We start from the raw sequence: 69,696 nt of genomic DNA, 5'->3' as shown, positions 1-69,696 counted from the left end.
CTGCCAAGGAGTGTGGTGGAGTCTCCTTCTTTGGAGGTCTTTAAGCGGAGGCTTGACAGCCATCTGTCAGGAATGCTTTGATGGTGTTTTCTGCTTGGCAGGAGGTTGGACTGGATGGCCCTTGTGGTCTCTTCCAACTCTATGATTCTATGACTCTTTCCAACAAAAGCACCCTCCCCTGCAGACTGTGAACGTGTGTTGGTTAAACAATATAGGAAGGCGATTAGGGGGAACAATGTAAAGAGCAATTTAGCCAGTAGAGTTTGATCATATTCTAGAGAGCCAGTCAGACAGCAGATTTTATTGCAAATTCAACACAAAAGGGGCAAGGTGAGGCTAATCAAGCTGCTGGCATGGCAAACAATGCTGTTGTTAAGTAGCTTCGCCTCCCCCTGCACCACCAGCTAGAAAAACACCCACATTCCTTGCCTTTTGCCTCTCCAGCCCTCCCCCCCCTCCCCACTCCTTCAGAATAATAAAATACAGCAAAGTATTTTTTTCAGACCAGGAGGAAGCTGAGATTTGCGTTCCCTGGCTACTTCTGCTCTCTCTGTGTGTGTGTTGCACAGCCTATCTGCCACATGTACTTCCAAAAGCAAGAGAAGTTCCCATTCCCATTCAGCAGGCTCCTCTCAATTAACCCCCCCCCCAGACTCACAATTTCATCGAAAGGAAGACACCCTGCCCCGCAAGAAGTGGAGGGAGGCGGGAAGGGACATAGAGCTTCGCCATTTAGTTTCAAGTTTCTTTCCTGCCGTCCCTTCTTCCTCCTCCCCGCTTCTCTCCCCCCCTCCCCTGGCACCTCCCATATCACTGTCCTTGTCTGGAAACTGGAGATCCATGCTTTTGTCTGCAGCTTTCTTTTGTATTTTTCCGAGGCTGCCGCGCAGAGGCGAGGGGCGGGGCTGCGGCCCAGAGTGACACCCCCGATTGGCTGGCTGCTGATGATGTCACCGGGACCCCCAGGGGATGTGGCCAACGTCCACGCCCCCCCAAGGGAAGGGGGCAGTCCTCTGCTCTTTTCCCTGCCAAAAAGACGGAGAGAAGAACAAAAGCGTGTGCCGCACCGCACGCTTTTCTCTCTCCTTTTTTAGTTTCTAGGGGCGTACCCCCCCTGGGTACGCCTGTGTTCTAGGGGGGGGCAGCTGCCCCCTTCTGCCCCCCTGGCTACGCCTATGTTGGCCATCCCTTCCAACTCTACAAATCTATAAGGGAGCCGCCCTGGAGCCCAGAGTGGGCTGACTTAAAAGACCCCCACCCCACTGCCAGGCAGTCATGTAGTTGTTCCTGTTCCAGGGAAGCCAGGATACTGCCCCCCACCAAAAGACAGTGGACTATGTGTGGAGAAATGTCGTGGAGATGATTCATGTCTTGGGGACGAGAAATGCTGCAGCAACGGCTGTGGCCACACTTGCCAAAGTCCGCTAAAGGGTAAGAAGTCCTTTCCCCTCAGAAGCAGACTGGGGTCTTGGGGTGCAACAGTCTCGCCTTTAGTAGGATGTCCCCTATATCAGAGGGAGGTGGGGTGTATGGGAAAGAGCTGGGACCCCTAGCCTGTGAGCTCTTTACTGAGGAGCTCAGCAAGAACTGAGAGGTTAGAATCCAGCCATTCAGCAGCTGTTAAGATTCTTAGCTTGATAAATTCCCCAGGACTTCCATGTGCTTCTGGCACAAAGGCTTTCAAGCGCTCCTGAGAAATACTCAAAAGGGCAAGAGTAGCCCTCATCTCCAAGAAAACACCCCACTCAACAACAGTAAGAAGTCCTTTCCCTTCAGAAGCAGACTAAGAGTTAAGCAGGTACAGGAAGGAAGTCTCTGGTGCCCAGTCCATAGCTGGAAAGAAGGTGGCATCAAGGGACAGGGGTGGCCACAGTGGGGGAACTTAGCCAGCCCAAGCAATGACTGATCCAGCTTCAGTCCAGATGTCCATCCCTCTGCTGGGAGGGAGAAAGGGTAAATCCTGGAGCCTCTTCATCTGGGCTGGGCTCATCCTAGAAATCCACAATCTTTGGTTGTTGGGGTGCGAAAAAGCCACAACTAATTCTACACCACTGTTGCCCTCCTTTCAAAAGATGTCTCTGAGCCGTAATATTGTTCTGTGTTGCAGAAAGGCCTGGAAAGTGCCCTGCCTTTCCTGCAGTAGTGGATCCACCTTGCCAAAAGAAATGTCATAGCGATGGTGGTTGTCCCTCTCCCATGAAATGCTGCAAAAAAATGTGCTCCATGGTCTGCATTAATCCAGGTAAGAGGCTGAGCCCCTTGTGGAAGGACACAGCACAACAATGCAGCCCTGTTTAGGGAAGCTTTTAATGTTTGATGGATTTCTGTATTTCAATATTTTGTTGGAAGCCGCCCAGAATGGCTGGGGGAACCCGGCCAGATGGGCAGGGTATAAATAATAAATTATTATTATTATTATTATTATTATTATTATTATTATTATTAGGCAGATGCGGATGCTGATGATTTATTGTTATTTATTGAGTCCCCTATAACAGCAGCCAGAGAAGCAAAACATCATTCTGGCAGTAAGAGCCCTTTGACAGTGGAATAGATTCCACCAGCAGACTAGAACTGTCAGGCTGGAAGGGAGCCCAAGAGTCACCGAGGGCTTTGCTCTTTTGCAGAGAAGCCTGGACGATGCCCCAGACATACAGGTTCAGGAATCTGCGTGGCAGAATGTGACCATGACTGGAACTGCCCCGGTGTTAAGAAGTGCTGCGGGAGTTGCCCACGAGGCTGCATTGATCCTGTCTAAGGTGAGATGATTTTGAATTTGGTGGAGGGTGGGGTGCAGTGGGACAGACTTTTTCTTTAATGCAGGAGTCAGACTGACTGGGGTTTACAACGCCTTTCCTTTGTAAATCTCCCTATGCTTTGCTACCCACAACTTAAATGCATGACCTTTCCCATACCCTTTCAAACACATACATCTGGAGAGTATCCCTAGCCTGACTCAGAGCTCAGAATATTTGGTGGCCTTGCTTTTCCTTCTTTCCCGCATTTCTTCAGCTTAATGCAGGCATCCCCAAACTTGGCCCTTGGACTACAATTCCCATCATCCCCGACCACTGGTCCTGTTAGCTAGGGATCATGGGAGTTGTAGGCCAAAACATCTGGAGGGCCGCAGTTTGGGGGTGCCTGGCTTAATGCATATATTTGGAGGTGTTGTAGATGGCCCTCGATATCTATCTCATATATAAAATAGTGAAATGTTGCCACACTGCCGTTTGGCCACAGGAAGGTGGAGTTGCAAGCTTGATGCAGGCATGATGAGCGTTGGTGAGTGAGCAGCCCAGAAGGCCTTGCAACAGACTGCAGCAGCTGCCCTGCTCCTCTGGCTTCTCTGCCTGCCAGGCCTGGTGCGTCTGCCACAGGAATCCACACACCCCAAGTGGCTGACTCTGCGAGGGGATGATTCTCCCTGCCCACTCATCCTGTGCAGTGGAGAGCACTTGCAATGGCTCAAAGGACTTTAGTATGGAGCTTGTGTGTGGAAGCTGCAGCTGTCCATTGTGACCCTCTTGGTCTTCTTCCCTTCAGCTTCTCTTCGGGAGCCAGTGTGGTGTAGTGGTTAAGAGCGGTGGACTCATAATCTGGTGAACCGGGTTCGCTTCCCCACTCCTCCCCATGCAGCTGCTGGGTGACCTTGGGCTAGTCACACTTTTCTGGAGTCTCTCAGCCCCACTCACCTCACAGAGTGTTTGTTGTGGGGGAGGAAGGGAAAGGAGAATGTTAGCCGCTTTGAGACTCCTTTGGGTAGTGATGAAGCGGGATATCAAATCCAAACTCTTCTTCTTCTTCTTCTTCTTCTTCTTCTTCTTCTTCTTCTTCTTCTTCTTCTTCTTCTTCTTCTTCTTCTTCTTCTTCTTCAGCAGACCTTGGCTGGACCGGATGCCCGGAAAGAATGAGTGGAGCTTAGCCTGTATCATCTGAAGACCTGCTGACCCCTCCAAATATGGCAATCAAGGCACCATGATCAGGGACCTTGGCTTTCCACCAACTTGTCAGGTTTCTGGTGGTTGAGCAAAGTTTGCTCATTCCAGCAGCCTCTTTTCTCTTTCACACAATAAAGGCATTGAATCATTTGCATTCTAGACAGTGTGTGTGTGTGTGTGTGCGCGCGCGCGTGTGTTCCCTGCTTCCTTCTCCAGTGTTGTCCCCAACTTTGTTGTCCCAATGGGGCAGGGTTGGGGAACCTTCAATGCACCTTCCAATCTTGACCCACCAGCCTTCCACATTTGGCCCTCATGGTCATTTGGGGCAAGCCATACCCACTTGTCCAGCACCTGATGAGATACACATTTCGGAGGCCATGAGAAATAGGGTGGGGCTTGCACAAAGCCCACTTTGGATGGCTCCCAAATCACCCAGCAACCAGCACAGGGAGTTGCAGTGGGTGGGAGGCCATGCCTTCAGGCGAGAGGGTTGGCCCTTTCAAGGCAGAAGAGCTTAGAAGAAGTTGCCGGGGGCAGAGACTTCAAAAGGCTCAGTTTTGCTCAATGGAGAAATCTGCTGCCTTGGAGCTCTCAGTGTTTCTACAAGACCTGACCTGAGGCAGCCCCCAGCACTGCTTTGCAGAATCATTTGTGAATGGGGAGAGATCCAGGGGCCTGTCATATGTTGCCTCCCCCTGGGAGTCCTGGAATGCTGAGCAGGTTAGACGGGGTGGAGGAAGGATTTGGTGGGAGCAGACATCATGCCACTAGTCAGCAGGTCCCAGGCCTGCCTGTCTTGTTCTGCCTGGGGAGCCATTTCCCGAGATGGGTCTTGCCAGCTGGGGAGTGGAGGTGCGTGGTAGGTGGCTTTTCTCAGAAGAAATCTCTGCCCACCTATGCCCTTCATCCTCCTTTTGAGAACAAGACACATTCATTTCACAGAATCATATACTTGCAGAGTTGCTAAGTTGTGTGTACAGTATATGTGAAATAAATATATCATAAAGACACCATAGTCTCCACTGTCCTTGAATCCAAGGAAACCAATGCCTGGGGAAGTGACTGGTCCCCCTGGATTCTTGCACTGCTTGGAGGTTGGGGTGACATGCAACCCGATTAATTGCCATTTTCAGTGGCAATGGGTGCCATGATTTTCAGAAGCCACTTTGAGGGTTGTGGAAGGTTTGGTCAAACCTCTGGTGTTTAGGGAAGTATTTAATGTTTGATGTTTTATTGTGCTTTTAATATTTGGTTGGGAGCCGCTCAGAGTAGCTGGAGAAATTCAGCCAGATGGGCGGGGTATAGATAATAAATGATGGTGATGGTGATGTTTGATCAATCATATGTGTGCACGATTGCAGCCTTAACTGCAGGGTGCCCAAAGGACACCCTGACTTCCTTTAGTAATTTCCTCTTGGAAGTGGCCCCAGCTCTCAGCCCTTTCCCACTCCACTCGGAGCAGGAATATGGCAAAAGGCAGGAGCTGGTTTCAGAGGAGAAGGGGAATCCCCTCAAGAAGGAGACTAAGTGGGATAGGATGACTATTCTTAATTGGAATGAGAGAAGAGAAGAGCCTCTTTGATTTTTTTTTAATGACATAGTGTTGTGGAGATGTGCCTTGACCTCTAGAGCATTAGACACCAGGATGGGACAATGATTCTGGGTCTCCACTTGGGTTCTGCTGTAGACAAGACGAGAGAGATTTAAAGTTGAAGAAGAGGTTCTGTCCTTGTAGGAAAACTGAGTCATACCTGCAATTATTTAATCAATTCATTGAAGATCTCCCCCACCCCTTCAAAACCAATTTCCAGAGTCTTCCACAAGTGCAACTGGGGGATAGGTTAGTGCTGGGTCTAATTAGGCAAAGTTCTGAGGAGCGGTTGAAAATTTTCTGCCCCATTAAAACATAAGGAAGTGAACTGCTGGCACAGTTTTATTCTGGAGAAGGAATGCTGTCAGTTCTCAGAGGTATCCACTAGGTGGCTCTGTGCAATGCCTACATATTCCTTAGTTATGAAATGCGATGGCAAATTTCAGAGCTTAGAGTCAGACTGTAAGTACTGAAGAATTATTTTGTGGGTGACTGAAGCCAATAGGAGGCTGAACCAAGTGAAGAGGAAGTGGCTTCAGTTCAGCTCTTTGTTCATGTTCATCATTCTCCCCTAGAATCTTCACAACAACCCTGTGTGGAAGGTCACAGGGAGAGTTAGTAGCTGTAGAAATGGAACTCCACAGAGAGTAGGAATAAATGGACAGTTTCCCCAATGGAGGGGTGAAGAAAGTGGAGTCCCCCAAGGATGTGCTTTACTTTTTTTACCTGGTTCATAAGCCACCTGGAGTTCAACCCTAACTCTGGTGAAGTGGCCACCCCAAATTTACCAACCACCTGCCTGATTTCTCATCACTCCTGGTTGCGGTGAGATTCATCTGTTCTGATTAGGTTGTTTACTCAGAAGATTTCCACGCTTTGGGGGCTCTACCAAATTTTGCCACACATCCTTCCTTGTTGCAATTAAAGCAAATTACTTTTCTGGGTTGAGCCTTGCCCCACCCTCTTTCAATTGGGACACAGAGCTTGAGTTACAATGTCTTGAACTCCTTACTGGAGATAAGGGAGACATTCAGGGTGAGTCCCAGCACCTCTTTTTCTATAAAAATAGCACTGAATAGAACCATGGTATTGTGGAGCTGGAACAGACCCCAAGGGTCATTCAGTCCAGCCCCTGGTGAGGCAGGAATCTCAACTCAAGCAAGCATGACAGAGGTCATCCAATCTCTGCTTAAACACATCCAATAAAAAAAGAGTCAAAGGGAGTACATTGCAGTGTTGAACAGCTCTTACTGTCAAAGTTCTTCCTGATGTTTAATCAGAATCTCCACTCTTATAATTTGTTCGGGTCCTACCCTCCAGAGCAGGAGAAAACAAACTTGCTCCATCTTCCTTTAGATCAGGGGTCAGCAACCTTTTTCAGCCATGGGCCGGTCCACCACTCCACAGACCATGTGGTGGGCCGGACTATATTTTTTGGGGGGGGGGGGATGAACGAATTCCTATGCCCCACAAATAACCCAGGGATGCATTTTAAATAAAAGGACACATTCTACTCATGTAAAAACACGCTGATTCCCGGACCGTCCGCGGGCCAAATTGAGAATGCGACTGGGCCGCATCCGGCCCACCGGCCTTAGGTTGCCTATCCCTGCTTTAGATATTCGAAGGTGGCTATCCTATCTCCCCTCAGTCTCTTCTTTCCCAGGCTAAACATACCTGGCTCCTTCAACTGTTCCTCATAAGCAGGGGTCAGCAAACTTTTTCAGCAGGGGGCCGGTCCACTGTCCCTCAGGCCTTGTAGGGGGCCAGACTATATTTTGGAGAAAAAAAATGAACAAATTCCTATGCCCCACAAATAACCCAGAGATGCATTTTAAATAAAAGGACACATTCTACTCATGTAAAAACATGGTGATTCCTGGACCGTCCGCGGGCCGGATTTAGAAGGTGATTGGGCCACATCCGGCCCCCGGGCCTTAGTTTGGGGACCCCTGCTCATAAGGCTTTGTTTCCAGACCCTGGATCATTCTTGGTCACCCTCTGTTTTGAGCTTCTCAATATCCTTCTTAAAATTTGGCACCCAGAACAGGACACAGTATTCCAGGTCTAAGTTAGATGACCTCCTTGTTGCTCCTGTGATTCTTTCACTTTCTGGGCAATGACATTGTCAGCGAGGCAATGGAGAGATTTGTTCAACCTTATATTCTTGGCAGTGTGTGGAATTATTCCTATACTATCAAAAGTTAGATTCCTGGAATGGGAGAAGTGGAAGAGACCCTCCAGGGTCATCTAGTCTAACCCCCCCTGCAAGGTGGGATTCTCCACTCCAGCAGTCATAGGGCAGGTAGCCATCCAACCTCTGCTTCTTCATAGCAAACTTTTCCAGCTTTTCATTTCCAACAATGAGGGGGGGTGCTGCAAAGTTGTTCTGTGGCTTGGGAATTCGAAAGAGATTTTGGTTCAGTTTACAGAACAACACTTGGCTTAGGAAATAAAATGTGCACACAATTATCAGGAAACACTTAAAAGGGACGTCCAAGTGCTTGCAGTGATATTCTAGAGAAATCTTGTTTTTATATTATTATTATTATTGTTGTTATTACTACTACTATTGGAACGCCCTCCCACCAGATGTCAAAAAGAAAAATATGGTAATTACCAGATTTTTAGAGGGCATCTGAAGGCAGCCCTGTTTAGGGAAGCTTTTAATCTTTAAGAAATTAGTGTATTCTGTTGGAAGCCACCCAGAGTGGCTGGGGAAACCCAGCCAGATGGGCGGGGTATAAATAATAAATTGTTGTTGTTGTTGTTGTTGTTGTTGTTGTTGTTGTTTTGCTTTGCTTTACCTGTTAAGCAGAAGGTTAGTGGTTTGAGCCCACCAAGGAACAGCTATGGGCAGGGGGTTGGGCTAGATGACCCTTGGGGTCCCATTCTATTGTACCACTCCATGCTTTTAGATGTGAAGGATCCTCAGCGTGTCCCTTCCCACTCTCCTCTCCTCCCCTTCCACGATTCAGGACATTTCTCCTCCAAGCATGAAGTGGCGGGGGGGGGCGGGGGCAGAGAGAACCACATTTTCATCCTCAGGGCTCTGTCCTCAGACCGACCTCTTCTTCCTTCCTTCAAAAACAAGCAAACAGCCCAAGGGCGCCAGGTCATTCCGCCGAAAGAATCGTGGGTGGCAAGGCCTCCTCTGTGGAGCAGGTCGCGCCTGTCTCCAGATACGGAAACAGCCGCCTTGCGAGTCGCCAAACCGGTACATCGAGAATCTGTCCTCGTATTCTTTGGCAGCCGAAAACTCTCACTGCTCCACGGGCAAAAAGACTCCGGCGAACTCCGAGAGGCTCAACCGCACCCACCGGGTGCGCGGACCCCCGAACCGGCCCCCGAGGATTGCCAGGGGCCGCCTGGCGCAGCTCCCTGCCCTCGAGGAAGCCTGGCCTGGAGGCGAGCGGCGGAGTGGCGGGCCCCAGGCCTGGTTCGCCCGCGGAGATTTCGAGCCCGAGCCTCAGCGGTTCGGAGGGGTTCGCCGCACCGGAGGAAGGAGAGGGCGGCCCGCGGGGCAGCGGCGGCGGCACCCTTTGCCAGGAGGGAGCGCCGGGGGAAGATGACGCCGCTGTCGCCTCGACGACAACCCAGCAAGGACACCGGGTGGTGCCTGAAGACGCGGCGACGAGTGGCGACGAGGAGGACGGCCCGTCCAGAAAGCCCCCAGGGGTCCCCGGGGACGCGCTTGAGCCCGAGCGGCCGGCGTCGGGGTCTGAAGGGGAGTTGGACTGCATCCTCCCGGCGCCCGGTGGATCGGAGGATGCGAAGGGCGCGGCGGGGACGGGCGAGAACGAGCCCAGCGCGTTCCCCGACGGAGAGGAGGATGCGGAGTCCGAGTGCCCCATCTGCACAGAGGTTTACGACGGCGACGTCCACCGCCCGTCGCGCCTGAATTGTGGCCACGAGCTGTGCGCGCGCTGCCTGGGCGCTGTCCTGGAGGCGTCGGGCGCCGCCGAAATCGGCCGCGCGCGCTGCCCGCTGTGCCGCCAGAAGACGCCGGTGGTGGAGTGGGAGATCCGGAAGCTGCAGGAGGAGATGCTTTTGCTGGAGGCGCCGCAGGAATCGGCGGCCGGGCGCGCGGAATATGAGCCCTTGCCCGAACGGCGGCCCGGCGCCTGGGGCCGCCTGGAGCACCGCTTCCAGGTGCGCTTCCGCGCCAGCCGCCCCGAGCACGGCGCCCTGCCCTGCCTGCGCTACCCCCTCGGGATGGTGCAGGGGCTGGAGCGGCTGGAGCGGCGCAGCCGCTGGCTCTACCGGTTGGTCCTGCTGGTCCTGCTGGCCGCCGAGACGCTCAGCCTGCTGGTCTTCTTCCTGCCGCTGCTGGTGGTCTTCCTGCTCTTCGCCATCCTGGAGAGGTAGCAGGGAGTTCCGTAGGATAGGAGAGGAGTGGCTCTCGAACTCGGATCTTCGTGGGAGGGGGGCGCGGGGGCCTTTCAAAGGGTTGCAGGATTCGGAGGCAAGGAAGCGCCTTGCACATGACAAGCAGAATTCGAACAGGAGAGCGGGAGCGCTTTGCGCATTGCAAACAGGATTCGAACTCAAGCCTTTGGTTGAGCAGGAAGCCCTTTGCAGAGCCCGAAACGGATTCGAATTGGAGAGTGACTCCGCCCTCTCCCCTCCAGCTGTCGCCAAGGGGGTGCGAAAGTGCTGAGGGATTGGGCAGTGGAGATGAGAGAGTGGCCTCCTTCTGGGAGCCGAGAGTGGTGAGGAGGAGAAAAGGAGCCCGAGGGTCATTTAGCCCAACCTCCTGAGAGACAGACATCTCCATCTGAGCATCCAGAACAGATGGCCACCCAACCTCTGCTTGGAAACCTCCAATGGGATATTCAAGAAACAGAACTATAATGGCTGAGAGTCGTCCTCATCCCCCTTCTCCTCCATTAATTCATCAACCTCTCCTTTAAAGCCATCCAAGTCGGTGGCCCAAACTACCTCCTGCAGCCGGGAGTTCCAGGGTTTAGCTATGGGCCAAGTAAAGGAGGATTTTCTTTCACCTTTTTGCGGAATGGAGTCAGCTGGTGTAGCCCTTTGGGGTACCTCCTCCCCCACCCCACTGCTAGGGGGTCGGGGAGACCATCCTTTCACTGAAGATTCCTGCCTTGCAGCAGTTTGGGCTCGATGATGGAGTCCCCTCATATTGTAGCTACCATTCCATGTTTTCATATCTGTGATTCTTGCCTTGGTTGAAGACCCTGTGGGCCCCTCCCCGCTCTCTCCTTCTACAATTCTAAAATTGGATAGGATAAAGACAATTCTTTTTTTAAAAAAACAATTTATTAAATTTTCAAATAAACACATTAGACAATAACAAAACATTCAACAACAAACACAACAACACACAATAAACACAATTTTTTCTCCTTTTAACATCTATTCCATTATCTCAAATTCACTGTGCTCTGCCGAGCTTTGACTTCCCTCCCTCCCCTCATTCGGTTTTCTTATCCACTCCTATCTCGCAGTTCCTTTACTCCCTCTACATAGAGTCATTTTGTAGGATTTATTTCAATCCTGCAAGTGTCTTTAAACTTCTACAGTTCCTCTCCATATAGTCCACAAATTTACTCCAGTCTTTTTGGAACTTTGCCTCTCCCTGGTTTCTGATCCTGGCAGTCAGCCTTGCTAATTCCGCATAGTCCATCATTTTCATCTGCCACTCTTCAATCGTCGGTAACTCCTGAGTTTTCCATTTTTGGGCTAACAAAGTCCTAGCCGCGGTTGTCGCATACATAAATAATACTTGGTCTCCTTTTGCAATCGCCTGACCTATGTGTCCCAATAAAAAAGCCTCCGGTTTTTTGGGGAAAGTGTATTTAAAGATCTTTTTCAGCTCATTATATATCATTTGCCCAAATCTTTTAATTTTTTCGCATGTCCACCACATATGATAAAATTCACCATCCTTCTCTTTACATTTCCAGCATGTTTTGCTACTTATCCTATACATCTTAGCTAATTTTACTGGTGTTAAATACCATCTATACATCATCTTCAAGACATTCTCTTTCAGGGCAGTACATGCAGTAAATTTCAATGTTTGATTCCACAATTTCAACCATGCATCATATTCAATATTATACCCAAAATCTTTTGCTCATTTTATCATCACATCTTTTGTCATTTCATCTTTCATATACCATTCTAACAACAAATCATACATTTTTGACAACAATTTTGTTCTGCCTTCCAACAATTCTATTTGAAATTTGGACCTTTTATCTTCAAAACCTATTTTTTTATCATTTGTAAACACATCATTTACTTGGTGATACTGCAACCATCTAGTCAGAAATTCTTTTATTTCATCATAGGGTTTCAACTTCCATCCCTTTTCTGATTTCATCAATATCTCCTCGTAAGTGGCCCTCTTCCCCTCCATATTTATTTTTTTGACCGTCAACACCTCCACTGGTGAAATCCACCATGGGGTCTGAGTTTCTAACAGCGATTTGTTTCTTTCCCACACCTCATATAAGGACCTCCTTATCACATGATTTGTAAAACCTTCATGAATTCTTTTTTTGTCGTACCAAAGATATGCGTGCCAACCAAATCTGTTGTCGTATCCTTCCAAATCTAATAAATCTGTATTTCCCAATGTTATCCATTCTCTTAACCAACAGAGACAGGGTGCCTCATAATATGTCCGATAGGATAAAGACAATTCAACAGGGTGGGTTGCCTTCTCTTCTGAATTGAATTATTGCCTGGAACCGGCAGCTACAGAGCGAAGTCTGGCCTCTCTTTTTTTTGCCTGCCGCCCCGCCACCGGCAGCTGCAGAGCAGAGCGCTCCGCAGCGCCAAGCGCTCGGAATGCCCTGCAGCGGCCTGGCCTCTTTTTTTCTTTTTTGCCTGCCGCCCCGCCACCGGAACAGGCAGCTGCAGAGAGGAGCGCCCAGCAGCGCCGGGCGGAGCGCTGAGCCAGCGGCCTGCTGCCTTGGTGCCTGGAACCGGCTGCTGCTGCAGCACCGCCCAGAGCGCCCAGCAGCACCCCGAGCCAGCTGCCTGGCCCCTCCGAGGAGGCCTTAAGGTACAAGACATCCCCTGAAAATAAGACACCGTGTGTTTTTTTGAGGTAAAAAAAAGAATAAGACGGTGTCTTTAAAAAGGGGGAACACGGTAAATTCTGCACTAGCTGAAGTTTCCAAACTGTCTTCAGAGGCAGCCCTACGTAGAACGCATTGCAGTAATCTAACCTTGAGGTTACCAGAGCATGGACAATAGGGGTTAGACTGTCGGCTACGAGTGATCGCCAAAGAGAAGAAGAGACTGTCTCTGTCCAGATAGGGGCGTAGCTGGGCCACCAGCCAAAGCTGATGGAAGCCATTCTGGGCCACTGAGACCACCTGAGTCTCAAGCGACAGCAAAGATCCAGGAGGACCCCCAAACTGTGAAGCTGCTCCTTCAGGGGAAGTGTAACCCCATCAAGAGCAGGTGACCTGCCAGCCATCCATTCGAGGGAACCACCCACTAACAGGGCCTTCGTCTTATCTGGATTGAGCTTCAGTTTGTTGGCTCCATTATTGAGGCAAAACACTGGTCCAGCACATCCACTGCCTCACCTGCAGATGTAATTGAGAAATAGAGCTGTGTGTCATCAGCATATTGCTAGCAACTACTCCAAACCTCAGATAACCCCACTTAGAGGTTTCATGTAGATGTTAAACAATGTGGGGGATAGGATTGAGCCCTGTGGAACCCCACATGGAAGGTTCCACCGGGCTGAATAGCAGGGCCGGCTCTACATAGCCCCCCGGTGGTGCAGTGCACCATGGCGGGGGACTGGTAAGCTGGGCGCCGGCCTGGCAAGGAGGGCGCCGCACGGCAAAGCCGCGCGGAAACCAATTGCGCCCTGCGAGGGCGGGGCGGGCGGCGGAGCGATCGCCCCTCAGCACCAGGGCGCGCGATCTGCTCAAGATGGCCCTGCTGAATAGCATTCGCTAAGCAACACCCTTTGGACTGGATGACCCTCAGGGTCATAGAATCATAGAGTTGGAAGAGACCACAAGGGCCATCCAGTCCAACCCCCTGCCAAGCAGGAAACACCATCAAAGCATTCTTGACATATGCCTGTCAAGCCTCTGCTTAAAGACCTCCAAAGAAGAAGACTCTACCACACTCCTTGGTATCAAATTCCACTGCCGAACAGTTCTTACTGTCAGGATGTTCTTCCTAATGTTTAGGTGGAATCTTCTTTCTAAACATTAGGAAGAACATTAGGTCCCTTCCCTGTCAGGCATTCTAGGATTTAATAGCTATGATTCCGGCTTTGAGGGGGGTTGGGCTGGATGACCCTGGGGCACCTACCCTGTTTCTCCAAAAATAAGACGTAGCCATAAAATAAGCCATAGCAGGATTTTTAAGCATTCAAGGAATATACGCCATACCCCAAAAATAAGACATAGCGATAGGCAGTTTAACCTTGTAGGTTAAACTGTACCATACTTAATTAAAAAATAAGACATCCCCTGAAAATAAGCCATAGTAGGGTTTTTTTGAGGAAAAATAAATATAAGACGTGTCTTATTTTTGGAGAAACACGGTATAGGACTCAAACCCACCTCCTTGGCGTCACCCTTTCTCCTCCTGCCATTTACTCAGTTTGGTTTGCTCTGCGGGCACCTTGGGCTGTGCCCTTTCTCCAAAGGAGTTGCTTCCCAAAATGGACTTTGATTTTTTAATCTTTTTCTGCACACACACTGCTGATTAGAAATCAAGGCAGCCTTGACCTTGGTGAAACCTCCAGTGCCAGAGGCAGTCTATCTAGATTCCGTCATCATCACAATCAGCATCACTATTATTATTTATAAGACTTATGAGGAGGAGGAGGAGGAGCCTGGAAGGGTGCCTTCTGCTGTACCTGAGGAACTAAGTGCTTCCCACAGTCCCTGGTCCAAGAGTCCAGAGGGGGCAGCAGGTGGGAGTCCATGGAGGGTCCACCTTCAGGTGAGAGCGCTGGCCTGTTCAAGGGGGCAGACCATGGGCAAAGTTGCCTGGGGGCAGAGACTTCAGAAGGCTCAGTTTGGCCGCTGGAGCAAGTGGCTGCCTTGGAGCTGCCAGGGTTTCTACAAGTGAGTACCCAGGAAATCACCAAGCTAGACTCGTGGTGGCAGTCGCCCTTCTTCTGATAGGAAGTATTTTGCAAGGGGATGGTGGGTCAGTTGTGGTGGAGTGAGAAATGTCCCTCTTTTCATCTGAGGAGCATTGGCCTGATCCAGCAGACTCTTCTTACGTTCTTAGGGATGTGAGGCTTGTCAGCCCCAGCCGCAGTTCAGCTCTGTTCCCACCGCACCTGGAACCTCTTCTTCTCATGAAAGCAGCCCAGGTGGGTAATGACATCCGCTTTGGGGAGGGGAACACAACTGCCTCCTGCAGCCAAGGGGCCCTTTCCCCTTTGGCACAGACGGCTGAATGGCCCAAGCACAAGGCCACCCAGACTCAAGGCTGGCATCGGGTCTCCTGGGTTTGGGCTGCACTTCCCCTGGTACTTGGAAGTGCCTGGAGGCAACTCCTCATTTCTGTGATCCTTTCAAAATGCATTTTGATAACAGAAGAGGCACGCCTAGGAGGACTCAGCGGAGTCATCGCCTGCCTACGAATGGGGTGCTGGCTTGGAAACGTCCCTCTCCAGTCACTCAGATTCTCCAGCCTTTCCCAACCAATCCATTCCTTTCTGCTTTCTGTTCATTCTGGGTGGAGCCGAAAAATTCCCAAATGTGCTGTCAGTTTCTTCTGCATGGGATACAAAGCCTCCCGTGTGGAGGCTGGGACTCAGACCTGCTTCGCCATGAAGTCCATCAGCCTCTGCCTGGTTGTGCTCCTTGCCTTCTGGGGTGAGCTGGCACCTGTGTCTGGTGAGATACCTCCAGGTGAGTGTCTCCTTGGGCTCCCTTGTTCCAATCTCCATGGGAAACCCTCTCTAAGGCAGCCTGCCTCTGAAATGGCTGCAATTCCCCTTAGCCTCTGCATCTTACGGCTGTGCTGGCTTGGGGCTGATGGGAGGCGGATGGGCAGCTGAACGAGTCCTCATCGCCATGAAACCACCATCTCCTGTCCCGTAGTTTCCCCTTCACTATAGATCCTGCTGTCAGGGGCAAGAGGGCTCAGACTTGAGGTTGGTGAAATGATCTTATGGGCCAATGATCTTATGTTTTCAGAATTTGAAAAGGAACTTTGCAAGAGCAGGCCTTTTCTGCAGCGGCTCCCTATTTGTGGGATGCTCTCCCCAGAGAGGTTTGCCAGGCACCTTCATTATAAACCATTAGGCACCAGGCAAAAACATTTCTCACTAATCAGGCCTTTAGTTGATTGTCCTCTAATGCCCTTTTAAAATGCGTTGGGGGTGCTTTATTGGGTTGGGGTTGGGGGGGGTGTTTGATTATGTATTTTGTGTTTTGATATTGTGACTTTATCCTGTGAACTGCCCTGAGACTTGCAGTATAGGGTGGTATGCAAATGATGATGATGATGATGATGATGATACAGTGGTACCTTGGTTTACGGACGCAATTGGTTCCAGGGAGCTGGTCGCTCCCCGAGCAGTCCGTTAACGGAGTGTCTCTTCCACGCGTGCACAAAGCACCGATAGAGCGCTTCTGCACATGCGCACACCACGCAGATCGCTTCTGCGCATGCGCGTGGTACGCAGATCACTTCTGCGCATCCGCACACCGTGGAACCCGGATGTAAGCACTTTGTACACTGCTTGGGTTTTTCAAACTATATTAAAGTTGTGGTCCTCTTTAGCCATGGCTCCTGCGTCCCTTCCAACTCTACCCTCTGATAATTCTGTGATCAGAAGCTAATAGTTTCAGCCTGGTCTTTCCCTCTCTCCCCCTTTGGGGTGGGGGTGAAGCTCAGTGGGCAGAATACCTCTCCTGAAGTCTACTGCCAGCCAGTGCTGACAATATTGGGCAAGATGTAGCAATGATCTGACACTTCCTATATTTAAGAGCCCCACTGCCTTTAACATGTTAACAGAAACCTTCTTGTTGCATGTTACAGGTAAGTAGCCGTGTTGGTCTGATGCAGTCGAAACAAAAAAATAAAAAAATTCCTTCCAGTAGCACCTTAGAGACCAACTAAGTTTGTCATAGGTATGAGCTTTCGTGTGCATGCACACTTCTTCAGATACACTGAAACAGAAGTCGCCAGACCAATTGCAGTCGTTAACAGTCATCAACAAGTTTATCACTCCTATCAGCTAATCATCCATTCCCACCACCCTTCTGAGTAATACCCCCACCCCCACCCTCTGACTATTCATAAGGGTCTGGTGACTTCTGTTTCAGTGTATCTGAAGAAGTGTGCATGCACATGAAAGCTCATACCAATGACAAACCTAGTTGGTCTCTAAGGTGCTACTGGAAGGATTTTTTTTATTTCTTCTTGTTGCTTGACTTCTCCTGCTCTACTTTTTATTCTCCTGCTCTACTTTGACTTCTCCTGCTCTACATTTTATTGCTCTTTTTCAGCTGCCTCTCTCCTAACGGCGAAGCTGGCATGAGCCTTCATAGAATCATAGAAACACAGAATGGGAGAGTTGGGAGAGACCACAAGGGCCATTTATTCAACTCCCCTGCAATACAGGAATATTTTGCCCAATGTGGGGCTCAAACCCACGACCCTGAGGTTAAGAGTCTCACACTCTACTACCTGAGCTAGCGTTGTCTCTGCCAGGTCAGATAACATCTTCTGTTTCGCTCACTCCCTGCTCTTGCGTGAAGGAGTCCTGGCAGGCAGGCAGGCGTCAGATCTGGCCCTGGGACTTTCCTCCATGTCTGACACATCATGGTTGAAGTTTGGATCTGCTTGCTAGAGAGAGGCGTCCCCACCCACCCCAGGCTGACTCAGCACCCAGCCTCCCTCTGCTCCTGTGACACGCAGGGTGGGAAGCTGAGAGAAGGAGGGAAGACCCCACCTGGTGTGCTCATCCCCCTGGGGCCAAGCAGGGATCACTCTCTGCTTCCTGGGACAGGTGGACACCTACGTATATTGGCAGTTACCTGGCTTGGGTTGTCCCTTTTCATTGACGCTGCTGCATTTTGATCTGTTTCTTTGTACAGTATCTTCTTCTTTGTGCATTTTCATCTGTTTCTTTGTACAGTTGTACTATTTGTTTAATGAAACATATGCCAGTGGTTTACAGCAATATAAAGACATAAAACCAGGCAATAAAATAATTAAAAGTTAAAAGCAAAAAAAGAAATTAGAAACAAACACCAGCAGACCATTGTGGGGGAATATATTCTGAATTGCCTGGACAGGCCTGGAAGAATAGAAAAGTTTTCAGCAGGTGTTTAGATGTTGGCACAGAAGGGTCCTGCTGAATCTCCAGTGGCAGGGAGTTCCACAGGAGTGGGCCAATGACAAAGAAGCATCAGCAACCCAAGGAATGAGCAAAGATGCTCCTGCAGATGATCTCAGTGATCGAGCCGGAATATCAGGGTTCCTGATTTGGGATCCTGGCCCCAAATTGCTCAGCGCTTTGTAAATCAATGCAAGGACCTGAAGCCTGACTCAGTAGCAGATGACACCTTCATGGTGCAGTTTTTGAAGGAGGCTGAAGAAGCATCTCTTTCCCCTGGCTTTCGATGCTTCAGGTGTATGTTTTTCAGACCCATCTGATTTTTAAGATTATAAATGGTTCCAGACTCTTTTTAAGACTGTTTTAATTTTGCAACCCGCACTGGGACCTTAGGGTTAGGGGCAGGTAATTAATGCACAGCATACGATAAGATGGGCAGGGTATAAATAATATATTATTATTATTATTATTATTATTATTATTATTATTATTGATTACTTGCAGAAAACCTATGCAGAGGCAGGCTATTCATTGAGTATTGCGTATTCATTGCAATGTTAAAGAATCATATACCTGTTGAGATGGAAAGGATCCCAAGGGTCATCTAGTTCAATCCCTTGCAGAGGCAGGAATCCCAGCTGAAGCGTCGCTGTTTGCAAGGCAGTGAATTGAAATCCGTTTGTGGAGTGTTTGCACATCAGGGGGTTTGGGCTGGGTGTTCACAAGTATGTGGATGATACCCAGCTCTATCTTTCTTTTAAATCGGAACCAGTGAGGGCAGTGAAGGTCCTGTGTGAGTGTCTGGAGGCGGTTGGAGGATGGATGGCAGCTAACAGATTGAGGATGAATCCTGACAAGGCAGAAGTACTGTTTTGGGGGGACAGGGGGCAGGCAGGTGTGGAGGACTCCCTGGTCCTGAATGGGGTAACTGTGCCCCTGAAGGACCAGGTGTGCAGCCTGGGAGTCATTTTGAGCTCACAGCTCTCCATGGAGGCGCAGGTCAATTCTGTGCCCACGAACTCCATTTGCCTCCTTACTGTCTCGCCAGAGTGGTACACGCCTTGGTTATCTCCTCATTGGACTACTGCAATGCGCTCTACGTGGGGCTACCTTTGAAGGTGACTCATAAACTACTGTTAATCCGGAATATGGCAACTAGACTGGTGACCGAGAATAGCCCATCCCCTTTTAAAATATGTTGGGGGAGGGAGGTCATTGGGTTGGTTTGGTTTTCATTTTGATTATGTATTTTGTGGTTTTCTGATTTTATCCTGAGACCGGCAGGTATAGGGTGGTATATTATTATTATGTTGTTGTTGTTGTTGTTGTTGTTGTTGTTGTTGTTGTTGTTGTTGTTGTACCCTACCCTGGTAAAGAGCAGTTAAATAATGATAAGAGGACAAGGGGTTCCCCATCCACATTAAGATGAGGCATGGACAGACCCTGATACATTGCCTCTGAAATGCCAGCCCTTTTCTGACCCCCCCTCCCAGCTGTGGACAAGAGCAGGACACTTTGGGGGTGCAAATTTAGTGCCACCTGCTGGTCTTCTGTGGCAGGACAGGAGGAATACTTGCCTTTGAAGCCCAGTCCCACCTTCAGGCAAGCTGCATGAGAGACTTAAGGACACACCGTGTACCGAGAAGCTAGCCCCACCCGCCTCCCAAAGAAACGACAAAGATAGGAACAGGATGCTGGCATAGAGGGGACATTGGCCTGATCCAGCAGGCTGTTCCTATGTTCTCCTCTTTAAGCGGCAGAAGCTTTCAATTTTCAAAGTGGAGAGGAGTTGAAATGCTTTCTTTTCCAGCACCAATGAAAGGCTTAGTAATCCATCTCTCTCTCTCTCTCTCTCTCTCTCTCTCTCTCTCTCTCTCTCTCTCTCTCTCTCTCTCTCTCTCTCTCTCTCTATCTATCTATCTATCTATCTATCTCTCCCTCTCTCTTTCTCCATCACAGGTAAGCCTGGCACCTGCCCTACTCTGACCAAAAACAATGACACCCATTGTGGCCAGTTCTGCTCCAGGGACAACAGCTGCCCAGGGAGCGAGCGCTGCTGCCTGACCGGCTGTGGGAACCAGTGCATGCTCCCACTTGAGGGTAAGCAGAGGGGCAGCAGCCCCTCTTTTTTTGGAGAGAAATGAAGTCAGCAACTTCCCATCTGCCTCACCTTCTGACCCAAATGTGCTCTCGACCACCCATCCATCCACACAAGGGGGTTTGGTGGCTACCTGGGCTGGAAAACACAGGCAGGGATTCCCTTTGGGTGACCTGGTTGGCCACTGCGAGAACAGGATGCTGGACTAGGTGGCCCACTGGCCTGATCCAGCAGGCCCTTCTTAGTTCCTTACATTTTCCTTTCATCCCCAGACCAGCCCGGCTACTGCCCCAGGCTGAGCCCCCAGCCAGGCCAGCCTACGAACTGCTCAACGACTTGCAACAATCACCAGGACTGTGGCTCAGGACTCTCCTTGCCAATCCAGAAGTGCTGCAGCAATGAGTGTGGGCAGACTTGCCAGGTGGCTGAAGAAGGTATCTCTTGGGTGGGGGAGAGATATGGGGACCTGATTGTGGGGGTGGGGAGCAGTTGGGTGCACATATTTGTGGGTGGGAGAACCAATGTTAAACTCTGCCCGGGAAGAGGTGCTGGGGCTCGAGCCCACTTGTCTGCCACTCACACAGTCTCCACTCCCTAATGCCAAGCTGTATGGTGGTGGCTGCCAGTGCTAGGAGCATAACAGGGGGATATGAACTCTGCACATGCTCAGATGTTTTCCCCTTTCAATGATTTCCTCACATGTTCCAAGAGTGAGTCCTGGCATTCCAAACAATTCCAGGGCTTTTCTTGGTGGCATGAACCACCAAGCGCATTTCAGAAATATCCAGAGATACGCATATGAAGCTGTAAACACAGGAGTTCATTAGGAGAAAGGACGTCTTCACAAGGCAGTACATAGTTGAACTATGGAACTCCCTCCCACAGGAGGCGATGGCGGCCAGCAACCTAGGACTCAGCTATACAGCTGCAAATAAAACGTTTTCAGTGTGTTGTAAAGTGCATTATACAAATGTAACACTAGATGGTGATGGTGAGCTATGGCAAATTCCATATATTTTTCAAAACTTTTTTTTTAAAGCACTTTAACAACCTTTCTTATATGTGTCTAGATTAAGGTTACCAGACGTCCCCATTTCCCAGGGACAGTCCCCGGATTTACAAATCAGTCCCCATACAAAATCCATTGAAGCTGAAAAGCGTCCCCGGATTCATTGAAAAAAATCTGGTAACCTTAGTCTAGATTCCACCCCAGATGGCTTTAAAAGGCAAATTCATGGAGGAGGAGAGGGTTCTCAATGACTTCTAGCAGGATGGCTCTGTTTGCCTCCATGGTTGGAGGCAGCGATGCTTCTGAATGCCAGCTGCTGGAAACCCCAGGAGGGGAGAGGGGAGAGGGCTCTTGCGCTTGGGTCCTTCTGGTGGGCTTCCCATTGAAGCATCCAGTTGGCCACTGGACAAAATGGGCCATTGGCCTGATCCAGAAGGTTCTTCTTGTGCTCTTATGGAGTGGGTGGGTGAGCAGGGAAGGTCAGAGGGCCTGGACTTAAGGGGGGTGAAGCTGCACAGCCCACCATGGAGGGACTTAGCAGGGCCATCCATTGGCTTTCCTGCCCAGAGAAAAAGCTGGGCACATGCCTCTGCCACGTAGGAAGGGCTACAGAAGGTCATCTAGTCCCTCCCCCAATCTCCCCATCTCTCTTTTTTCCCAGAGCACCCTGGCGTGTGCCCAAAAATGGAATTGGTGCGCACATTTGCCCCCTGCAACGACACCTGCAGAGATGACCGAGAGTGCCCTCTCACCCAGAAGTGCTGCTTCACTGGGTGCAGCCGGAGCTGCCTGGATTCAGGTACTGGCAAACCCCCTGCCTCTTTTGCCCCCTCCCCACCTCTCTTCTCTGGGCAACCGGTGGAGGTAGCATCGGCCATGCCAACTTAAGTGCCCCGGAGACTGAGAATATTTCCTCCATCCATTCTGCCTCCAACAGTTCGCAGTGACAGATGCCAGTTGCCGCCTGAAAGTGGACCGTGCATAGCATACGTGACACATTACTACTACAACCCATTGAAGAAGAAGTGCAACCAGTTAAACTACGGTGGCTGCTGGGGCAACCGCAACAGGTTCGAGACAAAGGAGGCCTGCGAGGAAGCCTGCGGGGAAATCAGCCCAGGTACTGAGAGGGGGGACCCACCAGAAAAATGCATTTTATTGGCTTCATTGATTGTGTTTATCACCCACCTTCCTTTCCATGGAGCTCAAGGTTGCATGCCTCGTTCTCTCCCTTCCTCATTTAATCCCCACAACAACCCTGTGAGGTAGGCTAAGATGAGAGGAAGCGACTGGCCCAAGTCACCCAATGGGCTTCATCTTGTTTTGAAGATGAGGTTTTTCGGGATTGATGTGTTTCTGCAGACCTCTGAAGGAGAGCTTTGGCAAAGGGTTGAGAGGCAAAAGGGCTGCAGAGATCTGAACCAGCAGGTCCCCCAAATTCAGTCCCTGAGCTGGACTTGCCAAATAGCCCAAGGCACAATTCCTCTCTGCCTCGAAAGAGAAGGCTCAATGACTCCTTTGCCTTTTATGGAGGGGCTTTGCATTATTCCCATGAAGGAATGCATGCAGGGAACATGAAGTTGGAATTAAAAACTCTTGCCACCTTCCTGCCCTAAGAAAAACCTATCTGCTTCCTCTTTCTCTGCCTTATGTGGCCTCAGAGGTTTGCAAGCTGCCAAAGGACCCTGGCCCTTGTGAGGCTTATTCAGAATTTTACTACTGCAACCCAGCCACCAGGAAGTGCGAGATATCTGTATATGGGGGCTGCGGGGGGAATGGCAATCGGTTCCGTACCATACTGGAGTGCATGATGGTCTGCGGGAACTTAGCTAAGATTCATTCTGTGTGTGTGTGTGTGTGTGTGTGCGCGCACGCATGCATGTGTAGTGGGCAGGGGGCGGTCTGTGAAGTTGTACAGGCTTCTATCTCAGGATGGCACCATCCTGTCCTATGCATGGGTGAGCTTAAGGATGGTGGATCTCCCCCTTATCACCCATGGAGGGAGGACGTCTGAGGAGCTTCAAGAGGAGCCAGGCTTGAAGCACATGGGATGGGGGACATCTGGCTTGACAGCAGTACATGTGAAAAGGAAACAGGGGCCCTAGTAGACCCTTTGCTTAACATGAGTCAAAAGAGTGATGCAACGGCAAAGAAACCTCATGCAATCCTAGGATGCCTCAACAGAATTCTAGTGTCCAGATCAAGGGAAGTAAGTCATAGTATTGCTCTACACTCACCTGGAGTTATGTGTCGAGTTCTGGGCACCTCGGTTTCAGAAGGATATTGACAAGCTGGAAGGTGTGCAGAGGAGGGTGACCAAGATGATCGAGGGTCTGCAAACCAAACCTTGTGAGAAACAGTCGGGGGAGTTGGGAATGTTCAGCCTGGGAAAGAGGAGACTGAGAGGAAATATGATAGACATCTTCAAAAACCTAAAGGGCTGTCACATGGAGGGTGGTGCAAGCCTGTTTTCTCCTGCTCTTGAGGGTAGGACTCGAACCAATGGCTGCAAGTTACAGGAAAGGAAATTACAACTAAACACCAGGAACAACCTTCTGAAAGTAAGAGTCAGTCAACAGTGGAAGGTACTCCTGTGGCAGATGGTGAACTTTCCTTCCTTGGAGGTTTATAAGCAGAGGTTGGATGACCATCTGTCATGGATGCTTTAAATGAGATCCCTTCTTGCAGGGGGTTGGGCTAGATGACCCTTGGGCTCCCTTTCAAGCCTACAATTCTATGATTCTATCATTCCTTCTGCTTGCCCTAAGGGGCACATGCTCAATTACTTGGCTGCCTCCTCCTTGACTCTTTCTCTTTTCTTCCTACAGAAAATTCCACTAAGGAGGACTGAGTCCCTCAACGTGATCACCTTGTCTGAGAAGACCCCGACCCCAGAACAGACATCAATGTGTTGCCATGCCCCCCTCCTTCTATCTCTGGGGAGGCTGCTGGGATCATCTATGTTGTTCAGTCGTTTAGTCGTGTCCGACTCTTCGGGACCCCATGGACCAGAGCACGCAGTCTTCCACTGCCTCCCGCAGTTTGGTCAAACTCATGTTGGTAGCTTCGAGAACACTGTCCAACCATCTCGTCCTCTGTCGTCCCCTTCTCCTTGTGCCCTCCATCTTTCCCAACATCAGGGTCTTCTCTTCTCATGAGGTGGTGAAAGTATTGGAGCCTCAGCTTCACGATCTGTCCTTCCAGGGAGCACTCAGGGCTGATTTCCTTCAGAATGATCTTCTTGCAGTCCATGGGACTCTCAAGAGTCTCCTCCAGCACCATAATTCAAAAGCATCAACTCTTCTGCGATCAGCCTTCTTTATGGTCCACCTCTCACTTCCATACATCACTACTGGGAGAATCATAGCTTTAACTAGACGGACCTTTGTCGGCAAGGTGATGTCTCTGCTTTTTAAGATGCTGCCTAGGTTTGTCATTGCTTTTCTCCCAAGAAGCAATAACCTGGGATCATCTATCCCCAAATAAAACCTGAGCTTTCTTGCATGTACTGAGTCTGGTTCTTGCGTTGCATGACATGAGGCATCAAGAGGAGAACCACATCCGCTGCTGTCCCAGTGGGGGAAAAGCATCTCTCAAAGGGAAATAATAGCACTGTGAAATTCACATCGCAAAGCCAGAGCCAGGAGGGTCCTTCCACTGACCCTAGGAACCAAGTGCTCCCCACAGCCCTTCACTGGCCAAATGCCCAGAGGGGGCAGCAGGTGGGAGGGCATGGAGGGTCCACCTTCATGTGAGAGGGTTGGCCTGTTCAAGGGGGCAGAACTCGGAAGAAGCTGCTGGGGGGCAGAGACTCCAGAATGCTGAGTTTGGCTGCTGCTGGAGCAAGTGGCTGCCTTGGAGCTGCCAGGGTTTCTACAAGACCCAACCTGAGGCAGCCCCCAGCACTGCCCAGGAGCTGCACTTGGGATTGGTGAGAAGATCCAGTGGCCAGTCACCCCGGCCCCTGTGGTCCTCCCTTCTGCACTTGGGGATCCTGGAACGCTGAGCAGGCCAGGTGGGCTGGAGGAAGGATTTGGTGGGAGCAGACATCATGCCACCAGTCAGCAGAGATCCAGAGACAAGTGTAATTAGAGCTTTGGAAGTGATTCACGAGTTTGGACAGCAGAATTTAAATTAAATAAAATAAAGACTAAAGTCTTAAGTAAAAATCTGTCGGCGGAGGAAATTAATAAATTACAGAACAATACAGGGTTTACATTTGTTAAGAAGGTGAAATACCTGGGAGTGAATATGACTGCAAAGAACATTAATTTATTTAAAAATAACTATGATAAATTATGGAAAGAGATAAAATATGACTTAGAAGGTTGGTCAAATTTGAAATTGTCTATCATGGGCCGCATTTCTGTTATAAAAATGAATGTATTGCCAAAGATGTTGTTTTTGTTCCAAGCATTACCTATTGTAGATAATGTTGGTTGTTTTAAAGAATGGCAAAAGGTATTATCGAGGTTCATTTGGCAGGGGGAAAAGCCAAGAATGAAATATAAACTTTTAACAGATGCTAAAGAAAGAGGAGGCTTTTCCCTGCCGGATTTGAAGTTATATTTTGAAGCAGCAGCCTTTTTCTGGCTAAGGGAATGGTTAATTATTATTATTATTATTATTTATTATTATTATTTATACCCCGCCCATCTGGCCGGGTTCCCCCAGCCACTCTGGGTGGCTTCCAACAAAATATTAAAATACAGAAATCCATCAAACATTAAAAGCTTCCCTAAACAGGGCTGCCTTGAGATGCCTTCTAAAGGTCTGGTAGTTGTTGTTCTCTTTGACATGGTTTACATTAGACAATGATGATATATTAGATCTGGAAGGACATGATAAGGCATTTGGATGGTATGCATATTTATGGTATGATAAAGTTAAGGTACATAAAGGTTTTAAAAATCATATTATTAGAAAATCATTGTATAATGTATGGACTAGATACAAAGATTTGCTAGAGCCAAAAACACCCAGGTGGATTTCACCAGCAGAAGCTAAGACGCAGAAAAGATTGAATATGTCAACAAAATGGTTGAAATATAGGGATATTTTAGTGGAAGAAGGAGATCAGATTAAGTTAAAACCGTATGAGATGTTGAAGAGCAATGTAAATGACTGGTTACAATATTATCAAATTAATGAATTGTACAAAATGGATTAAAAAGTTGGTTTTCAAATGAAAAAGTCTAAATTGGAAACAGAATTGTTAGATTCAAAAAGTAAGAATCTATCAAAAATGTATAATTTACTGTTGGAATGGCATACAAAAGATGAACAAACAAAATGTGTGATGATAAAATGGGCAAATGATGTAGGACACAATATTATGGTGGAAGACTGGGAAAGGTTATGGAAACAGAATATGAAATTTACCGCATGTACAATGCTAAAAGAAAACTTAATGAAAATGATGTATAGATGGTACCTGACTCCGGTAAAGTTAGCAAAGATTTATCATAAACATGATAACAAATGTTGGAAATGTAAAAAGCAAGAAGGAACTTTCTTCCACATGTGGTGGACGTGCCCCCAAGTGAGAGACATCTGGGAAAAGATTTATAATAAATTGAAAAAAAAGTGTTGAAAAACACATTTTCTAAAAAACCAGAGGCCTTCTTACTGGGGATAACGGGAGATGATATATCTAGGAAGGATGTTACTTTTTTTTTATGCCACAATAGCTGCAAGAATTCTACTTGCAAAGAACTGGAAGAATGAAGAAATACCAACGGTGGATGAATGGCAGAAGAAGTTGATAGAATATATGGAACTGTCTGAACTGACCGGGAGACTCCGAGATCGAAGTGAAGCAGAAGTGGAAGAAGTTTGGAAGAAATTCAAAATTTACCTAAAGAATAAGCATATAATAGATTAGAAATTTGTGGAAGTGAAGGAGATAAAATAGAGGTTGTAGATAAGACAATGATGTAAAATAAATATCGTTAGAAAATGATGAGAAATTAATTAAGAAGAAAGATCTGGATATAATATAATAGGTTAAGATACAGAAATAAGGTAATATTAAAGTGATAATTAGAAAGTATATAAGATTTAGAGTTTACTACAGAGGATATATAAAGAATTGCAGAAGGAGGAGGAATGAGGAAGTCAATAAATTGGCAATAAGGGTTTTAAGTTAGAATCTTTTTTTGTTATGCATATTTTTCTTTTTTGTATTTTTTGTATTGTTGTATCTTTTGTGTTTTGGATTTTTCTTTTCTGTTTTGTATTTTTTAAATGTCTTTAAAATCCCAATAAATATATTATTAAAAAAAAATCATGCCACCAGTCAGCAGATCCCAGACCTGCCTGCCTAGTTCTGCAAAATGGGTCTTGTCAGCTGGGAAGTGGAGGTGCCTGGCAGGTGGCTTTCTCAGAAGAACTCTCTTCCCATCAATGGCCTTCCTCCTCCTTGGGAAAATAAGACTCATGTTAAGTTTGTGACCTATTAAGACCCCTAGAACTGTTTCATGTCGTCAATGGTAACAAAAGCCAAAGAGAGATCTAGAAGCAGGAGCACGGTAGCATTCCTGCATTACAAGGGCTTGAAATAGATGACCCTCAGGGTCCTTTCCAACCCTACTTTTTAATGATCCCCCCCTGTCCTGCTCTCTGCAGAGGTCATCCTTCATGCCTGAACCCAGGTTGGAATGGCTCTAAATATTCAGCATCATTCAAGAATGCTTACAGCTGCCACCAGTCTGAATATTTTTTATTGATTTTCCAGTATTGTTCCAATAGCAGCCTCATTATGCCTGCCAATTTTATCCAATTAATATGATTATTAAAACCAATTATTTATATATGGAATTATACAATTTAGTTAAAGTGGCCTCCTCGTGTGCTAGTTTTGATGGGTACCTCTTTGTTTTTTATTTTCTGCTTTCCAAAATCTTAAAGGTAAAGGTACCCCTGGCCGTTAGGTCCAGTCACGGACGTCTCTGGGGTTACATTGCTCATCTCGCTCTATAGGCTGAGGGAGCCAGTGTTTGTCTGCAGACAGCTTCCGGGTCATGTGGCCAGCATGACTAAGCCGCTTCTGGTGAACCAGAGCAGTGCACGGAAACGCCGTTTATCTTCCCACCGGAGCAGTACCTATTTATCTACTTGCAGTTTGATGTGCTTTCGAACTACTAGGTTGGCAGGAGCAGGGACCAAGCAACGGAAGCTCACCCCATCACAGGGATTCAAACTGCCGACCTTCTGATCGGCAAGCCCTAGGCTCAGTGGTTTAGAACACAGTGCCACCCGCGTCCCTTTTTTCCAAAATCTTAATAATTTCAATTACATTCCCTTCAAGATAGCATCCCTTATACAACAGCTAGAATCTTATGGTTTCAAATAGTGTTAATATGTTAAGCAACTTAAAGTTTCAAGTGAGGTAAAAAGGTAAAGGTAAAGGGACCCTTGACCATTAGGTCCAGTCGTGACCGACTCTATATTCCAACATGGTCCTATCAAAGGTGATACTTCCTCCTCTTTCTCTCTCTCTCCATTCCATTCCTCTCACATACGCAGTTCCAGTTTGATGTTAAATTTCATAATATTAATCCAGTTTCTCCCACCCTCACTTTTTATATTCCGAGGAGGGTTGCCAAATCAGAAATGTAGAAGAAAAACTTTGAAAAAACAACCGTAGGCTCCCCTCCCCCCACCGTCTCTGGCACCGAATGAAACCTTATCTCAATTCCGACCTTTAAATCCTTGTAGCCGAGATGTTCCAAAGTTTGTTTTCTCATCGCCTCTAGCACGTGCCTGTACTTTAGTCCAATTAGCAGGATTTTGTCTTCCTCCAGGAATGGATCGGGGGTCATGGCAGTCGGGGTGCTCATGCACCCAGTGTCTTTGCCGCCCTCGCATTCCGTAGGGAAGCAAGTGCCAGACCACAGGACAATCCGAAGGTGAGAGCCTGTTCCTCTCCCACCCAGAGAGGAATTCAAAGATTGAGTTTCCTCCATCATTCTTTGCTTATCTGTCTCTCCCTGTGGTTTTGAGGGATACCTCCATTCCTGGCTCAAGCAGAAACAGGAAGCCTCAGCTATATCTGAAGTAAGAGGAAGAACACGCAAGTGTCACGTCCTCTGCTTGCAGAAGATGGAGAAATGCTGTTGGGTTACATAGAGAAAGCAGAACTGATCAGCACCTACTTTGCCTCTTTTCACTGAAAAGGAAGAAGAGAAGAAGAAGAGTTTGGATTTGATATCCCGCTTTATCACTACCCGAAGGAGTCTCAAAGCGGCTAACAATCTCCTTTCCCCTCCTCCCCCACAACAGACACCCTGTGAGGTGGGTGGGGCTGAGTGACTTCAGAGAAGTGTGACTAGCCCAAGGTCACCCAGCAGCTGCATGTGGAGGAGCGGAGACGCGAACCCGGTTCCCCAGATTACGAGTCTGCCGCTCTTAACCACTACACTACACTGGCTCCAGGTAGAACCAGACGATAAGAGCTGCCACATCCTCTGTTTTGGCCAGACTTGCTGCCTCCATCCTTGAGGTGCCATGAGTCACCCTTGGGGACAATTCTTGTGGTCCTCAGAAAAGGCTGGAGGCTGAGCAAGGAGTGCAGGGAACAAAGCTGTCAACCTTCCCCTTTTTTTGCGGGAAATTCCCTTATTCCAGCCAGGGAAACGGCGCTGGAATAAGGGAATTTCCCACCAAAAAAAGGGAAGGTTGATAGCTCTGGCAGGGAATAGTCTGGGAACAGCAAGCACTGAAGTGCAGCAGGTGTGATCCTGTCTGGGGATCTGGATGGGAGGGGCTCTTGCAGGCTCACAAGTTTATCATAAGGAAACCTTGGGGAGCAGAAGAGGAACTGCTCTCCAGGAAGCTCTGTAGGTGGAGAGTAATAGAAAACAGAGTTCCCCAAGAATCGGTCTTGAGACTTGTGCTTTTTAACTTTTTCACAAACAATCCAAAGATGAGATGAGCAGTGAGGTGGCCAAGTTTGCTGAGGATACTAAATAGTTGAAGTTGCATTAGCTGCTTTGTGATCGTTTGTTGCAAAACCTTCTTAGAAAGAAAAGAATGTCCACTCTGTTCCACTTCCTCTCCTGACCTCTGTCCCTTCTTCCTTCACCTCCTTCTTTGGGAATTCCCCAGAGAACCTGTTTTCTGAGATATAAGTGAGCCATGGGCTGGGCAGCAGACTTAGCTTGTCCATCATGTGGTGTGGTAGCTTTCTCCTCCTTGTGGGGCTCCTTGCTGTCTGGGGTCAACTGACACCTGCCTCCAGCCACCCTCTAGGTAAGCACTTTCTCCTCCTTCTCCCAGTGCCACTTATTGTCTACCCATCCATGCATGCCTCCCCATTCGCAAAACTGCCTATTTATTTAGCTTCCTACAACTGATCCAGTTCAGGATTCACAAGAGGACCTCTCCTCTCACTCCTTGACTGCTCAACTTACTCAGGAATCTTTGGTGAAGTAGAATCATAGGATCATAGAGCTGGAAGGGATCCCAAGGGTCTACAGTTCTGTGATTCTATTATTGTAGATGAGGGCATTGACTTGGCATGTGTTACGAAGACCTGGGTAGATGAGCTGGGAAGGGGTTTGTTCTCACTCAGCTCTGCCCACCTGGGTACTCAGTAAAGCACCAAGCTAGCCGATTTGTTTGGTCCAGAGAAGTATGTGTGTTCTCTCTCTAATCTATGCTTGTACCTCCAAGAATCCATTAAATCTAGATTTTCAATCATTTTTACAAAAGTTGATGACAATTTCCCTTGATCATTATTCACTCCAAATCTGTCTAATTGTGGGTTAATTACCCCATTGTGCAAAGAACTGGAGAGAGCAAGAATGTAGGGTCCTCGGCTTGTCATTTCTAGCCATCCTCCTCACTCAGGCACCTCTGTGGAAAGGGTGCCCACAACCTTTCAACCGTTGGGACCGTTTGTTACAAAACCTGGTGGGGTAGGGAAGAGTTTCCTCTCTGTCCTGCTCACCACTTTCACCATCTTCCTGAGCTTGCTGTGATTCTGCAATCCTGGGCAATATAAGGGAGCAGTCGGGTTGGGCAGTGGACTCTCCACTTAGCCTGACCCACCATGAAGTCTGGTGCTCTTGTGATCCTTGTGGGGCTCCTCACCCTCTGGGCTGAGCTGACACTCACCTCTGGTCAGAGGCTTGCAGGTAAGGGATTCCTTCTCCTCTCTTCGTCCAGTCCCATGTGTCAAAACATTTCTCTGGGAATCATTTGTTTTTGAGAGAAGGGCAGCCATGCAAAGGCTTCGGGAAGCTGGGGAAGCTCAGGGGAACAGCACTTGAGTTGCTTCAGAAGATGTACAGGTCCATCCCCACTGGGAATGCTGAAATTCAGTGAGGGGGGGGGGCATTCAGCCACTCTGCTGTGCCACTGGACTCCCTCCCCCCACCAGCCTCCCTCTTGCCAAGGCATTTCAGAAACCCTTCTAGGATTTGCTCCCCCTCCCGGCAATGAAGCATTGTCAGGGCTTCTATGAATAAATGTGCTGAGGGGTGTGTGTATGTATGCAAACACACATTTGGTGTGTGTGTGTGTGTGTGTGTGTGTGTGTGTGTGTGCGTGCGCCAGACTGGGTCTGACCCGGGTGACAGAAAGCCTAGCTTTGGCCCTTTCTTGTGCAGTGTTCCCTCAGCCTCCTCTCCTCTCCCTTCTCCTTGGGAGTCCTCTGGGCAGCTGGTGCTACTGCCCCTAGGCTCTGAGCTGCCCCTCCTGCCCCAAAGAGGGGTACCTCCCTACACTGCCCCACAATGGCCTGGGAAGAGGATACACCCAGCCTTAGTGGCCCAACGGAGACTGGTTGAAGGTGAACACCTTAACTTAACAGGCAGTAGCAACAGCAGTGGGCACTCAGCTCCCAGGCAGGTCCTGGGCATAGCAAGCACAAGAAGGGCCAGTGCAGTGCCTGCCTGCCTGCCGGCCTGCCTACCCGGCCTGCCACTTGTCCATCCTTTAAAGCCCTAAATGGCCTTGGTCCAGTATACCTGAAGGAGCGTCTCCACCCCCATCATTCTGCCCGGACACTGAGGTCCAGCACCGAGGGTCTTCTGGCGGTTCCCTCGTTGCGAAAAGCCAAGTTGCAGGGAACTAGGCAGAGGGCCTTCTCGGTGGTGGCGCCTGCCCTGTGGAACGCCCTCCCATCAGATATAAAAAAGGAAAACAACTACCAGACTTTTAGAAGACATCTGAAGGCAGCCCTGTTCAGGGAGGCTTTTAATGTTAATAGATTATTGTGTTTTATTTTTCTGTTGGAAGCCGCCCAGAGTGGCTTGGGAAACCCAGCCAGATGGGCGGGGTATAAATAATAAATTATTATTATTATTATTATTATTATTATTATTATTATTCCCAACAGCAAGGGCTGGTGGACTGCCTGTCTGGGCTCCCTCACCGACTTGCTTTTTCTGATGCCGCCTCAGCTCCTGGCAACCAGCACCCCCTGGCCAGCCTCAGAGGCACCGTTCGCCTGTGGAGCTTATAGCCAGGGCTGCTGCAACAAACAAAAGCTCAAGCCTTTGGGAGACAGAGACACAAAAGGGAGGGAAGAAAAGAAAGAGGGATGGAGGTCCGTGTTGCCCACAACACCCTGACCATCATACAAGGCACCCCAGGGTGCCACGGCACACTGGTTGAAAACCAATGCCCGATGCAAACGATATAAGCTCTCCTGTTCAGATTTTCAAAGAACAAAGAATCTGAATCTCCTTATTTTTGTGGTTGTAAGTTGTTTCAAACTGCTTTTAATGTTTTGTTTTAAGGTTGTAATGTTTCCTGCAACCTTAGGGTGAAGAGCAGGTAACTAATGATATGGGGTTCCCCATCCACATTAAGATGAGGCATAGGACGGCCCGTAATACATTGCCTCTGAAATGCCAGCCCTTTTCTGACCCCCCCCCTCCCAGCTGTGGACAAGAGCAGGACACTTTGGGGCTGCAGATTTGGTGCCACCTGCTGGCCTTCTGTGGCAGGACAGGAGGAATACTTGCCTTTGAAGCCCAGTCCCACCTTCAGGCAAGCTGCACGAGAGACTTAAGGACACACCGTGTACCGAGAGGCAAGCCCCGCCCGCCTCCCAGGAAACGACGAAGATATGAACAGGATGCTGGCATAGAGGGGACATTGGCCTGATCCAGCAGGCTGTTCCTATGTTCTCCTCTTTAAGCGGCAGAAGCTTTCAATTTTCAAAGTGGAGAGGAGTTGAAATGCTTTCTTTTCCAGCACCAATGAAAGGCTTAGTAATCCATCTCTCTCTCTCTCTCTCTCTCTCTCTCTCTCTCTCTCTCTCTCTCTCTCTCTCTCTCTCTCTCTCTCTCCCTCTTTCCCAATCACAGGGAAGCCTGGCACCTGTCCTACTCTGACCAAAAACAATGACACCCAGTGTGGCCAGTTCTGCTCTGGGGACAACAGCTGCCCAGGGAGGGAGCGCTGCTGCCAGACCAGCTGTGGGAACCAGTGCATGCTCCCACTTGAGGGTAAGCAGAGGGGCAGCAGCTCCTCTTTTTTTGGAGAGAAATGAAGTCAGCAACCTCCCATCTGCCTCACCTTCTGACCCAAATGTGCTCTCGACCACCCACCCATGCAAACAGGGTTTTGGCGCGTATCCTGCCTGGATCTATGTAGGCTATAACCCTGTAGTTCAGAGGCAGGCAAGAGGCATTGCAGTTCCAGCATCCCACCCGCCATGGTGTGGCTTGCCAGCTCACATGGCAACTGACCTCCACCTGGCGCACTGCCAGCAGGGTCCAACCAACAGGTGGGAGGCAGGCTGTGCACAGCCTCAGTCCAGAGACCCACCTGCTCTCAGGTGTGCATGCAGCTGAGATCAGGGAGACCCCATTCATTCCTGGCAAAGAGGAACCGGCTCCTTTCCCTGAAATTATTCCTGTGGGGGTTTTCTAAAAAAATGAAAACAGATTCATTTATTCATTCATTCATTCATTAAATGTCTATACAGCCCTTCATCCGAAGATCACAGTGCGGTTCAGAAAGACTGACAAAGAACCAAAAACGTGTGTAAATTCAAAGCTGAACTATCTCAGTTGTGTAGGACTGAAGAAAGCACTCTATTCCATGATTTGCAAATTAAATTATTATTAGTACATCTTCTTACTGATTTTGTGCAGCCAGATAGCTGTTGGTCCTAGACAGGATTTCAGCTGAATAAAATACATTCAGAAAATGTTGGGAATGCACTCAGTGTTGGCCTGCGGCCCCATAAATGCTTCTGAATATTCTGAATACCAGTCATGGCAAACACAGGAAGGGAGAAAGTGTTCTTGTGCTCAGATCCCGCTTGCAGGTTGCCCCTAATGGGAACCTCGTTGGCCACTGTGAGAACAGGATGCTGGACCAGATGGGCCACTGGCCTGATCCAGCAGGCCCTTCTTAGGTTCTTAGGTTCTCCTTTCATCCCCAGTCTACCCTGGATACTGCCCCAGGCTGAGCCCCCAGCCAGGCCGGGCTGTGAACTGCTCAGGGATTTGCACCAATGACCAGGACTGTGCCTCAGTCAACTTGCCACGCAAGAAGTGCTGCAGCAAAGGGTGCGGGAAGACTTGCCAGGTGGCTGAAGAAGGTATCTCTTGGATGCGGGGGGGGGGGGGGGGGGTATTGGGACCTGATGGGGAGGGCAGTTGGATTCACACGTGCATGGCTGGCAGAGGATCTGCCAAGCAAGAGGTGCTGGGGCACACTCTTTTTTTTTTTTTTAATACATTTTATTCCAATTTTCCAAATTCAACAAATTAACAAAACCAATCTTTTATACAAGATCTTATATTCACATCTTTTACCTTGCTCCGCCGAGCTATGACTTCCCCCCCTCCCTTCATGCGGGTTTCTTGTTAATTCCTTTTTTTGCAGTTCCTTTTTTAACATACTGGTCAATTCGTAAGGTTTATTTTAATCCTGCGAGAGTTTTTAATGATCTACAGTTTTTCTCCATATAGTCCACATATTTACTCCAGTCCTTTTGAAACCTTGTCTCCCCCTGGTCACGAATCTTGCATGTCAATCTAGCAAGTTCAGCATAGTCCATCATTTTTATCTGCCACTCCACAATTGTAGGTAATTCCTGTAATTTCCATTTTTGGGCTAACAAAGTCCTAGCCGCGGTTGTTGCATACATAAACAGTGTTTGATCTTCTTTTCTAATCTCTCCTCCTATTATTCCTAACAAAAATGCTTCTGGTTTTTTTGGGAAGGTATATCTAAACATCTTTTTCAATTCATTATATAAACTTTCCCAAAATCTTTTAACTTTTTCGCATGTCCACCACATATGATAGAATTCACCATCTTTCTCTTTACATTTCCAGCAACTTTTATCACTCATTCTATACATTTTAGCTAACTTAACTGGAGTTAAATACCATCTGTACATCATCTTATATACATTTTCTTTCAAGGCAGTACATGCTGTAAATCTTAAAGTTTGATTCCATAGTTTCAACCACGCATCATATTCAATATTATGCCCCAAATCTTTTGCCCATTTAATCATCACTTCTTTTGTCAACTCATCTTTTGTATACCACTCCAACAACAGATCATACATCTTTGCCAAAAGCTTTGTTTTGCCTTCTAGCACTTCTATTTGAAATTTGGATCTTTTATCCTCAAAACCTATTTTTCTATCTTCTTTAAGCACATCATTTATTTGATGGTATTCTATCCATCCTGTTAACACTCCTTTAATGTCCTCAAAAGGTTTTAAACTCCATCCTTTTTCAGTTTTCGTCAAGATTTCCTCATACGTGGCCCGCCTCTTTTCCATATTTACTTTCTTAACTGTTAATACCTCTGCTGGTGAGACCCACCAGGGTGTTTTAGTCTCTAACAGCCTTTTATTTCTTTCCCACACCTCGTACAGAGATCTTCTTATCACATGATTCGTAAACCCGGTATGTGATTTCTTTTTGTCATAACATAAATATGCATGCCATCCAAATCTATTGTTAAAACCTTCCAAATCTAACAAGTCCGTATTCTCTAGAGTTATCCATTCTTTTATCCAACAGATACAGGACGCTTCATAATAAAGTCTCAAGTCTGGCAGGGCGAATCCACCTCTTTCTTTCTTATCTACCAAAATCTTATGTTTTATTCTAGGTTTTCTCCCCTGCCAGACAAATCTTGATAAAATCTTTTGCCACTCTTGGAATTGCCTCGTACCTTTAACCACAGGTATAGTTTGAAATAGGAATAACATCTTAGGTAATACATTCATCTTTATTGTTGCAATTCTTCCTAAGAATGACATTTTCATATTAGTCCATCTTTCCAGGTCTTTCTTTATTTCCTTCCATACTTGTTCGTAATTATCACTGTAAAGATTAATATTCTTTGCTGTCATCCATATTCCCAAATATTTTACCTTTTTAGCCACGTCGAGTCCATGTTTTAACTGGGACCTGATGGGGAGGGCAGTTGGATTCACACGTGCATGGCTGGCAGAGGATCTGCCAAGCAAGAGGTGCTGGGGCACACTCAAAGAGTCTCCTCTCCCTCATGCCAAGCTGTGTGGTGGTGGTGGTGGCTGCCAGTGGTATGAGCATAGGAAGGGGAATGAACTCTGCACATGCTCAGAAGTTTATTTCCTCTTGATGATATCCTCACACGTTCCAGAGTGAGTGCAGGCATTCGAAACACAATTACAGGGCTGATCTCACTACTGACTGCTGTCCCCTCCTCTCCATCTCCTTTTTCCAGAGCACCCTGGCGTGTGTCCCAAAAGGGAACTGGTGTACACCTTTGTCCCTTGCAATGACACCTGCAGAGACGACCGAGAGTGCCCTCTCACCCAGAAGTGCTGCTTCACCGGGTGCAGCCTGGGCTGCCTGGACTCAGGTACTGGCAAAGGCCCCGCCCCTTTTGCCTCCTCCCCACCTTTCTTCTCTGGGCACCTAAGTGCCCTGGAGACTGAGAACATCTCCTCATGGACCTCCATCCATTCTGCCTCCAACAGTTCGCAGTGACAGGTGCCAGTTGCCGCGCAAACCTGGACCATGCTATGCATCCTTCCGCCGTTTCTACTACGACCCATCGCGGAAGGCGTGCATTCCGTTCACCTACGGTGGCTGCCAGGGTAACAGCAACAACTTTGAGACAAAGGAGGCATGCAAGGCAGCCTGCGGGAAAATCAGCCCAGGTACCGAGTACGGACCCACCAGAAATTCATATTCATGGCTTCATTGATTGTGTTTATATATATATTTCCCCTTGTCCACCAAGGAGCTCAACTTCCCCCTGCTCATTTAACCCCAAGAACAACCCTGCGAGGTAGGCTAAGCTCAGAGGAAGCCACCGGCCCAAGGTCACCCGGGGAGCTTCATGGCTGAGTGGGGATTTGAATCCGCATCTCTCTCAGGTCTCTCAGGTTCAATACTCTGACCATAAGGCAATGCAGCAGAGCTCCTCTGGGAAGTCAGGCAATTCCATCCAATCGGGTAAGTGGAAGAAGCTGACCAGAATGGGTCCAGAGTTCTGGGATGATTGGGTACACTGCTCTCTTCTTAACTTTATGTTTCATACTAGCTGGCCCGGCCACGCGTTGCTGTGGCTCAGTCTGTTAAATGGACCCTCAGAGCCCCCCTTCAGACTCCCCTCACCTTCAGAGTCCCCCTTCATTTTGTTTGAGATATTTTGCCCCCTCCTCCCCTCATCCCCCGGTTCATCCCAGTGAGTGTCCCCATCCTGTCCCAACCCATGAGCTAGCGCAACCCCTCCTCTCCCCATTCCCCGGCACATCCATGTGAGCAGCCCCACCCCCTCCCTGCACTCCCCCTCCCCCCATCCCCCTCCGGGGTCCCCCCCCGGCTCATCCCTGTGAGTCCCCTGGTGCCGGTGTCGGCATAACCCGGCCTGTATGTCAGGTATTCAGAATTTGGGGGGAGGGAACAGCGGGGAGTGGTCCCCTTTTCGGCACGGTGTCGATGTGGCGTGGTCTGTCTGTGACGGTTGTACGTCGGGGGCTAGGGGCAGGATCCCGGTGTCGGCCTTTGTGGAGGAATGGCCTTTGTGGTGGTTATAGCATGTCGGTTGGTGACGTCACAATCTTGGCTTGGGCTTGGAGACGGAGCTTCTGGCTACTATTTCCCAGCATGCACTTTTGTCTGAGTTGTGAATTCTGGAACACGGGGTTTTGGGGGTTTTATGTGGCCCAAGTGTGACATCTGTCTACAGTGGTACCTCGGTTTACAAACACAATTGGTTCCGGAAGTCTGTACTTAACCTGAAGCGAACTTTCCCATTGAAAGTAATGGAAAGTGGATGAATCCATTCCAGACAGGTCCGCGGAGTACTTAAACTGAAAATACTCAAACCGAGGTGTACTTAAACCGAGGTATGACTGTACTTGAACTGTATATGGTAACTCGCATATTCACTTGGGATATTGTGTCAAAATTTGAATGTAATCGGTCAAACGGTTTCGGAGAAAAGTGGAGACACACCCACACGGCCAGTTTACATTTAGATAGATAGATACAGTATATTCCTGCGTATAAGACTACTTTTTAACCCAGGAAAATCTTCTCAAAAGTCAGGGGTCGTCTTATACGCCGGGTCGTATTTCTTATACAGTGAGTATATCCCAAACTCTATATTTTAACTGGAAAAGTTGGGGGTCGTCTTATACGCCCAGTCGTCTTATACTCCGGAATATATGGGTAGATAGATAGATAGATGATAGATAGATAGATAGATAGATAGATAGATAGATAGATAGATAGATAGATAGAGATAGATAGATAGATAGATAGATAGATATAGATAGATGGATAATTGAGGGGATGGAGCGGTTGGGATGCTGTGCTCTGTCTTCATGCTTAGAGGTTGGATATGGGTGTTGGAAGCCACAGGAAAGGAGAGGGCTGCTCTTGTGCTCGGATCCTGCTTGCTGATTCCCCAAAAACATCTGGCTGTGAGAAGAGGATGCTGGACCAGATGGGCCATTGGCCTGATTCAGCAGGATCACCTTATGTTCTTCTTAATGTTCATGCTGTGTGCCATATTCTTCGAATGGACATTTGTGATTGTAGCAATTTGAAATTTCAAGATAAGAGATTCTGTATTTGAAATAGGACACTAAACCTTTGGATTCAAAAGGGTGGGGAGCCTTGTATGAATGAATGTGGCCTTAGAAATTCTGACACCCCAATTTCTAATTCCGCCTGGGAAGAGGAAATGACAGAGTATTTGACATGTTGTCACCAGGATTCATTAAAAGAGGACGGCAGTCCGTGCAAATCCCCAGAATAGGGAGGATTCATATATTAGCTCCATGTTTGGTGATAAACAACCTTTGCCATAGGGTGACTCCTAGCCTGTGCCCCAAATTATATCCGTCCATAAATCCATTTGCTGATTTGCTTCATTTTGTTTTAAAGATGAGGTTTAGGGGGACTGGCATGTTTTTGCAGATTTTGGGAGGAGGGTTTGGGGTGGGAGCATTTGGCAAAGGGTTGAGAGGTGAGAGGGCTGCAAATTTTTGAACCAGCAGCCACAAGCAGGTTCCCAAATTCAGTCCTGAGCTGGACTGGCCCAAATAGCCCAGGCGCAATTCCTCTATGCATGGAAGGAGAAGGGTCTGTGATTCCTGGTAGATGAAGGGAACGCTGTGGATATAGCCTATCTCGATTTCAGCAAGGCCTTTGACAAGGTGCCCCATGATATTCTTGTAAAGAAGCTGGTAAAATGCGGGCTAGACAATGCTACCATTCAGTGGATTTGTAACTGGCTGACTGACCGAACCCAAAGGCTCCTCTTCATCCTGGAGAGAAGTGACTAGTGGGGTGCCACAGGGTTCTGTCTTGAGCCCAGTCTTATTCAACATCTTTATCAATGACTTGGATGATGGGCTTGAGGGCATCCTGAGCAAGTTTGCAGATGACACCAAATTGGGAGGGACAGGATCACACTTCAAAATGACCTTAACAGATTAGACAACTGGGCCAAAGCAAACAAGATGAATTTTAACAGGGAGAAATGTAAAATACTACAATTGGGCAAAAAGAAAAAAGAAAGGCACAAATACAGGATGGGAGACACCTGGCTTGAGAGCAGTACATGTGAAAAGGATCTAGGAGTCTTGGTAGACCACAAACTTGACATGAGTCAGCAGTGTGATGCAGCAGCTAAAAAAGCCAATGCAATTCTGGGCTGCATCAATAGGAGTATAGCATCTAGATCAAGGGAAGTAATAGTGCCACTGTGTTCTGCTCTGGTCAGACCTCCCCTGGAGTACTGTGTCCAGTTCTGGGCACCACAGTTCAAGAAGGATGCTGACAAGCTGGAACGTGTCCAGAGGAGGGCAACTAAATGGTCAAAGGCCTGGAAATGATGCCTTATGAGGAACGGCTTAGGGAGCTGGGTATGTTTAGCCTGGAGAAGAGAAGGTTAAGGGGTGATAATGATAGCCATGTTAAAATATATAATAGGATGTCTTATAGAGGAGGGAGAAAGGTTGTTTTCTGATGCTCCAGAGAAGCGGACACGGAGCAATTGGTTCAAACTACAAGAAAGAAGATTCCACCTAAACATTAGGAAGAACTTCCTTACAGTAAGAGCTGTTTGGCAGTGGAATTTGCTGCCAAGGAGTGCGGTGGAGTCTCCTTCTTTGGAGATCTTTAAGCGGAGGCTTGACAGGCATATGTCAAGAATGCTTTGATCAGGGCCGTCTTAAGCACCTCTGGCGCCCTGGCGCCGTGGTGCGACGGATCCCTCCAGAGCCCCCCCGCCGCCCCGTTTTCCAGCGCAGCGGGTGGCCGGGCGGCCAGGCTCAGCACGCAGCGCGGCTGCCAAGGGCGCTGCTGCACGATGGGCAGGCAGGCTTAGTGTGCAGCGCTGCTGCCAAGGGCCGGCACCGTGGCGCCCTGCGCCCCCCAGCCTGGCCGTAGGGCCAGCCCTGGCTTTGATGGTGTTTCCTGCTTGGCTGGGGGTTGGACTGGATGACCCTTGTGGTCTCTTCCAACTCTATGATTCTATGATTCCTTCCCCCTAGCAGGGCGGGGGGCAGGGCTTTGAATTATTCCTATGAAGGAATGCATGCAGGGAACACAAAGTTGCAATTAAAAACTCTTGAAGCATATCTCAATTTTCCACTTCCCTCCTGCCCTTCCTGCCCTAAGAAATACTTTCCCACTTTCTCTTTCACTCCCTTCTGTGGCCTCAGAGGTTTGCAAGCTGCCAAAGGACCCTGGCCCTTGTGAGGGTTATTCAGAATTTTACTACTACAACTCAGCCACCAGGAAGTGCGAGACATTCGTGTATGGGCTCTGCGGGGGGAATGGCAATCGGTTTCACACCAAACTGGAGTGCATGATGGTCTGTGGGAAAACTGGTAAGATTCTTGTCTTTGTGTCTGTGCCTCTCCACCTACCTATCTCTGTCTCTAAATATTTATAAGTGTGCATGTGGAGGGCAGGGGGGCACACTGTGGAGGTCCACAGGGTTCTCTCTCGGCTGCCCTGCTGGCATCATCCTGCCCTAGCCATGGGTGCGTTTACCAATGGCTTCAAGTTGCTGGGGGTTGGTCTAGATGACCCTTAGGGGTGCCTTTTAACTCTACAATGATTCCATGATTTTATCATTGCTGCTGCCTGCCCTAAGGTCCAGGTGCTCAATGACTTGGCTGCCTCCCCTTTGCCCCTGTGTGACTCTTTCTCTTTTCTACCCACAGGAAAGTCCGCTGAGGGGGACTGAATAGCTCAACATTATCACCTTGTCTGAGAAAAACCCAACCCCAGAACAGACACCAGGGTGTTGCCATGCCCCCCCTCCTTCTATCTCTGGGGAGGCTGCTGAGATCATCTATTCCCAAATAAAACCTGGGCTTTCTTGCATCTGCTGAGTTGGGTTCTCATGTTGCATGACGTCAGGTGTTAAGGGGAGCCCCACATCCGCTGCTGCCCCAATGTGGGGAAAGCATCTCTCCAGGTCCCTGAGCTGCCGGGCTGGTGAGATGGGGGCCAGGAAGGGAAGAGGATATTTGTCAAGATGAGCAGTTCCCCAACTTTTTCCTGGCCCCTCTCCGCTTGGTTCCATAAACACATTCCCAGTGTCCCCTACCCTGTGAAAGGGAGCGTTCAGAGTAGTGGTTTGAACTAACCCAATAGAGAAGATAGCACTGCGGAATTCAAAACAGTAGCCATTAATTGCAGCTTTGTTCAAAATCCACTTAAAACTATCTACTTAAATTAATTCAACCAAATGGTTGAACCTGATCCAATGAGGCCAGCTTTTCAATGTTTGATAGTCATTTGCACCTCCAATCCCCCCTGCCACTCCTTTGCCTCTTAGTGCCCCCCAGCTACTGCAATTCACCACATAATAGTCACTCACTTTTTTGCCAAATTTGTGATGCGGAAAAGTGGGTGTGACCATTATGCAGTGAAGTCCCCGCCTGCACCATGTTCCACACCAGAGCTTTGGGGTCTACATGAACAGCTCTGCCTCTCATCCCATCAAGGCCCCCTCCCTCCCTGAGCCACATGCCCTTCAGAAGCCCTCATGTCCTCCAGAGGCAACCAAAGGTTCTGCTGGGGGCGGAGGACGGGCGACAGAGGTGGTCACTCACCCACTGCTTCCCCTTCTTGGTTGGCATGTCCCGCGGTGTGATCGCGATCCCGTTGTGATCCTTGTTGCATCCTTCCCGCATGGCGGAGAAGTGCCATAGTGGGCCCTTTGCTGAAGAGCAGCTCCTGGCCATTTGCCACGAGTCAGTCAAGCCCAGGGAAGTGGCCAAGGTGGCCGTATTCCAAATGACGATTACGCAATGAAGTTCTTTGAACCAATTGTCGGACTTATTTTAAAAAACAAAAACAGGGCGCAGCGATGGTCAAAGGCCTGGAAACGATGCCTTATGAGGAACAGCTTAGGGAGCTGGGTATGTTTAGCCTGGAGAAGAGAAGGTTAAGGGGTGATATGATAGCCATGTTCAAATATATGAAAGGATGTCATATAGAGGAGGGAGAAAGGTTGTTTTCTGTTGCTCCAGAGAAGCAGACACGGAGCAATGGATTCAAACTTCAAGAAAGAAGATTCCACCTAAACATTAGGAAGAACTTCCTGACAGTAAGAGCTGTTCGGCAGTGGAATTTTCTGCCAAGGAGTGTGGTGGAGCCTTCTTCTTTGGAGGTCTTTAAGCAGAGGCTTGACAGGCATATGTCAAGAATGCTTTGATGGTGTTTCCTGCTCGGCAGGGGGTTGGACTGGATGGCCCTTGTGGTCTCTTCCAACTCTATGATTCTATAATTCTATGATTCTATGATCATGCGGTGAATTATGATAATTCCCCAACAAGGGGTGCTACCACCCACTTTGGGTGTAGGATAAGCCACTTTTCTTGCTCTAAAAGGAGTCTTGAAGCAAGACAAAACTTAAAATTCATCAATGGAAAATACAGAAACACTTGGAGCTTCCCTTTGTATCAGATTGGCCTTTGTAGGGACACCAGTGCCTGGAAGAGGTCCTGGGCTTCATAGTTCTTCTCGTGTTTTTTATTAATATCCAAGGAGGAGGAGGCTGTTCCCCCCCCCCCAGTGGCTCTGTTCTCCCTCCACTGTCAGAGGCACCAGGTCCCTGAATGCCAGTTGCTGGGGATCCCATGTGGGGAGACTCACTGCTGCTTCTGGTTTTCGCTTTAGAAAAATTCTTTATTACTACTACTATTATTTTAAAACTTATCCAAAATTGTGCAAAATGCAGTGTCGTTAAACAGGATCTAATGACATGATCCGCATATGATTAGAGATCAATGTTATATAAATACAGACATATCAAACCAAAATATGTAGATAAACCACAGGTGTGTGAGTGCATGGAAGGTAGCAACTAAAACTATATTTGCCATGCAAATAATGGTTAGGGAACACAAGGTTACAAAACAAGGAGCCTTTTATACTAAAGGAGATTATGCACTCAAAGTCATTGTAGCTCCCCACTAGGCAATCCCATTGCCCCCAGGGGGTAGCAACACAGGAATTTGTGGACATCCCATGAAGCTGAATGCTGCAAGATTCAGGACAGATGAAATGAAGTCCTTCTTCGTGAAGCACATTGGACTCATCCAGACTTAAGCTTGTCCTGCTGCCTTTCCCCAGGGAAAACTTGCTCTTTAGCTGTGAATCGGCACAAACATCAACCCGGTTGTCCTGGTGTTTCTCTGGAACAGAGAGAGAATGTGCTTGAGCCATCGAACTAGGACTTGTCGTTTGAGAATCAGAGAGATCTTTGTATGTGTGCTTTGTCTGTGTAATCTGCTCTTTCAAGAACTACTAGTCCCATAATTCTTTGTGCAGATGTAGGTGGGGGAAAAACACATAGAACTGATGGCAAGGCGGTATTGTTCTCAGCGATGGTTATAGGATTTACAACACTGAGTTAATGGAGCCAGCTAGTTTCCTGTTGCTGCCGAGGATACAGCCTGAAATAATGGATTCAAATGACAAGGAGGGAGATTCTGGTGAATACAGTTAAGAGCTGTTTGAGAGTGGGATGGACTCCCTTGGAGGGTGGTGGACTCTCCTTCATGGGAGGTTGGAAGCAGAGGTTGGGTGGCCCTATGTCAAGGAGCCCTTAGCTGTGATCCTGGCATTGCAGGGGGTTGTACTAGATGGCCCTTGGGTTCCCTTCCAGAGCCACAATTCTATGATCCTGAGAATAATCTCTACTTCACAGTATCCTCCAGAACTTACTGAAATATTTCCTTGTGAAATATTGCATCTCAAACAACAACTACCCCTGTCAGGGTTTCTTGTGACTACTCTTGAGTAACGACCGTCCACATGCTTGTCTTTCAGACGTTTTTATTGGTGCACATTATTTACAGTGTAATGGATTGCTCATCTCATGTCTACCCGCTCGAGTCAGATTCCTGCACTAAACTCTTCCGCGTTTTTGCCCAGCATAAAAGCCTCGGAACTGAGAAGCGCCTCCCCTTCCTTCTCTTTCTCAGTTCCAGCGTCAGAGGTACTGGTCTTCTGTCTGCCCTACTCCTGTCCACTCTTTCCACCTCTCTCTCTTCCTGCCTATGGAGCAGGGGCTCTCTGGTGCTGCCAGAGCCCTGGCACTCCTTCTCCGCTTTCTGACTCACCTCTTCAGACCCCTCGCTCTCATGACTGCTTGGAGACGGGCTGCTTCTGATGAAGGGGGGGGTTCTCTGTAATCCCTCCCCCTTACAACCCCAAAACAACTTTTGGAAAAGATTATGAACTTTCTCCTGATCCATTTCTCTCTCTCTCTCTCTCTCTCTCTCACACACACACACACACTGGCCCCTTGGAACAGAAGGATGCAGTTTATTGCATCAAGATTCCATTTTTCTTTCAACGCACACTAGGGCACCTCTGATTTGGTCTAAGATGACACCAAACATTGCATGATCATAGCCAATCAGGGATGAAGCATGATAATGCCAGGAAGCCAATTCAAAGTGAGATGAATGCCTCCATTGTCACCCTCAGCAAGTGCTTGTCGAACGGCTGCAGAATATTACGGCAGAGACATGTTCCACCTGTGCTCATGCATCCTCATCTTTAGTGCCCTTGGAAATTGCATGCAATATTTCTTCTGCAGTGCATCACAGTTCCAATGCGCCATAATGGACACACACACTTCTGGCTCTGCATCAGAGAGACAAAGTGTTCCATGTGCATGATAAGATCCCTATCGGTTGCACGTAACACCCGAGTGCCTTTGCGATTTTATCCATAAAACAATGCAAGTTCTAGAACAATGGGGGACACCTCAGGCCCTGGAGATCTTCACTTGGAGCAGAAATGCTGCAGGATTGCTGTGGATTCTGGGTGGATTATTTTAATGGCCATTTCCTGCTCTCTCTTTTTTAATCCAGCTGATGCAGAATTCTGCTCTGGAACCTCTGCACTAAGCCACTTTTAGAGTCATTCATCGCAGGCTCCCTAAAACAGATCCCACACCTGCTTTGTGGAATGGACACAAAATTTAACCTGCTGAAATATCAGCTTCATTTCCTTATTTATGCCATAAAAATGTACACATTTTTTAGACATGCATAGATGTGTATAGACAGGTACCGAGCACACAAATTAGAACCACAGAAATGTAGAGTTGGAAGGGACCCCAAGGGTCATCTAATGAGGAATCACAGCTGAAGAATCCCTGACAGGTGACCATCCAACCTCTGCTTTAAAAATCTCCAAGGGAATAGGACTTCTGTGTAACAGACACCAGATAAATAAAGGAAAGTGTGGATATCTCTAGTGCAGAGGTCACAGAACTTTGCCCTCTGAGGGGGTCTTTTCTGACTTGCTCTAGCTAAAATGAGCTTGAGACATCCTCACCACGGAAAGGGCAGGGCCCTTTGAGACTCTCCCAGTATGTGATCAAGGACAAGAGGTCTAGGCAATTCTTGAGAAATATTGAGCATATTGGTCGATTCTCCTTCATTGGAGGTTTTGAAGCAGAGATTGGATGGCCACCTGTCATGAATGCTTTAGTTGAGATTCCTGCATTGCAGGGGGTTGGACTACTAGAATCATAGAATCATAGAGTTGGAAGGGACCACAAGGGCCATCCAGATTACCCTCGGGGTCCCTTCCAATCCTAAGATTCTATGACTCTATGCCAGGCATCCCCAAACTTTGGCCCTCCAGATGTTTTGGACTACAATTCCCATCATCCCTGACCACTAGTTCTGTTAGCTAGGGATCATGGGAGTTGTAGGCCAAAACATCTGGAGGGCCAAAGTTTGGGGATGCCTGCTCTATGCTCTCTCAGCCTATCTCACCTTAGAGATGCCCCAGAACTGCGTTTCCACTATGCAGCCACCCCAAGGCTTCGTGGACAGAGAAGTCATTCCACAGAGAGCCTTTTGCCAGTTCCTGGCTCTGCCCCTCCTTGCATCCTGCCTGGGAACGGAGGAGACCATAAATCTGCAAAATGCCCTCCTCCATCCCCATCAGACTAAACCTTTCCCTGGGCAGCAGCTGCTGCCAAATCCCTGTCCTGTCCCTCTCCCTCTCTGGAACATTTCAGCCTCTCTCCGGATCCCCTCCCTGAAGCTCCATTGTTCAGGACTGGGCCGGGCTTCCTTGCATGAAGCCACCTGCCATCCAGGTGAGGTCAGAGTATAATAAGGTGCTTCTGCCTGAGCCGTGGAGAGAGCGCACTCCTGGATCCACCATGCACCATCCTTCCAGCCTCTTCCTCCTGGCGGGGACCCTTCTGCTCTTGCACCAGCTCCCTCTTGCACCTGCCAAGCACGTTTGGGGTGAGTGGTGCCTCCCCTTTCCCCTCAGGGCCCTCTTCTCTTTCAAACAGCCCTTCCAAGTGTCCCCCAAATTTGCCCAGGGCTGACCCCCTGTTAACATGCCTGGTCTCTCCTCATTATTAGCCTGGCCTTTTCTCGCCACGTTTTTGTGATTTTACCAACCAACTATGTTAATAAGTCAATTTTGATCCTTTGTTGGAGGGCCCCTAAAAGGCACGGGGCTGATAAGTCAGTGCCTACTCTGCCTATTTGGTAATCTGGCACAGCTTTCCTTGGATTGTGGCCACCAGCCTTCCTTCCCCTTTTGCAGCAGGGAAAAAAGAAAGGCTAATGCAATGCTAGTCTTCATCAACAGAGGTCTGGTGTCCAGATGAAGGAAAGTAAAAGTACTGTACCACCCTTTTCTGCCTTGGCCGGACCCCCACCTACAGCACTGTGTCCAGTTCTAGGTGCCACAATTTAAGAAGGAAGTGGACAAGCTGGAACATGTGCAACTGAGATGATCAAGGGTCTGCAAACCAAACCTTCTGAGGAACAGTTGAGGGAGCTGGGTATGGTTAGCCTGGAGAAGAGGAGACTGACAGGAGACTGATCCCAGAGCAACCTTCAAATATCTGAAGGGATGCCAGATGGAAGATGGAGAAGGCTTCAGAGGGTAGGCTCTGAACATTAAGAAGAACTTCTGACAGTAAGAGATGTTTGACAGTGGGATGGACAACCTCAGAAGGTGGCCGGCTTCAACTTTTGCCAGGTCAAAAATGAGCCACACAACTAACTCTGGGTGTTCATTGGCTTTAGGAGCACAGGAGGCTGCTCTGCCTGTCAGTCCATGGAATCACAGAACTGTAGAGTTAGAAGGGACCTCTAGACCTCTAGTCCAACCCCCTGCAATGCAGGAATCTCAGCTAAAACATCCATGACAGATGGCCATCTAACCTCTGCTTAAAAACCTCCTCCCGAGGGAGACCATACCACTGTCAAACAGCTCTTACTGTCAGAAACTTCTTCCTGATGTTTCGTCGGAATCTCCCTTCTCCACTGCCCTGAGTGGCCAGTGCCTTTCTAGGGTGTCAGGCAGCTAATTGTCCAGTCTTTCATTGAGACATGTTGTTGCATTGTGAAATATTCAGAAGTCTCTTGTGAAAGCAAAGCAACTGCATTTCTGGTGGCATTTGAGTCTGTTGAGGTGGCCAAGTGAAAAGGGAGGCACCTCCAACCCTGATGGAGAAAGTGGGGCTTCAGCAGGCGACAACTCTTTAAGGCGCAACTTAAAGTACCCCCACTCCTGCACTTCTGACTTCCCTCCAAGAACCTCATGCATGTGTCTCCCTGCAGCTTCATCTGGGGGCTTGATCCTCACTGGGACAAAATGCCACCAAAGCCTGTTTTGAATGGCAGATAAGGTGGTGCTACCTGCTGGGCTTTTGTGGTAAGACTGGAGAAATGCTTTCAGCCCAATCTTAGAATCAGAATTGTAGAGTTGGCGGGAATCCCAGTCCATCTCCCTGCAGTGCAGGAATCACAGCTGGAGAATTCCTGACCAGTGACCATCCAACCCCAGTTTAAAAACCTCCAAAAAAAAGCCTTCTTATAAAGTCCAGTCCACCGTTCAACAGTTCCTACTGTCAGAAAGTTATTCCTAATGTTTAGCCAGGCTCTCCTTTCTTGTAGTCTTGTAGTCCATTGATTCAGGTCCTCCCCTCTGCAGCAGCAGAAAGCAAGATGTGCTTGTGGGGCTGCCTTCAGAGGACTTTGCAAGCCTCTTGCTAGTGTTGCTCCTTCAAAATCAGAGGTTTTGGGCTCTAAATTCTGTATATTGTTTTCAATTTTGTTGCATCTCTTCTTGCCCCACAGATATCTGCAGACTTCCTCCTCAGAGAGGCAACTGTATGGCCCTGTTCATTCGCTGGTACTACAACCCGAGGGTCGGGAGGTGCCTGGTTTTTGTCTATGGGGGCTGCTTAGGGAATGCCAACAACTTCCACAGTCGCAGCGCCTGTGAACACCGGTGTAGTCGCCCAGGTAAGACCCCGAGGCAAATGCTCAGGTGGAGGTGGAGGGAGGAGCCAAAGATTTGCAGCCAAAATTATTGGAATTAGAGGAGCTGTGAGAATAAGAGGGCTGGACCAAGAAGAGAGGTCCTCTTGTAGATCAGGAACATAGCTGTCAAGTTTTCCCTTTTCTCGTGAGGAAGCCTATTCAGCATAAGGGAATTTCCCCTAAAAATGGGGAGAACTTGAGAGCTATGATCAGGAACGGGTAAAGAATCAGGAAGCAGAGAGCAGGAATATTTGGAGGGATGTAGAAAGTGGGGTCCCCAAGGATTGGCATTGGGACCTGAACTTGTTGACGTGTTCATAAATGGCCTAGAGTTAGGGGGGAACAGTGAGTTGGCTGATGGTACTTTCAGAGTTAAGAAGCAATTGTGAAGAGCTCCAGAATGACCTCTCCAAACTGAGTGAAGAGTCAAGTGATTCACATTTAAGACCGCTCCAAAATTGCAATTGCACATAGATGTTCATGGGGTCTGAACAGGTAGTGACTGACCAGGAGTAGGACCTAGAGGACATAGCAAATAACTCAGTTAAGGGTCTTGACTCATTGTGCAGCAGCTACAAAATGGCAGATTCCATCCTAGGGATCGCTAGGAAATGATTTGGAAATAAAATATTAAACATCATTATGCTGTTCATCGTGGCTCCCATCCAACGCCAGAGGTGTTTCCTTGCAAGTAAAGAAAGTAAGCTTTTATCACAACAGTCCCATGCTACAAACTCAGCAGCTACGAAACAGCAGAAAGAGCAGAGGAAATGCAACAATAACCCCAAGAGCTTTCTCCTCCTCCCCACCAAGCTTTAAGGGGAGGTGGAGAGGGCTCGGCTACTCATGAGAAATCCTTGTCTCCATGAGGCAAGCTCTTTTCCAAGGCGGCGGGGGGGGGGGGGGGAGGAGGGGAGAGAGTCTCCTTCCTATTCTTGATCTATCACCTCTCCCTGAAAGGAAGCCCTTCTTACATTTTGAAAATTAAAGATTCAGGAATGCCAGGAGGAAGGTCAACAGGAAGGTCACTCAGTGCTGGCTGCAGAAGTCCCTGGCCCAGAGAGAGAGAGAGACGATGGCCACACAGTGCATTGGGTGGAAATAAAATGATGGCAGGGAAAGTAACTGAAGCCAACAAGTGCTCTGAGACGTTTTGGGTTACTTATCGTAAATCAGTCCACATAGTTTGCTTGTTAGGAAGGGGGGTGTAATTTGCCGGGGGGGGGGGTGTCATACCAGCGAAGGAGTCAGCCTGCCCCATGTTCTCTTCCAGCAACAGTCAAGCCTGGCACGTGTCCTGCTCGGGTTGAAAGTGATGTGAGGTGTGGCCAGCTCTGCTTCAATGATGCCAGCTGCCCAGGGAACGAGCGCTGCTGCCAGACCATCTGTGGGCGAGAGTGCCGGCTCCCTTCCGAAGGTAAGGGCAAGGGAGGACCCTCAGACAGCAGATGCCAGGAGAGAAGAAGACCAGCACCCAACTCATGGGCTTCCATTTCTGCCCCAGAGGCTCCATGGACCCTCTCATCTTGTGCCAGGGATGGGGAAAGTCTGGCCTTTGGGATGTTGCCAATGGCCAGGGATGGGGGGAGTGGAGTCTAAAAAGATATGGAGGGTTAGAGTTGTCCCCCACATCCTTGCGTTGTACAGTTCTTTGTACTCCCAAAGTCACACTCCTTCATTGTCTCCTGAGACAGAGAGATGCCGGCCAACAAATATTCTGTTCCTGGAAGTGCCTAAAAGGGGCTTAACTAATTTCTGAAATTTCACATGTATGCTCTGAACTGGCAGTGATAGACCAGGAATTCCATTCTAGGGATCATTAGGAAAGGAAGAGGGGAAAAAACTGCCAGTATCTTAATGCCGTTATACTTACTTACTTATTTCTGAACTCCTCATAGGTTTGTTTATTTCAAAGGATTTGGGCTTTTTTTATTGGAGGGGGGTGTTTTGTGACCACATTTGGAGTACTGTGTACAGTTCTGGTTGCCTCGCCTCAAAAAGGATATTGCAGAATTGGGGGGGGGGAATGTTCAGAAAACGGAGACCAAATAATCAAGGGAACAAACGATTTCTCAGTATTACCTACACTGACCGACAGTGGCTGTCCAGGATTTCAGGCAGCGAGTCTCTCCCAGTCCTACTGGAGATGCCAGGGGCTGAACCCGGGACCACCTGTTTGCAAGGGGATGGAGGAACTCCCCTGTGATGAAAGGCTGCCATGCTTGAGATTTCTTAGTTTAGAGAAAGGGCAAGTGAGAGACATAATGATAGAAGTTTATATAATTATGTATGGCATGGAGAAAGTGGAGAAAGAAAAGCTTTCCCCCCTCCCAGTCTCATAACACTAGAACTGATGGATGTCCAATGAAACTCAGTGTCGGAAGATTAGGGACAGAAAAAAGAAAGGCCTTCTTCATGCAACATGTGGCTAAACTATGGAACTCCCTCCCACAGAAGCAGTGGTGGCCAGTGGCGGAGCTTCATGCTCCGGCACCGGGGGTGGGGCTGGCACCCGTTATGGGGGTGGGGCGCGCCTCCCGGAGGGGCGGGGCATGCATTCCGGGGGCGGGGGCGTGCCTCCCGGAGGGGCGTGACACACGTTCCGGGGTCAGGGCGGGTGTTTTGGGAGTGGGGCGGGCGCCCACGGTGGCGCCCCTTGGAGCCTGCCGCTTGGGGCGGACCGCCCTCACCGCCCCTATCTTCCTACACCCCTGGTGGTGGCCACTGCATTGCATGCCTTTAAATAAGGATTAGGCAAATTTAAGGAGGAGAGGGCTACTAGCCCTGATGACTATTCTCCGCCTCCGCAACTGGAGGGAGAAATATTTCTGAATCCCAGTTGCTAGAAACCACAAGAGGGGAGAGGGCTCTTGTGCAGGTTGGCATCTTGTTGGGCACGGTGAAAGCAGAATGCTGCTCTGATCCAGCAGCTTCTTCTTGTATGTTCTGAGTGTCATCATGGCACATCCGTCATATACGATCTGCCCAAAGGTTCTCCGTGGCCTTTGCAGAATCTCCTTCTGCCTTCCCACCTGCTGCTCCCTCTTCATCCCCAGCCATCCACGGATACTGCCCAAGGACGCAACATCGCCTGGACCGCCCCTGCACGACCAGCTGCACAACCGACTTGGACTGTGACTTCGGTCTCCGCATCCCAAGGAGGAAGTGCTGCAGATACGGATGCCACCAGCTGTGTGTAAAGGCTGAGGAAGGTACGGCTTTTCCAGCGAGGCCCGAGAACAGCTGGGCGATGAGTGGGAACTGGGAACCCAATCAGGATGAAAGAAAAAAGTGACTGGTTGCCACTCCCTGACTCTCCACTCCCATGGGTGCCAATGGAGATTCAGTCTGCATTTAAAGACAAAGCAACCTAATTCACACTTGCTGAACTAAGACACGAGCCGAAATGCAGCTCTCCTGAAGTTCACAATGGTCTGGATTTTGTGGTGCAACTCTGCAACAGAAAATTCTTTACCAAAAGGAGAAGGGTGCAAAACAGTGGTGAAAATAATGTATAAAACTGCACTATATCAGGGGAAATTTCTTGCAAACATTGGCAGCATTGCATACTCCCGTTTTCATGAACTGTTGTGCAAAGTTGATAGGGAAATGGAGAGAATGTTCAAGGTAAAGGAGAAATAAGTTTGGAAAGGAGAAACTCACACTGACAGATTGCTTCATCCTTCAGTATAAAGGTGTGTTATGGTTAAGGGCAGGGAAGAAACGAGATTCCACTCACACTTAAAATCAAGCCTCTTTCCTTCATGCTTTCAAAAAAAATATGCCAACTGAAACACAGCCATCCTTCAAAATTCACACAGCTTCGTATTTTGCAATACAGTTCTCCAACCAAGGAATGTGAACAAAAATGCATATGACAGGGTAAAGTGTGCATTAAAAAAGCATATGTTTGTGAAAATAACATACAGAAATGTGTTGTATTGAGGAAAATATTCTTTGCAAAAGCATGTATATTAAGCATTCCAGGCCTGAGATGTGTGTGAGAGAGGGGGGACTACATTTCCACCATCCTGATTTCAGAACCCTTATTCTTGCAAAAATGCTAGGTCTTGTCTGTGTTTGCAGCTCTGAAAGTCCATTGAGATCATCAGGAGGAAGAGAGCCTGTCCTGGCAGCTGGTGGGAGGAGGGAGCAGAGCCTGTTATGGAGAGACCCAGACTCTCCATCGCGCTTCCTCAGAAAAGTATGGCTGGTTGTAGAGCCTCCTTGGTCAGTGGCAGTGTGCTTCTGCATACCAGCTGTTGGGAACAGAGGGTTGTTGCCCTCAGGTCCTGCTTGTGGGCTTCTCCAATGGGGCATCTGATTGGGCACCATGAGAACAGGAAGCTGGACTAGATGGGCTCTTGGCCGGATCCTACCACAGAGCTCCTCCTATGTTCTTGACTAGGCTCATGTCTCACTGGCACAGGGCACCAAAAAAGGCCCTCCTCATAGAATCACGCAACTGTAGAGTTGGAGGACCATCTAGTCCACCCCCCTGTGATTCGGGAAGCACAGCTAAGCTAGTTCTCCTCTCCAACTCTTTTCTTCCAGAGCACCCTGGCGTGTGTCCCAAAAGGGAACGGGTGTACACCTTTGCCCCCTGCAATGACACCTGCAGAGACGACCGAGACTGCCCCCTCACCCAGAAGTGCTGCTTCACTGGGTGCAGCCGGGGCTGCCTGGACTCAGGTACTGGCAAAGCCTCTGGCCACACCCCTTTCCCCACACCCCGCTTCTCCTCTTGGGGTACCTTGGCAGAAGCACAGAGCTAGTCAGTCCACGCCCCAAACCTTCCCTTCTTCTTCCTACAGTCCGTAGTGATCGGTGCCAGTTGCCTTCTGATCCTGGACCGTGCTACGCCAACATGCCACGATACTACTACGACCCATCGCGGAAGAGGTGCATCCGGTTCATCTATGGCGGCTGCAGGGGCAACAGCAACAGGTTCAAAACCAAGAAGGCATGCAAGAAGGCCTGCGGGAAAATCAGCCCAGGTACAGTACATGCCTTTCATGCCCTGCCAAAACCTCCTTGAAAGGGAGCCAGAGAAGGCGGTCACAGGCCACATGTCAGAGGGACACAATTGTGCTCAAAGAGGCTTATTAAAGGGCAGATCCACACTATGCATTTAAAGCATCTCTTCAATGACTCCCCCCAAAGCATCCTGGGAACTTCAGCTTTCCTCCACAGAGCTATCTTTTCCAGTCCCCTTAAGAAACTACAGTTCCCAGGATTTTGGGGGGGGGGGGAGTCACATGCTTTAAATGTGCACCGAGTATGCTTTTCGGAAAATTGTTTGTTTCTTTAGCCAAAGCCATTGCAAAACAAAATACATAAAACAGAATGAAATACATTAAACAGAACCGTGTAAACACTGGACAGTAAAAATACTTATTAAAACCAGATGTTCTGTCATATAAGGGTCTGCTCCCCTGAAGAATTTAACCTACCATTCCCACAATTTTTGTCCTTAGCTCTAAGGGCAAAACAAGCCACTTTTTCAGAGGTGTTAGGGGGGCCTGTCCTCTAATAAAACGTTAAATCTGATACCCAATCAATGGCTCAACTGGGAGATTTAAATCTTTGAACAAGGTTGCTCTTCAGTCTCTATAGACTGAGCAAACCAGGAAATTGTAGGGTAAGTCTTCAGGCACATGACCAAGCTCTCCATTCAGAAGGAAGCTGGAGATACTGTCCTTCAACTATGGCAGTGTGTGGGGGGCTGGAAGCGTGGGGCTGGAAAGGCTTTTCTCCATTTGACAAACAGACTTGCATGACTTTCTCCCGCTCTTCTGTTTAGGTCCAGTTCCTGTTCTTACATGTGTATTTATTAAATTTTTATACCGCGCTGTATCCGCAAGTCTCAAGGCGGTTCATAACGTAAAACCACAACATAAAAACACAAAATAGATAATAGAAAGAAAAGCAAGAACAACCCGACTCCCCAACACATTGTAAAAGGTCAATGGATGTCAATCAACCCAAGGCCTGCTTAAAGAGGAACATTTTTGCCGGATGCCTAAATGTATAATGAAGGCGCCAGGCAAACTTCCCTGGGGAGAGCATTCCATAGACGGGGAGCCACCGCAGAGAAGGCCCGTTCTTGTGCTGCCACCCTACAAACCTCTTGAGGAGGAGGCACACAAAAAAGGGCCTCAGAAGATGATCTCAGGGTCTGGGTAGGTTCATATGGGGAGAGGCAGCCTTTTGCCTCCCATTGATGTATGATGTATGCACCGCCGGCACACAAAGTTCTGAACTCGAGGTAACTCTTCCAGGTTAGCGGAGTTTGTAACCTGAAGCATTTGTAGCCTGAGGTGTTTGTAACTCAAGGTATCTCTCTCTCTCTCTCTCTCTCTCTCTCTCTCTCTCTATATATATATATATATATATATATATATATATATCCACCACCACTTTTCCTACTTCCACCGCACCAGAGGTTTGCAAGCTGCCCAGCGAGACCGGTCCATGCCGGGCTTACTCAGAATTCTTCTACTACAATTCAACTCTTTCCTCCTGCGAGAAGTTTGTTTATGGTGGTTGCAGAGGGAATGACAATCGGTTTTACACAAAACTGGAGTGCAAAATGGTCTGCAGAACGTCAGGTAAATCAGGCAAAAAACAAAGAGGATCTATCCTTGGGAAACATCCAGGAGGTGGGGTTTCCATCATCTGCCCTGCTGGCCGTGGACTCTTGTGTGTCAGTTCAAGGCGGGAGTCTTCTTCCTGCCCTTTAACTGTGTCTCTTTCCTTTCCACAGCAAACTCCACCACAACATCTGATTGAGTCATTCATTGACATAGTTCCTTGTCTGCAAGATTCTCCAGCCTGACCCCCCCCCCAAAGTCCAAGGGAGAGACACCAACCTGGTCCTCTGTCCTGGGGCCCTCGCCTCCCTCCCCCCCTCCACCTTCAGGGAGGCTGGCGGGGTCAACTCTGCTCTCCAAAAATAAAGACATGACTTTAGCTGCATCCTCTGTATCCGGTTCTTGAGTTAACATACAAGTCTGACCGCTGGATCAGACCAAAGGCTTACATAAGAACATAACGTAGGAGCATGAGGTGAATTGGCTGGATCAGGCCAATGGCCCCTCTAGTCCAGCATCCTGTTCTCACAGTGGCCAACCAGACACCCCAATGGGAAACCAGCAAGCAGGATTCAAGCATGAGAGCAATTCTCTCCCCCCCCCCCTGTGGTTTACAGCAACTGGGATTCAGAAGCATCTCTGCCTCTGATTATGGGGATAGTAGCTATCAATAGCCCTCTCTTCCTCCAGGAATTTATTCAATTATTTTTTAATGCCATCCAAGTTGGTCACCATCGCAGGTTGCAGCTCTGTGCATTGATGCCTCACTAGTTTGTCCTGCATTTTACACTTCCTATATCCCTGCTAAATTGAGAGAATTTTTCCAAATCAAAATTACAAAATTTGTGGATGTGCCATTTTCGGCAGCCGCCCATTTTATATTTTAGCAGGTTTTCCTGCTACAAAGATCCCAAGGATCTCTTCCGCCCCCACCTGGTGCCCTCTTGACGCTTGGAACTGCAACTCCCCTCAGCCCCCAGTCAGCGCTGTTGGAGGGGAGAAGCTGGCGGAAGTCGTAGTCCAAAGAACCAGAACCAGAACCAGGGGGGAACTAGGCAGGGCCAGCCAGAGACATTTTGGCATCTGAAGTGAACCACAAAACAGCACCCAGCCAGATAGGTGGGGTATTATTATTATTATTATTATTATTATTATTATTATTATTATTATTACAATTTGATTTTGGTATGAAGCTTTACTGCATGTAGAATCATTTTAGAGTAGCAGGGGGGCAGTGTTCTTTCAAGGAAGAATTTAGTTAGCTCATGATTCAGGTAGGTAGCCGTGTTGGTCTGACGCAGTCAAAATATATGAAAAAACTAACTGGCCCTGCCACGCGTTGCTGTGGCTCATCCCTGTGATTTCCCCCCACCCTGTGCCGATCCATGACGTATCACGCCCCCTCCCCCCCACCCCCTGGCTCATCCCTGTGACTGGCCCCATCGTGTCCTGACCTATCCCGTCCCCTCCTCCCCCCAACCCCCACCCAGGCAAGTCAGTACCTCCATTTGGCCTAGTATGTAAATGGGAGCCAAGGTGCTGTTGAGAGGGAAGGTTTTATAGGTGTAGTACTAGTGTAGCTTCCGCTAGATGGCGCTGCTTTGTAACCTGGTTCTTTTCCCAGTATGCACTTTTGGCTGAGTGGTGCTTTCTGGAACAGGGGTTTTACCTGGCGGACGTGTGACATCTGTCTTAGCAAACTTTCCTATATCCTTCAGACATTCGCATCTGATGTTGTGTCAAAATTTCACCTTAATCGGTCAAGCGGTTTTGGTGAAAAGTGGAAACAGACCCACATGTCCTTTTTACATTTTTATATCTATATATATATAAATGTAGGCATTGCACACGTAGAGGTCACAGACTTTCTCCGTAACCGCTGAACCAAATTGTATCAAATTAGGACAAAGCGTACCTTGCTCATCAGTGAGGGATCTGGCATAAATTCTTTTCCAAAAAAGCACAGCTTTCATACCTTAAATAGTGATTAAACGATTTACAATCTCCTACCTTCCCCTTGCCACTTCCTGGGTTTTTTATGGAACCGAATAGCTCGAGCGCTTCGGAACTCACCTTCTGTTGCTACATGGCTGTAGGTCTTCGCTATTTGATTCCCACCCACCCCAGTTGGGATTATTAAAGAAGTTCTCAGGGTTCTCTGGGTCACCTACTCCACCTACTCCAAAATTAGAAAATCCAAATAACACAAAAAAAACACAAAAAACACAAAACACACAACAACCCCCAAATCATACAATACCCACCAAAATAAATGACAACCCCAAAAATAAAATTAAACAATAATAACATCTGCTTCTCATGTACTTATCTAAATATATAAAAATGTTCACAATGCGTGCACAGGGGCCAATGTATGGAGATACAGGGGGGAGGGGACAACACTCCCCGGGGAACACAAAGGGAAGGGTATCCTACCGAAACACAGGGATGATAATAAGATAATATATCTTTATTGTCATTGTCCCCTTGCGGGAACAACGGAATTGGTTGGAGGGGGTTGGAGGGAGGAGGGGCGGGATACATCATGGATCGGGACAGGGTGGGGGGAATCACAGGGATGACCTACAGCAACGCGTGGCCGGGCCAGCTACGGTAGTATATAGTTAAAAAAAAATTGTCCAGTAGCACCTTAGAGACCAACTAAGTTGTTCTTGATATAAGCTTTCGTGTGCATGCATAAAGAGTTAGTTAGCTCAGTTAATCTGATTTATACATCGTTCCACACAACCAAAGGGATTTCCCAAAGCGATTTACGAAAACAATAAAATACAAAATATGATATGCATTTAAACAGGAGTGTTCGTTTTTTAAAAACAGCAACAAGAGGTAACCAGGATTAGAATTACAGTGCTACCTTGGGTTACAAACACTTCGGGTTACAGGCTCTACTAACCCGGAAGTAGTACCTCGGGTTAAGAACTTTACCTCAGGATGAGAACAGAAATTGCACGCTGACGGCAGCAGGAGCCCCCATTAGCCAAAGTGGTACCTCAGGTTAAGATTGGTTTCAGGTTAAGAACGGACCTCCGGAACGAATTAAGTTCTTAGAATCATAGAGTTGGAAGAGACCACAAGGGCCATCCAGTCCAACCCCCCTGCCAAGCAGGAAACACGAGGTACCACTGTATCTATTATTTTCTGTATCTATTATTTTCTTTATTCAATTTGCATACCGCTGGTCAGTCAAAGATCACAGGGCGGTTCACAACATAAAAAGTACAAATTGAGAACACAAAATACACAATCAAACAAAAGCAAACCAATAACCACCCCCTCCCACAAACAGATTTAAAAGGCTATAGAATGTTAATCAGCCCAAGGCCAGGTTGAAGAAGAACATTTTTGCCTGACGCCTAAAGATATATAATGAAGATGCCAATGAAGATCTAGAATGGGTCTCCCTGGGGAGAGCGTTCCACATGTGGGAAGCCACCACAGAAAAAGCCCGTTCTCGTGTTGCCACCCTCCAGACATCTTGCAGAGGAGCCTCCAATTACAATCGCAGGCTTCATACGGGGAGAGGCAGTCCTTGAGGTCTTGCGGTCTTGAGCCGTTTAGGCTTTATAGGTCAAAAGCACCACTTTGAATTGGTCCCGGAAACTAATCGGCAGCCAGTGCAGTCAGGCCAGGATCAGTGTAATACAGACGTAGCTTGGAAGTCAAACAGAATCCGTTCTGGAAGTCCGTCTGACTTCCGGAAAGTTCAGAAACCAAAGTGCGGCTTCCGATTGGTTCCCGATTACGCAGGTGCGCTGGAAACAATAGCGGAAGCCGCACCGGACGTTTGGCTTCCAAAAAAACTTTGAAAACCAGAACACTCACTTCCAGTTTTCGGTCGTTTGGGAGCTGGAACATTTGACTCCCAAGGGAGCCAAGGTACGCCTGTATGCTCAAACCATCTTGATGCAGTGAGCAACCTTGCCGTCGAATTTTGCACCAGCTGAAGTTTCCGAACCATATTCAGAGGCAGCTGGGGAAGACCAACTCCACCCTCCTCAGCCACCCACGTTTCAGTGATACAGACCAGCTCAACCTCCTCATCTACATGGATCATGGATGAGGGAGGCCTTACTCTGAGCCAACCTAGCACTCAGCATTCAGCAGCCGCAGACCTGAGGGTTGGTTGATAGGACAACTGCAATTCCCCAGGTTGAGGTGAGCATGTCCAAGAGGTCAAGCTTCTTCTCAGCCTAGATCACAGGATGTATGACCTGCTGGGGCAGCTCTGCAGGTCAGATGCTCAGCACCTGGGCTGCAAAAGAAATCCGCACATGGGCCTTTGCCTCTGGTTGCTCAGCTTCATTGTGTGGAGATTCAGACTCTAGTTATCACTGCATGGCAATAATTGCCCTCCCTCTGTCTTTGGGGAGCTTGCTGGGATCATCTTCACTCTCCAGGATAAACACCAGCACCACTTGAGTCCAGTTCGTGGAGTTGCCTGCCTCTGCAGCCTGTCTAAACCCCGCCTTTTCCTGCTGCCCCTCCCCACACGAGAAAAGCAATCGCCCCACACCCTCACCCTACATAGCAGGGCAGTGTAAAGGGGTCCTTGGGCCTGGTATGAATTGTGAGGGAAGAGGCAAGTGCTTTTTATTTCCAAGGTGGCACCTAATGCAGGCTGGCAACAGGGCGACTTCCAGTCTGGGGTGATGCCAGCATCACGGTGCCCTCTTCTCTAACCCTTGGCCGGGCTGGTGGGGGATGGAGCCCAGCACCAGCTGGAAGGCACCATGTTTGTTTGTTTATAGAAAAAAACAATTATAGATCACTGCATCATTAAAAAATATATATCACAGCAGTTTACAAGAATAAAACATATAAGCTGTACAATAAAAACCATGAAAGAGTGTGTGAGGGGCAAGGGATATCGCGAAGCCCCTCCCCTCCTGAGTTCCAGCCCAGCCCCGAGCAAGGCTGAAAAGAGGGAAAGCTCCAGCTCAAGTGGGGAAACAGGAAGTGGTGTCCAAGGCTCTGGCAGGGTAGAAGAGCCATCGTCCCAGGTGGGACAGGAAGGGGGAAGGAAGGGGGGCAGGCCAGTCCCCCCAACTCCGGAACTTCGCAGAAAGCGTTGGGGGAAGAGGATGGGTCTCCCCAAGTTGTTATGCTGGCGCAAGACGCGCCAAAAGCCACTTGGAGGTTCTGATTCAAGCTGAACAGATGTGTCTTTGTAAATAGCACTGCCATTAGCACTGTAAATACTCAGCACCAATAAAAGACAAAATGCAGAGCTGTGTAGAGTCGTTACTCTGAAGTAGCCTTCTCCGGCCACCGTGACAGCAACCTCCAAGTATTTCTGGCTACTTTGGAGCGGCCGCGATGAGCGCGCAAGACGCTGAGCAGTGGAGGCTGGAGGCCGAAGCCGCAGCACAGGAATTACAGAAATTACAGAACCTGACAGCGCAGGCACACCAGCAATTACTTGCCGCTCAGGAGGAAGCGCGAGGAACGCGGGAGGAGCTGAACAAGCTGGCAGAGCAGGTGAGAGCGAAAGATGAAACTGAGAAGCAACTAAGGGTGATGGTGGTGGAGTTACAGAAAAAGCTGGATGAGGAAAAAGCTGCGAGAGGTGGGGGGGTGCCCCAGCCCCAGCTAGTCCAAGTGAGGAGGGGACAGACCCTAGTCACCAAGTTTAGCGGCGACCCGAGAGAGTACCTAGGCTTTGAGACAGAAATAAATTATGCGCTGGAACTGCATGCGGCAGAATTCCCAGATGACGCGCACAGAGTCTCCTTTATCATAGAGCATTTGACGGGGGCCGCCAGAGAATGGGTCAGACCGCTCATCGCGCAAAAAAATGATTGCATGAAGAACGCAAAACTATTCTTAGAAGCTTTAAAAATCATGTATGCGAGTGACTCTGAAATGGAAGCCACAAAAGAAGAGCTTCATAACTTAACACAAGGAAAATCGACAGTTCGGGACTACTGGGCGAGATTCACCATGCTAGTGCACAAACTGGGGTGGGATCTGCACAGTGAGCCAGTGAAATCAGCCTTCTACCTGGGGTTGCACTCAGACGTTAAGGATGAGCTGGCGAGAGGTCCCAAACCGCGGACCATGGATGAGTTAAGCAAAGCGGCGCTAGCGGTGGGGGTGAGACAGGAATCCAGATGGAATGACAAACAAACGACGCGCGCAGCAAAGCCTTGGTTCCCACGCTCCCAGGACAGACCACTTCACCAAAGCCCACCCCAGGGCCCACCCCTAGTCCCGCCCAGACCGAGCTCAGAGCCGGAACCGATGGAGATCGGTGGAGCGCGCGCGCGGGCTTTTCAAACCCCGGCGGCGCCAAGACGCAAGGAGGGAAGAGGCGGGAATTGCTTTCTCTGCAACTCCCCCCAGCATCGCGTCAAAGACTGCCCACACCGCAGGGAGTGGCAAGGAAAGGCGGGAACGGTTGTGCCCCCCCCCACTGAAGCAGCACCACAGCAGGGAAACGAGACAGCCTGGCTGCAGGAGACAAGGGGCAGCAGCCAGGCACAGTTAGCACAAACCGGCCCCAACCCGCCCACACGCACAGCGAGGAGCAGCGCCAGCCCACCCACCCCAGAGCAGGGGTGGTTCTAGAAGTGACGCTAACGCTCCCAAATGGCTATCCCCTGACGGTCCTCGCGTTAATCGATTCGGGGGCGTCGGCGAACTTCTTCTCGAGAACCTTTGCAGAAGCACACCAGATCCAACTTCTGCAGCTGGATTTCCCCCTGCACGTCTCCACCATAGACGGCAGGGAGTTGCTGGGAGGGGCCATCACCCACCAGACCCCCCCCCCATGAGAATGACGGTGGGGCGACACTCAGAGACACTGGCATTCAACGTCACCACCATCTCAGACCCCCCCCATCGTCTTGGGCATGAGCTGGCTGGCGCGCCATGACCCCTCCATCAGTTGGCACCAGAGATGCATCACGTTTGGATCGGACTTTTGTCTAGAACATTGCATGCAGCGCCAACCAGGGGAGGGGCCTCCCATAGCCACGGTGGCCACCATGCACATCAAGGGGGGGGGAGGCAATACCCAAACCGTACTGGGACCTGCAGGAGGTCTTCAGCGAAGCAGAGTCCGACCATCTACCCCCACACAGGTCCTTTGACTGTCAGATCAACCTGGTGCCAGGGGCCTCGCTACCCCCCGCCAAGCTGTACTCCATGTCAGATCAGGAACTGGAGGATCTGCGGGAGTTCATCGACAAGAACCTCAAGAGGGGGTTCATCAGAGAAAGCAAGGCAGCAGGGGGCAGCCCGGTCTTCTGGGTGGACAAGAAAGACACGCAACAGCGCCGCCTGGTGGTGGATTTTAGACGGCTCAATAGCATGACGGAACCGGTGGCTTTCCCAATGCCCAGAGTGGATGATCTGCTGACAGTGGCACGCAGGGGCAAGATCTTCACCAAGCTCGATCTGAGGGGGGCGTACAACTTGATCAGGATCCGGGAAGGCGATGAGTGGAAGACTACGATGTTCACGCCTCTGGGCTCTTTTGAATATCTGGTGATGCCCTTCGGTTTGCAAGGAGGCTCAGCATGCTTCCAGGCCTTCATGCACCACGTCCTGGGGTCCCTCCTCTTCAAGAACTGCTTGGTCTTCCTAGATGACATCCTTATATACTCCAATGACCCCGAGCAGCATGTGAAGGATGTCAGGGAGGTGTTGCAGCACCTAAAGGAGAACCACCTGTATGTGAAGCTAGAGAAGTGCAAGTTTCACACCAGGGAAGTGGACTTCCTGGGCTACAAGCTGTCAGACAAGGGGCTAGCGATGGACAAGGACAAGGTGCAGGCCATCCTGGACTGGCACAGCCCCAGGACGCGCAAAGATGCCCAACGCCTACTAGGCTTCGCCAACTTCTACAGGAAGTTCATCAAGAACTTCTCTCGCGTTACGGCTCCCATCACGGACTGCCTGAGAGGCAAGCAGAAGTTCAGATGGACACCAGAGGCGCAAGCAGCGTTCGAAAGCCTCAAGAGGGTGTTCGCCTCAGACCAGAACTTGTTCCACGTGGTGCAGGATGCGCCCCTACGCGTGGAGACAGATGCTTCAGACAGAGCTGTGGGCGCCATTTTGCTGCAACTGGACGCCAACAGAGAGTGGAGACCCTGTGCCTTCTTCTCCAGAAAGCTGACCCAGCCGGAGCGCAACTACACGGTGTTTGATAAGGAGCTTCTCGCGATCCACTCTGCGTTCCAGCACTGGAGACACTTCCTGGTGGGCGCCAAGCACCCCATTCAGGTGTGCACGGACCACAAGAACCTGGAGTTCTGGAGAACGGCCAGGGTGCTCAACCAGCGGCAGATACGGTGGGCAGAGTTCTTCTCGCACTTCAACTTCTCCATCCACTACATACCGGGGGAGCAGAATGTCAGGGCGGATGCCCTATCCCGCAAGCCAGAGTACATGGAGGAGGAGTTGCCCCCAGCACCCAGGCACATTTTTCCCCCGTCCGCATGGTCCTGCGGAGCAGCAGTGGTGAGCGAGGCAGAACTCACAGCACTGACGGCAGCAGATGAGTTTGCCACCCGCATCTTCAGAGAGCTGCGAGGGGGGAGGGAGCAGGCAAAAGACTTTGAGGAAAGGAGGGGGTTGCTTTTTTACAGGGGAGCCCTGTACCTGCCCACCAACCAGCTCAGAGGTAAGGTCCTCAAGCAGATGCACGACAACCCGACGGCGGGTCATTTTGGAAGGGACAAAACCACTCACCTAGTCATGAGACACTTCTGGTGGCCAGGGGTGCGGGAAGATGTTCGGGACTATGTAAGGGGCTGTGACATATGCCAGCGAGCAAAGGTGGTCAGAGCACCACCAGCAGGGTTGCTGGAGCCATTAGCCACACCGCACAGGCCGTGGGAAGTAGTGTCCATGGACTTCATCACAGACCTGCCGTCGTCCAGGGGCAAGACCGCAGTGTTGGTGGTGGTGGACCTCATGTCCAAAATGTGCCATTTTATACCGTGTGCCAGGGCGGTCTCTGCAGAAGAGACAGCCAAACTGTTTGTTGACCACGTATTCAGACTGCATGGATTACCTTTAAGAGTTATCTCGGATCGAGGCCGCCAATTTGTTTCCAGGTTCTGGAGGCGGCTCATGAACCTCCTGCAGGTGGAGGTCAGCTTGTCGACGGCTCGGCACCCGCAGACCAATGGACAGGCGGAGAGGGTCAACGCAATTCTGCAGCAGTACCTGAGATGCTACGTCAGCCAGCGGCAAACGGACTGGGTGGATCGCCTGCCACTGGCAGAATTTGCCTACAACAATGCGGTGCACGTCTCCACAGGGGTGTCGCCCTTTAAGGCCAACTACGGGCGCGACCTCAGATCTTTCCCGGAGAGGGAGGGGGAGGAGGGCCCGCAGGCAGAGGATTGGGCAGAGGAGCTGGAGACGGTGCACCAGCAGCTCAGAGAACACTTGGAGAGGGCCAAAGAAGCGTACAACAAGGGGGCAGATCGCCACAGGCGACCGGGGGAGGCCATCAGGGTGGGGGACAAGGTTTGGTTGTCCTCGGAGGGCCTTCCCACCAGAGGGAGGTGCAAGAAGCTGGCACCCAGAAGGTTGGGCCCCTTCACGGTCACGCAGCAGGTAAACCCGGTGGCATACAGGCTGGCACTGCCAGAGGACATGAGGGTGCACCCAGTGTTTCATAGATCGCTGCTGTCTCCGTACAGGGAAAGTAGCAGGTTCCGAGGCAGCGCACAGACCCCTGAGGGAGGGGGGGAGAGAGGAGGCAGGGAGCCACTCAATGAAGCAACGGCCATCCTTGATTCACGAAGGGGGGTGGGGGGCCTGGAGTACCTCATGGCATGGGAGGACGCCCCGCCATCCCAAAATGAATGGGTCCCAGCCACCCAGATACAAGAGGAATTCTTAGTGGAAGAATTCCACGCCCTCTTCCCACACAGGCCCAAGCCCTGGCATATGGAACGGGAGTGGGAGGAGGAGGAAGCACAGGAGGGGGAAAGCAGTTCCCCATGGAGATGGGAAGCAGAGTTTGAGGACACGGAGGAGGAGATATGGGCATCTCCGAGGTCCATTCAGTCAGGAGAAGAGGTTGACTGGCAGCAGATTTTCACCCCCACCAGCTCTGAGGCCACGGACTTTTTGGGCTTTCCCTCTTCCCAGGAGGAAGGAGGGGGCCAACGGGACTGGGGGGAGGTGTTCACACCAACCGGCTCGGACAGCACGGAGTTTTTAGGCTTTCAGTCACCACCGACACCCGTGCAGCCTCTAGGGAGGGGAGAAGGGGGGCCTGGGAGGGGGGTGGATGTGAGGGGCAAGGGATATGGCGAAGCCCCTCCCCTCCTGAGTTCCAGCCCAGCCCCGAGCGAGGCTGAAAAGAGGGAAAGCTCCAGCTCAAGTGGGGAAACAGGAAGTGGTGTCCAAGGCTCTGGCAGGGTAGAAGAGCCATCGTCCCAGGTGGGACAGGAAGGGGGAAGGAAGGGGGGCAGGCCAGTCCCCCCAACTCCGGAACTTCGCAGAAAGCGTCGGGGGAAGAGGATGGGTCTCCCCAAGTTGTTATGCTGGCGCAAGACGCGCCAAAAGCCACTTGGAGGTTCTGATTCAAGCTGAACAGATGTGTCTTTGTAAATAGCACTGCCATTAGCACTGTAAATACTCAGCACCAATAAAAGACAAAATGCAGAGCTGTGTAGAGTCGTTACTCTGAAGTAGCCTTCTCCGGCCACCGTGACAGAGTGAAAAACAGCCATCCAATAACCACTGCGGATGTATGTATTGTTAATTGCCTGCCCAGACCTTGTGGAATAGAAATATATTCAGCACAGTTTAAAACCTGGCACAGAATCTCCAGTGGCAGAGTGTTCCACAGGGCTGAGCTGATGACACTCCTGTTGCCCACCACCCCTGGCAACCATTGCCGGGGCCATTGGGAGCTGGGGCTCCAAAAGATCCTGAGAGCCTCAGGCTGGAGAAGGCTGCTCTACTGTTTCTGCACTGGCAGGAGAGGAGAAGCAGAGTCAGGACCAATAGCTAAACTAATGGGAACAGAAGAGAGTCCCTTTGAGCAGGGCCGTCTTACATATCGGGCGCCGTGGTACAAAGCTCCCTCCGGTGCCACACTCACACGAGGATGGCGCTGCCGGCAGGGCTGGAGGAGACAGGCAGTGGCTGGAGGGTGGCTCCACCAGTGGGGAAGAGGTGGAGGCTGGACGCAGCGCCTCCCGGCTCAGCTGGACGCTTCGTGCTGCCGTGGCCACGGCAGACGGAGGCTCCGGACGCAGCACTGCTTTGGCACGGCATGGCAGAGGAGGGCAAGGGCAGCGAGCTGATGTGGGGAGGCGCCGGGTCCAGCCTCCGCCTCTTCCCTGGTGCCCTCCAGAACTTGGCACCTGGAGCCCTGCGCCACTAGCCTCCATGGGTAAGCCGCCCCTGCCTTTGTGGAACTTATTAAGAAAGGAGAGGTTCCCCAGAAGCCTTTTTATTGGGTATAGTGGGTGGAGACCAAGACAAGAGCTTATATGCAACAAGTGCGGCCAGAATTTTGTTAGCCCAAAGATGGAAACAACAGGAGTTACCAACAAAAGAAGAATGGCAGGTGAAAATGATGGACTTTGCAGAACTGGGGAAACTAACAGGAAGAATCCGGAGCCAGTGAGACCAAGCACACCAGGACTGGAATAAATTTATATTATATTTGAAAGACAACTGTAAGCAGTTAACATCATTAGCAGGGTTATCTAAAGATCTGTAAGATGAAATTGCTACATATCCAGGTGGAGTAATATAATATTTTAGGTAATGATATAACAAGGATAGGAAACGAAGCCAAATGTAAAGATGTGAAGTTTAATTTTGTAAACCATCAGAAGGGAGGGAGAGAAGTCGTTAGGTTCAGTCGAGCCGAGAAGATGAAGTAAGAGGGTATGATGGTACGTAAAGTGATTACATGTAAAACCAATAAAAATCATTTAAGAAAGAAAGAAAGAAAGAAAGAAAGAAAGAAAGAAAGAAAGAAAGAAAGAAGAGGAAGATTTCCAACCTGCTGCAGATAGACATGCGCAGGCCCAGCAGCCAGGTCTGTGTGACAGAGACTGAGTGTTCCCTGCTCACAATAAGATCCCTATCGGTTGCACATAACATCTCAGAACATCCTAATGCCCCTGTGATGCTATCAAAGGTATTGTGCAAGATCAAAGTCACTTGCGGTTCAGAACAATGCAGCGAGGTGGGGTGGGAGGGAGGAGATCTTGCAGGCCCTGGGCAGAATTGCAGTGGGAAATGTAGCATGCCAGGACGACCTGCAAGTGAGAAAGAGCTCCTGTTCTCCAGCTCTGCGCTGGAAGGGAAACAGCAGCTGTCAACCACAGGAGAGTGGGAAACGCAGAATTACATCATCCATCCTGGCTTCTGATTTGATCCCGGAATGTCCTAGGAACGAACCAGTGGTGCTGTGCTCTCACAGGGGTCAGCGTTGCCAAAAGACGTCTGAGCCAGCTGATTTACGTGGTACCAAAGGATGTCTGTCCCAATTTTAATTAGGGAAATGCTGGCGGGTATGTGCTCATACGCATTTCTGCTTGTCCCTCAGCTTCCCCGTGGGAAGAAACCCTCTTTAACACAGAATCGGAGCAAACTTCAGTCGGGTTTTTAACAGATTGCTGCTGGTTCGGATTCAGTACTACAGTCGTACCTTGGATGTTGAACAGAATCCATTCCGGAAGTCCGTTTGACTTCCAAAACATTTGGAAACCAAAGTGCGGCTTCCAATTGGCTGCAGGAAGCTACTGCAGCCAGCCGGAAGCCGCGGAAGCCCCGTCGGACATTTGGCTTCCGAAAAACGTTTGCAAACCAAAACAGTCACTTCTGGGATTGCGGCATTTGGGAGCCAAAACATTTGAGAACTAAGCTGTTTGAAAACCAAGGCACAGCTGTAAAGAGCAGTTTTTCACAGAGAAAACAGTGCGGCAAATGGAAAAGCGCTCAGCCCCGTGCTTTCTTGGCACGGAACAAGCAGAAATGTAGAAATGTAGACCCAGCTAAATTATGGAACTCCTCCTGCAGGATGACTTTGAAAGAGGATTGGACAAAGGATTAGAGGAGCAGGAGAGGCTCCTAGCCAAGATGGCTCTTCTCTGCCTCCACTGGGAGAGGCAGCAATGCTTCTGAATCCCAGTTGCTGAAAACCACAAGAAGGGGAGAGTGTGACTCTTCTGTTTGGGTCTTGCTTGGGAGTTTCTCACAAGCATCTGTGAGAGCAGCATGCTAGGCTAGAAGGGCCATTGGGCCTGATCCAGCAGGCTCTCCTTGTGTCCTCATATCCTCAAACTCTCAGGCAGTGTAGCTATAGGTGCTCATGAGAGTCAGGGGCGCAGGCAGAAACAACATCAGGACCTGCTCGCTCCAGCCAAGACCGCCTCCTCCCCATCACAAGGCTGGAGGCATGGACAGGAGAGCGGGGGGGGGGCCAGGGAGGTACCAGGGCCTGTAGCACTTGGATGGTCTTCTTCGCCAGGCCAGGCCAGTGGTACAGCTATATCATTCCTATTTTAACCTTGCAAAGCACCTTGGCAGGATATAAATGCACCCATCGCAATAAAAGGTGGAAACTGATGACCTCGAAGTAGAAGTGGTGAAAGGGCCTCTCATTGGTCAGAGACAGTGCGGTGTAGTGGTTAGAGTCAGACCTAGGAGACCAGCGTTCAGATCTCCCACTCATCCAGGAAGCCAACTGGGTGTGAACTTGGCCAGTCACTGCCTCTCAGCCTACCCCACCTCTCAGGGTTGTGGTGGGGATGAAATGAGGAGGGGAAGGACCACCTGTGCACCACCTTGATCTCCTTAGAGAAAAGGGTCTGGGTGTAAACAAACAAACAAACAATCCCATATACTGAAAGCACATTTCAG

The 69,696-nt window shown here is 49.2% G+C and overlaps 4 protein-coding genes across 4 annotated transcripts in view; all 4 read left to right on the top strand.

Moving 5' to 3' along the window:
- The window catches only part of LOC132592495 (perlwapin-like), a 5,370-nt gene extending 1,278 nt beyond the window's left edge, over positions 1-4,092 (top strand). The window contains exons 3-6 of the mRNA XM_060277504.1: positions 1,297-1,431; positions 2,108-2,242; positions 2,628-2,759; positions 3,879-4,092. Coding sequence (XP_060133487.1) covers positions 1,297-1,431; positions 2,108-2,242; positions 2,628-2,758 — 401 coding nt within the window. The 3' untranslated portion in view covers position 2,759; positions 3,879-4,092. The remainder of the gene's footprint in view (positions 1-1,296; positions 1,432-2,107; positions 2,243-2,627; positions 2,760-3,878) is intronic.
- Positions 4,093-7,648: 3,556 nt separating this feature from the next.
- LOC132592494 (uncharacterized) lies at positions 7,649-12,221 on the top strand. Its single transcript, XM_060277503.1, has 2 exons — positions 7,649-7,702; positions 8,578-12,221. The coding sequence occupies exons 1-2, from the start codon at positions 7,649-7,651 to the stop codon at positions 9,895-9,897; spliced, it is 1,374 nt and encodes a 457-aa protein (XP_060133486.1). The 3' UTR covers positions 9,898-12,221.
- An 18,769-nt stretch (positions 12,222-30,990) lies between these two features.
- Positions 30,991-41,767, top strand: LOC132592471 (WAP four-disulfide core domain protein 3-like). The gene is made up of 7 exons (XM_060277422.1): positions 30,991-31,091; positions 33,273-33,413; positions 34,358-34,516; positions 36,652-36,789; positions 36,908-37,090; positions 41,114-41,281; positions 41,621-41,767. Exons 1-7 carry the CDS (start codon positions 31,007-31,009, stop codon positions 41,641-41,643), a joined length of 897 nt encoding a protein of 298 aa, XP_060133405.1. The 5' UTR covers positions 30,991-31,006; the 3' UTR covers positions 41,644-41,767.
- Positions 41,768-46,952: 5,185 nt separating this feature from the next.
- Positions 46,953-56,209, top strand: LOC118088391 (actinia tenebrosa protease inhibitors). Its single transcript, XM_060277421.1, has 8 exons — positions 46,953-47,191; positions 49,046-49,213; positions 50,505-50,648; positions 52,288-52,443; positions 53,786-53,923; positions 54,046-54,228; positions 55,675-55,842; positions 55,998-56,209. The coding sequence occupies exons 1-8, from the start codon at positions 47,017-47,019 to the stop codon at positions 56,021-56,023; spliced, it is 1,158 nt and encodes a 385-aa protein (XP_060133404.1). The 5' UTR covers positions 46,953-47,016; the 3' UTR covers positions 56,024-56,209.
- Positions 56,210-69,696: the final 13,487 nt, after the last annotated feature.

Source organism: Zootoca vivipara, chromosome 7, assembly GCF_963506605.1.
Source record: "Zootoca vivipara chromosome 7, rZooViv1.1, whole genome shotgun sequence".
NCBI lineage: Eukaryota > Metazoa > Chordata > Lepidosauria > Squamata > Lacertidae > Zootoca > Zootoca vivipara.
This window is presented reverse-complemented; position numbering and strand designations above follow the sequence as displayed.

Bases quoted from the DNA above. Each gene is read 5' to 3' on its own strand.
- LOC132592471 (XM_060277422.1), top strand. From the start codon at position 31,007: ATGAAGTCTGGTGCTCTTGTGATCCTTGTGGGGCTCCTCACCCTCTGG. The intron at 33,414-34,357 runs GTAAGCAGAGGG...TTTCATCCCCAG, and splicing joins GTGCATGCTCCCACTTGAGG to TCTACCCTGGATACTGCCCC. The intron at 34,517-36,651 runs GTATCTCTTGGA...TCCTTTTTCCAG, and splicing joins TTGCCAGGTGGCTGAAGAAG to AGCACCCTGGCGTGTGTCCC.
- LOC118088391 (XM_060277421.1), top strand. From the start codon at position 47,017: ATGAAGCCACCTGCCATCCAGGTGAGGTCAGAGTATAATAAGGTGCTT. The intron at 52,444-53,785 runs GTACGGCTTTTC...CTTTTCTTCCAG, and splicing joins GTGTGTAAAGGCTGAGGAAG to AGCACCCTGGCGTGTGTCCC. The intron at 53,924-54,045 runs GTACTGGCAAAG...TTCTTCCTACAG, and splicing joins CCGGGGCTGCCTGGACTCAG to TCCGTAGTGATCGGTGCCAG.
- LOC132592494 (XM_060277503.1), top strand. From the start codon at position 7,649: ATGACATTGTCAGCGAGGCAATGGAGAGATTTGTTCAACCTTATATTC. The intron at 7,703-8,577 runs GTGTGTGGAATT...TTTCATCCTCAG, and splicing joins TCAACCTTATATTCTTGGCA to GGCTCTGTCCTCAGACCGAC.